Raw genomic sequence first — 72,089 nt, forward strand, 5'->3', positions numbered from 1 at the left:
TTCCTTGATCGGCCATCGCGAAACGTGCGATGCGAGCGCGATCCTTTTTCGGAAAACCTATGATGGTTCCGTTCGCCATTTTGTACTGCCAGTACACTGTGCTCTGCCCCACCAGTTATCATTGCATTTTCGCTTTTAAGGTTTGCAATGCGGTTGCATTCCGCCGATATTTGCTCGAGTGTGATATCGGGGCGCTCTTCAATGAGAGTGAGCAGCTTCACTCGAAAATCCCTATCCGTTTCGTCCTGCAGACAAAAACCAGACACTTAAGTTGTTCCTCGCTCATCCGACCCAGCTCGAAATCTACACAGGCCCGATTGACTCGACAGGCGTATATTAAAAAGTCTTCACTTTTATTCTTATTGAGCTGCATACACTTGTATCGCTTGGTCAGCAAGGACTCTGTTTTACCAAAAATGGATTTTAGCTTGACAACCGTTGTCTCGAGCGTATATTTACGGGGGTTTCGGGGTAATATGTAGTTCACGTACCTTTCGTGTTCTAACGGGCCCAGCTTCCGCAGAAGCAGACGCACTTTGGCTGCGTCGTCGATCCTGGCTGCATCTCTCATGAAAAGATCCTCGTAACGTGAGTACCACTTCTCGAACGTTACGCCCGCGTCAGCCTCGAAGCGAAATTCGGTGATGCTTCTGGCCAACGAATCCAGGATTTGCTCAGGGTTAAGGGGAGCCTCTCGATGCTGCTGATGTGGCTGTGATGCCATCTGCGGTTGTGATACCGGCTGCTGCTGCTGCTGCTGTGATGCCACATGCGGTTGTGATACCGGCTGCTGCTGCTCCAACTTGGCCATAACCTGCTGCATAAGTTGAATTATTTGTAGCATTGTGGGCTCACCGTTATGTGTCGCATTTGGTTGCGAAGGCGGATGCTGGCTTGAAGAAGCCGTCGAGAGCGATGGCGGATGCTGGCTTGACGACGCCGTCGAGAGCGATGGCGGATGTTGGCTTGGTGATGAAGGGACTCCTGCATGCTGATCCCGCGTTGCACCGTTCGGCTGGAACGGCTGACCATACCCGGGCTGTAGATGCGCGGCACCCGTAACATCAAACTGCTGCGAGAGACGACGCTGATCCTCTTCCATGTCTGCGTCCTGCAGGCTCGTGTCCGTGCGACGTCGCTTACGTGGGAACGGAATCTTGCACCGCGTGTTTCACTATTTATGCACTGAGTTTTACTTTTCACTTTTAGTCCTCGTCGCCACTTTTGTGGCTGTCACAATATGATAAAATAACTGCACGTTTTACATACATTTAAAAACACAATTTAAAACTTTATTACACATTAAAAAGACGCAGGGACACTACAGGACACACGTCCGTTCTCTCGGGTGGCCGCGTTGGAAGAGAGCCTCGCAATATGGAAGCGTGCGCAGCCGAAGGTAGCCGAACGACACCGCACATCGGTAGCTGTCACGTGACACATCAGTGACAGCACCGAGTAACGGTGCGTAACGCTGCGCGCTCACGGTGCATACAGCACCTCACACAAAACTATACAAACGAAATATCTGATATATTTAGATGTCGTACAACTCGTCCACTCCTAGTTACGAATTGCCTGTTTACACATGGCTCATCTGCTTCGAGACTGTTATTTTCATGCTCGTGTTCTTGTACTGATGCTTCTGAATCACTCGCCGTGTAATACAGTTCATGTTCATTTTCCGTATCTGTCAACGGTTCAGAAGGCTGAGATTCTATAAGTCCATCCGTAAGATGGTAATTTTTACTAGTACATGAATTAGCAGTACCAGTCTCTGAATCAGCTAAGTAATTAATGGGTCTGGCGTGTATTTGTTTAGTTTTTACTATGAACCATCTATTCCTTCGGAAGTGATTTCCATAAACATCTTTAATGACATACGATCTACTATTCACTCGGCGTATTACTTTCCCTTCATTACTTCCATTCTTTTACTGTTTTTTTGAAATTAACTATATCTCCTATATTCAGGACTGGCAAAGGTTTCGACGAACGATTGTAAAATTTCTTTTGATACTGACTTTTAGATTTTATCTTTCTTCTAATATCCTTTTCATCGATAGAATTGCGCAATAATAAGGCGTAAGATATTGGTATACGCGACTTGAGTTGGCGACCAAAGAATAACTGTGCCGGGGAAAGCTTCATACTAGCAACTGGTGTGGTGTTATATTCTAGTATATGATATTGGAATGCTTTGATATCTCCAGTTTCGTAGCAACGTTTAAGTATATTTTTAGCTATAGCTACACCTTTTTCAACTAGCCCATTACTTTGAGGGTATCTGGGACTTGAAAACTTTACGTCTATATTGGTTTCATTACTATACGCTATAAATGCTGTTGAGTTGAATGGCACATTATCACATCTGATTTGAGTTGGATATCCATTTGATCTCACATCTCACTTTGACAAAATATGCTATCTAAAACATCTATTACACATATGATTGACTTTTCATTTAATTGTCTCGATATAACATACCCTGAATAAGAATCCATTAATACGATGTGATCCTTTCCAGCATAGTTATATAAATCTATACCTACTCGTTCAAACGGAAAACCAGGAGGTACATCCTGTAAGAAAGGTTCTTTTTGCTGGTTCCTTGTGAACTTTTCACATACGCTACATTCTTTGACAAGTTCATTTATATCATTGGACATTTGAGGCTGAAAGAATTGAGAACTTGCTCGTGCAAGAGTTTTTTTATACCCAAATGAGGAGCATGTAACCATTTGCATATGGTTTTTTGCATTAGTGTAGGAATTATTAAACGAAGGTCCTTTAACAACAACCCATTTTCAAAATGTAATAAGTGACGATGCTTATAAAACGACTGTCCAAATGAGTCCAGTTAGTGATAAAATGGCCAGCCTCTCTTTACGTAATCTATTATACGACAGTATCTCTCATCAGCTCTTAATTTATCTACATAATAGTTATAATTATCTTGTGATAAGCACTCTTTAGTAGGTACAACGTGAATCATGCCCGATAGTTCATTGCTAAATTCCTGATTAACAGAAAGTGCTGCACGCGAGAGACAGTCTGCTTTAAGTAGTTATTTTCCAGGTTCCACGTAATATACATTTTAGGATATTTTAATAGCTGTAAGAATATTCTTTGCAGACGTGACGTAACGTCATCAATATCACGCTTTATTAATGTTTAACGGCTTATGATCCGACTGAACCATAAATTCGCGGCCGTATAGAAAATGATGGAATAGCTCACACGCGAAGACAATGGCCAAAAGTTCCTCTTCAATTTGTGCCCATTTTTGCTCACTTTCGGATAGAGTACGAGATGCATATGCTACTGGCTTCCCGTCTTGCATTAATACGCTTCCCATACCATCTTTTGAGCTGTCCGTTTGAACCACAACAGGCTTATTAACATCAAATATTGCTAGCACAGGTGTTTTGGTAATGGAACCTAGGAGATCATTCATTTCACAGCTATGTTCATGAGTCCAAGACCATTCGACATAATTTCGTGAGAGTTGTCTTAATAACGCTGTTCTCTTGGACAAATTTGGGATAAACTTACCAATGTACTTTAGCAGACCAAGGAGACGGAGTATATCTGACTTATTTTTTGGTCTTATTTGGCCATCAGATAATATATGTCCCATAAATTTAATTTCATGTGATCGATACTGCGTTTTTAATGGATTGAATTTAATATTGTTTTGTCTGGCTCTTTCCAGGACAACAGAAAGTGTTTTGTCATGTTCCTGAAAATCTTTTCCACTCACAGCTTTATCATCAAAATACACTTCAACCCCAGGAATATCTCCGAAAACTTTAATCATGCGTTGTTGGAACATTTCGGGAGCACTGCATATCCCAAAAGGCACACGATTCCAACGGAAACGACCAAATGGTGTCATGAATGCAGTTAAGTCAGAACTTTTTTTATCTAATTCCAACTGCCGAAACCCATTTTTAAGGTCCAGTACTGTAAACACACGTTTCCCTACCATGCGGCTTAAAAGATCTTTTGATTTTGGTATAAGGAAATGTTCTCTTTTGATGCAAGCATTTAGAGGTTTCGGATCCAAACAAATCCGTAATGAGCCATTCGGTTTCTCAACAATTTGCATGTTATTGACCCAATCCGTTGGATAATTCACTGGACTTATGATGCCTTGAGCTTCCATCGTTTTAAGTTCTTGTTTTAAACGATCATGTAAACTGATTGGTATTCGCTTTTTGTTATGTAAAGAAGCAGTAGCGTTTTGTTTAAGCACGATGGTACAAGTTCCTGGAAGATTTCCTAATCCCTGAAATAAATCTGCATTGGACTGGATAAATGTTTCTCTGTCTAATGGAAATGATTGCAATGATGCCATACTATTCAAACGTTTCAGTAGTCCGAATGCAACACATGTTTTTAATCCCAGTATTGGCTGAAGAGTATCATCAACTACAACAAAATTGGCTGAGTATGAAGTATTAGTATCTGTTAAATTAATACGAAAGGACACGTTGTTGCTGTTGTATTCACACGTTTATTCTCTGATAGTTCAAAAGCTACTACAGTAGTTAGATTCGCGCAGCGCAATAAACACATAAATCCGTCTTGCCATTTGACATACAGGAGTGTGCAACCTCATGAGGTGTCAAACCATGAGTCGTAAACGTTGCATACATTTAACACTCCTCCTCAACGTTTACACAGTCTACAGAAGATTCAAATCATTACAAAACGCTCCTAAAGGTTTGGTAAATATATCAGCCGTCATCTCTTCAGTGGGACAATACCGCAGGGTCACTACTTTCTTTTCTTTTAAATCTATCCTGCAAAACTTATACATGATTGATTGTCTTCATATATTATTATTTGCCCACTTGTATTTTCTCGCATATCTTCCAAGAGGCGCTTTTGCCATATTATTTCTTGACATGTTTCAGACAAAGCACAATATTCAGCCTCCATGGATACATGGCTTATACAATTTTGGCGTCTGCTGACCCATGATACGACTCCTCCTGCATAGCGAATCATAAAGCATGTAGTGGATTTTCTGCTAGTCACTTCTCCTGCCCATTCTGCATCGGAAAATGCTTCGATACTTTGAAGCATTTTTCCTCCAAGATGTAACATGCAATTCTTTGTACCATTTAAATACTTTACCATTCGCTTTGCCGCTACACAGTCCTTCTCGATTGGTTCATTAAATTTTCTTCCTAATATTCCAACACATGCAGCAATATCTAGTCTGGCACTATTCGCGATGTATAATAAACTGCCTCCAACGCTTCTATGCTGCGTACCATCTTTTAACAGGTTGGCTGATAAGTCCCCGGTCTGACACATATAATGCGCCGCTAGTATTAAATGCATATTATTTTTATATAGCACCAACCTTCAAATGATTCTTGTCAAAATTTGACGTCTGTATGTCAATTAGTTTGTGAGACAGAGCGTCTTTTGTCAAGCAACTTTTGGTTGCTTGACGAACGATAAAAGAACGAAGAAGAAAAAAGTATTGTTCCACCAAGACAACGCACATGGCATGGCAAAAATTCATGAATTGGGCTTCGAATTGCTTCCCCACCCACCGTATTCTCCAGATCTGGCCCCCAGCGACTTTTTCTTGTTCTCAGACCTCAAAAGGATGCTCGCAGGGAAAAAAAATTGCTGCAATGAAGAGGTGGTCGCCGAAACTGAGGCCTATGAGGCAAAACCGAAGGAGTACTACCAAAATGGTATAAAAAAAACTGGAAGGTAGTTATAATCGTTGTATCGCTCTTGAAGGGAACTATGTTGAATAATAAAAACGAATTTTGACAAAAAAAATGTGTTTTTCTTTGTTAGACCGGGGACTTATCAGCCAACCTGTTAAGATCGCGCTAGGTTTCTCATCGCGTAAGAAACCTTCCCAAGCATAACAAAATAGGTAAAGTCGTTGCAAGAATGGGGCTAAAATGGGGCCCTACTTTTGTCGCGATGATTGCCCCGTAGTCAGAAACGTATGGGGCAATTTTGTTTACCACAAATTATGACGTCACAAAATTTTTGACGTCATGAAAAATGTGCAAAAAAAATGATTTGTGTATGCTGTTTTTTTCTCTTTCGCACTGCTTGTTCGTTCTTCCATGCTTTTTGCTCTGTTTCTCTTATGGATCAAGGTAGCTGCTTTTGAGCCTGTGTGTAGAGGAGAGATTGAAATATGCAGTACTGTTTTTTCTGGATATCTAGAGGTGAGCAGGAGAAGTGAGAATTGAACTGTGATTATTAGTGTATAATGCATATTTACCATATGATTTGCTGCGGCGGTGATGCGATGGTCCTTTTTAGTCGTGATAATCTAGTGTGGATCGGAGTAGGTTTTGTTTTACATGCGCTATATAGGATCGCAAGTTAAAGAAAATGTGTTTTTTGTGTACATTCTTGTATTTGTATTTGGTAAATGCAAAACTAGCAAACTATAATGAATATCATTGTTGAGTTTCAATGATCCATGGTTTTGATAAGAATCGTCGTGGTGGACCGTGATGTAATGCATTGCCTTTATTCATTATCATCTTTTACTATTTAAGCAAAATGCCGCTGGACAAAGAAACAGATGATATGACGTTTTCATCTGAGTACAACCAATTTGTCAAAGTAGCATTCAAATTGAATTTTGTATGGTTTAAACAGCTTTTTATAAATATATTGAAATATTGTGCGTTAGCTACTGACACTGGAAAGGAAAATACTGTTCCAATTGCGAAAGGTATGTTAACGTGGGAAAAATTGTACTAACTACTTTGTTAGTACTGAAGTCCGTCGAAGGATTCCGATTTGTCCGCAGCAAAGTTTTAGCGATTAAAGGGACTTTGATGTTGGCTTTTTTAAAAAGCTTTAAAATTATGTTTATGGAGCTATGCGGCGCGTTGGTGGAAAGTGCCCAGTAACGAATTCCATCAACTATAGACATTTTATCGATAATTTGATTGAACGTATCGTCAGTGTTGATTTCATTCTCATCTTCGGAAGAACAGCAATCGATGTAGTCAGCCAATTCGACATATTCTTCTTCGGTCTGGTTCATATTTGGTACTGGACTTTGTTCTGGGGTTGGCGATGTGCGCTGCATTTCATGGTTTAAATTGCTCGTGGCTATATTTTGGGTATGTTGTAAATAATAATATAACATTAACACTACGATGTAATCGAATTTTATATTCGTTAAACTTGTGTAATAAAGTCAACTAACATGGTTGGCTTGGTCCTGCATCCTGATTATCCTTTTCCGTAGGTTCCAGCGCCATATACTTTGCAGCTTGGAGATAAAACATGCCAGATTTGCGCAGACGTTTTAAGTCAGCCTCTTTGCCTCTTTTGCATCCAGCAAACCGAGTTTCGTAATCAGATCATCAATATGGTTTTGAGTCGAGTCGAACGTCGAGAATGAACGTCGAGAAACAATGAATCTTCCGAACTAGACCGCGTTGATAGATCTCCATTGTTCGATATGGCACACTCGTCTTCATTTTTCTTCTCAGAAACTTGCTCGAAAAACACGACGGAACTTGACTTTGTATTTTCATTGGCAATGACCGGTTGCTTATTTTGTACTTCTGTTGCCAAAAACTTAACATCATGGCTTATTGTGATTCGATCGTTTGTCAAGTCCACAAAACGGTACCCTTTTGTTGTTCTGAATATCCAACAAATGTCAATTTCCGGGCTTTGCTTGCAAACTTATCTCTCTTTGTTTTTGGAACGTGCACCCATGCAACACAACCGAACACACGAAGATGATCTACCTTTGGTTTTCCGCCGAACCACTTTTCATAGGGCGTGCTTTTCATCGCACTCGAAGACATTCTATTCTGCAAATAGCTAGCACACAAAACCGCTTCGCCCCAGTATTTCTTGTCCAATTTCGCACCCAACAACATGGCTGTTACCATTTCTTCCAGTGGAGTGGAGTGTATGGAGTGGATGTTTGCATTGATTTTTCATTACAAAACTCACCACCTCCGTCCGACCGTATGGTTTTCGATATTTTGCCAAACTGGTTACGCATAAGATTTACAAAATCGATGATTTTATCTGGAACTTCGGCCTTTGTTTTCACCAGGTAAACTGTTGTTTATCGGCTAAAATCGTCTATAAGTTTTGTGTTTAAAACTTATTTATTTTAGACACGTTAAAACTTCACACTTAACACAACACAATAAAAAAGGGACAACGTTAACAACGGGTAAGCCGCGCGCGCATGCATCGTCCGTGCTGGGTGCCGGGTGCCGAGAGAAAAGAAAGGAATCCCTTGATCCCCGCTTCGCTGAAGGATGCGACCGTCCGTGCGTGCGTGCGACCGAGACGACTATATCCGCTACACATCGGATGCTGTCAGTTCCCAGATAGCATCGAGTGTGCGGATAAGCTCTGGCCACAGCGTCTACAACATCTCCCCCTGCTAATTGAGCTGATAGGCTCCGAGCCGACGCGGAAGTCTTCTTACTCGAGAAGACCTGCGTGGCAAATCCATCACGTGCTGGCTGGTCCTACCGTCGTGACGGTTGGAAAAGTCGGACGAATGTAGCGATATGGATGTCGTCACAGGAACATCCTTCGGGGCGCTCGCTGCTGGCGATGGCATAGTGAGCAATGACGGTGGATGCGCGGCTGACTCACTTATGCTTGGTTCATCTACCGACTGGGTTGGTTCAGGCTGAAAAAACGAAGCCCGCTCCGCTAACAGTACATCAAGCGGCAGCTGATGTCCCTCAGGTGTACTACGAACCACACGTCGCCTTATTTGGTTTATATGGCGCCGGAGTAGACGTCCATCGCTCGCAATGACGTCATACATAACTCGTCCGCAGGTACGAACGATGTTTCCCGGTATCCACTTCAATGAGTTTCCGCGGAAAGACTTTGTAGAAACGAGTTCGCCAGGCTTAAAACTTCGAACTGAACTGGAGGATAAGGAAGGAGAAAGTGAGTGTGATGACGGGGGCCGCAACAGCTCCAGTGCTGTCCTGATGGGGCGGCCGAACATTTCCTCTGCTGGACTTTTCTGCTGGCTCAACTGCGCGTTTGGTGTTGATCGGTAGGTCATGAGGAAAAGCTCCAGAGCATCATCAAGGGATGTCTCGTCGCTTTGGATTTTCCGCAGTGTTCGTTTCAGCGTATCGACGAAACGCTCCGCCTGACCATTCGAGTGGAGTGGTGATGTGCTCGATTCCGTTGTTGTTGCAATACTCCTCAAACAGGCCGCTTGTAAATTGTGGACCGTTGTCGCTAACCAATGTTTCCGGCATACCGAAGCGAGCGAAGATGTTCCGTAGCATTGAAATAGTGGCAGATGTTGTTGTACTCGTTGTTTTGTAGATTTCAGGCCACTTGGAGAAGGCGTCAACCACGACTAAAAAGTAACAGCCTTCCAACGGCCCCGCGTAGTCTACGTGCACCCTACGCCAGACGCCCGTTGGTGTTGGCCATGCTGCTGGTGTAGCTCGAGGGGGGTGCTTTTGCGGCTGCCGAACAGGATTCACAACAGGCCACGTAGCTCACAATATCTTCATCGATCATTGGCCAATACAGGAAACTTCGCGCAATTGCCTTCATTCTCTGCATCCCCGGATGTCCCTTGTGCAGCTGTAGCAAGCATCGGGAACGCAGCTTCTCCGGGATGACCACTCTCTCCCCGAAAAGTATGCAACCCTCAACGGTTGAGAGGGATTCCTTCCTGTTGTGGTACCGTGCCAAATCTGCTCCGAAGGAAACGTCATGGGGCCATCCGTCTTGCACGTACTTATGGACCTTCCGGAGCAAAGGGTCAGCCTGCGTAGCTATTTCAACGTCTCTGAAACGTACTGGAAAGGAGCTAAGCGCATTAATGGCAACTGACCTAAAATCCTTCTCTAACTCCAGGCTGGCGATCACGTATTCGGCTTCAGGTTTCGCGTGATGCTGTAAGAGCCGAGATAACACATCGGCGTTTCCGAATGATCCTGTTGGCACGTACTCGATGTCCATGTCATAAAGCTGAAGAGTTAATGCAAACCTTTGCAGTCGGTTTGCTGTGTACGTCGGAATTCCTTTTTTACTGCCAAATATGCGGACTAGTGGTCGGTGATCGGTCTGCAGCGTGAAATGACGACCGTATATCATTCGGTGAAACTTGGTTACAGCAAAGATAATAGCGAGTACCTCTCTGTCGATTTCACTGTAGCCAATCTCCGCTTTGCTGAGTGCTCTTGATGCGTGTTGTACCACTTTTAGGGATCCGTCTGGGTATTTGTGGCATAGCGTTGCTCCTAAACCAATCGAAGATGCATCGGCGGACACAATAATGTCGAGCTCTGGATCGTAGTGTGTAAGCAGAAGTTCCGTGGATAAGAGTGTTTTAAACTGGTCGAACACTTTTTTGGCATTCTGGAGTCCACTGGAACACACTTCCGGCTAGCAGCAACTTATCCAGTGAGCTGTCATCCAGTGTAAACAGACGTGTGAAGTGCGCTCCGTGTAAACACGTGTTGCGAAAATTCGCCCCGATCCGACCACGCGTTCACTCAGGGTAGAGTAAAAACCAGCAATAAAGTGGTATAAACTGGTATAAACAGTTCGGAAAATTCGAATTCGCGTGTGAAAATTCGGAAACAATGACACATTCATGGGACAAACCGAGTTTTAATTTCTGAAGTGTCAACCAGCCAGATCCCCCCCCCCTCTCCCCCACCCGTTAGAAGTCTGCTGGAATAAAGCCGTGTGAACCGGACAGAAACGGCAGTAGTCGTTCCAGCCATGTCGTCGGGGCTGGGAGATGACGCCCACCTCCCGGCGACACGCGTTTTGCGCCCTCGGACGAGAGCGTCGTCGGTCGTATCATCCCAGGAGGAACGGATAACGCGTAAACCGACAGAAACGTCCGGTGAATGTTCGCAGGGGGGGGAGAACATGTGCATCTCCAGCGACGATGAGGAGTGTTTTGACGATTTGAACACGACGGTCGTCCCCAGGGTGCTCGTGGAGAGGCTTCAGCTGCCCAGGGTACGAGCAGGAGCCTGCATCGTCGGACACAGTAGCGGCATTGTTGCGGCAACTGAAGAGCTGCGACGAGCAGGTGGCAGGTATGCAGGCGAACCTCGATCGTCTGACTTCGCAAATTGCGCAGCTCATAGGGGAGCTATCCAGCACGCGCAAGGAGCTGGAGCTGTACCGACAGGGTACGCAGACGGTCGTGTCGATGCAGTCGGTGGAAGGCAGTAGTGCTCGTGGCTACTACGCTGCCATCACCGACGAGCAGCGCCCGTATGCCGAAGTGGTGGGCAGCAGCTCGGGGGTGCGCCAGCAGCGCAAGCGTGGCAAGCGCGGAGGAAACGCGCGGCCATCACAGCAGCAGCAGCAACAGCAACCACGACAGCAGCAGCAGCTCCGGCAGCAATGGCCTGCATTGCAGCAGCAGCAGCAGCCGCGACAGCAGCAGCAGCCACGACAGCAACAGTGGCAGCAGCAGCAGCAACAGCAGCAGCAGCAGCAGCAACAGCAGCAGCAGCGGCAACAGCAGCAACACCGCGAGAAGCAGCAGCAACAGCAGCAGCGGCAGACACAGCAGCAGCCGCAGCAGCAGCAGCACCGGCAGCCGCAGAAGCAGCAGCAGCGACAGCAACAACAGCAGCAACGTAGTTCGGTGCGACGCAGAGTGCGCCCGGATACAATTGAAGTCGCACCAGCTGAAGGTGTAACCTGGACGCAGGTATACCTGAAGCTGCGAACGGCTCCAGAGCTGGAGGAGGTCCGCACGGACATCGGGATGGGTCGTCGCACGGCACAGGGCCGTCTACGCGTCCCCATTAAGCGGACCGCCGACAGCGAAGCGCTTGCTGCTAAAATACAACGAGTCCTTGGCGAGACGGGAGTAGCACGAGTGCTCACCGAGATGGGAGAAGTCCTAATCACCCATGTCGACTCGCTGACCACAGTCGACGATGTGAAGGAAGCGATCCGGGCTAAACTCGGAGTGGCACCGGGCATCACTTTCGCCGACGTGTGGGAGCTGAGCAATGGCACGAAACGCGCTCGTGTCCGCCTCCCGTTGGCAAAAGCGCAACACCTACACGAGGCGAAACTGCCACTCTGCCAGTTCATCAGCGTGGCACATGAAGTTCCCCGTCGTCCCGTCAGCCAGCGCCGCTGCCTACGCTGTTTCGAAGTAGGACACATCGTGCGGGACTGCCACAACGAGCAGGACTTTCGAGGAAAGTGCTTCCGCTGTGGCAACGATGGCCATCTGGCGAAGGCTTGCTCTTTGGAGGCTAAGTGCCTCAAGTGTGGTGGCCCACACAGCATCGGCCACGCAAGTTGTGGCCAGCGGCTGACACCGTGTGTGTGAAGCAGCAGCTGCACTTGTTGCAGGCGAACCTGGGCGGTGGACGCACTGCCCAGGATTTCGTCCTTCAGTCCGCTCGGACGGAGCGGATCGACGTGTTGCTGCTTTCCGAGGTGTACCGGCCTCCGGAGAACAACGGAACGTAGTCAGTCGACTCGTCGGGGGTTGTAGCCGTGGTGGCTACTGGAGCACATCCCATCCAGCGTGTGTGGCGCAGCCCAACGCCTGGATTGGCGGCTGCTCAGATCGGCGGCATAGTGTTCGTGAGCTGCTGTGCTCCCCCCCGCCTCACCATCGACGAGTTTGAGCATTTTCTGGGGGCTCTGGAGCTGGAGACGCTTCCCCACACTCACGTCGTCGTAGCGGGCGACTTTAACGCCTGGCACGAGGAGTGGGGAAGTGAGCGCAACACCGTGCGAGGTGAGGAGCTGCTGTCCACCATCCAGCAGCTCGGGCTGAGGATACTCAACCGAGGTACAACCCCAACGTTCGTCGGGAACGGCGTTGCCACTCCCAGTGTCGTCGATGTATCATTCGCAAGCGAATCTATCGCTCGACATGACACCTGGACAGTGGCCCCTGATTCGTTGGCGCGGTTCTACACGGCATCCGACCACCGGTACCTTCTCTACACCGTCGGGCCGTCCTCCTCGCCTCAGCACCTGACTGAGCAGCAAAACCAACACCAACACCAGCGACAGCAGCAGCAGCAGCAGCAGCATCATCGGCAGCAGCAGCAGCAGCAGCAGCATCGACACCAGCGACGGAGTCCTCATCCCATCTCCCATCACCAGGGCAGGAGGTGGAAGGCCTCACAGCTCTCGGCCGAGGCGTTCCGGGTGGCACTGCGTGCAGCGAGCTTCGGGGAGCGTGCGGTCAGCCAGGAGGGAGGGTAGAGGTCATGCTCGAGGCTTGCGACGAAACGATGGCGCGGGTCACCACGTCGCACCGTGACCCCCATCGAGCCCTTTTCTGGTGGACACCGGAGCTCACGCGCCTTCGCGAGGAGTGTGCAGCCGCACGTGACCGGATGGTTGCCACGGTCGACCTGCAAGAGCGCAGCCTTGCAGCAGCGCACCACCGAACTGCGAGGCGGACGATGGAGAAGGCGATTCGGGCCAGCAAACGGGCAGAGTTTGACGAGCTTATTCGACTTGCGGAGAGAAATGAGTTCGGGGCAGGTTACCGTGCTGTCATGTCTCGGCTTCGTGGCAGCTACGTGCCACCGGAGACTGACAAAGAGGAACTGCTGCGCATTTCCGGGGACCTGTTTCCGACTCATCCACCTGTCGTCTGGCCGGAAGCGGAGGACATCGAGGACGGACAGTCGCTGACGCCTGTCACCGCGAACGAACTGCTGGACATCGTGGGATGCATGGCCAACCGGAAGGCACCGGGTCTGGACGGGATCCCCAACGCAGCCGTAAGGACAGCGATCAGGGAGTACCCGGAGGTTTTTCGCCGCCTATACCAGGACTGCCTGGAACGTGGCACGTTTCCTGCGCCGTGGAAGCGGCAGCGCCTGGTGCTGCTGCCCAAGCCAGGCAAACCTCCCGGGGAAAGCTCCTCGTACCGGCCGTTGTGCATGCTCGACGCACTCGGCAAGGTGCTGGAGCGCCTGATCCTGTCCCGGCTCAACGTCCATCTTGAGGATCCCGACGCTCCACGGCTATCGGAGCACCAGTACGGCTTCCGCAAGGGGCGATTCACCATCAGTGCGATCCAGCGTGTTGTCGAGGCTGGAAGGACGGCCATGTCCTTTCGCCGGACGAACCAGCGAGACAACCGCTGCCTGATGGTGATCGCATTGGACGTCCGCAACGCGTTCAACACCGCGTCCTGGCAGTCCAATGCGTTGCGTGAAAAAGGCGTCCCATCCGCACTAAGAAGAATGCTGAGGAGCTACTTCGAGGACCGGCGGTTGATCATCGAGACCAGCGAGGGCCCTGTCGAGCAGCCCATCAGCGCGGGGGTTCCACAGGGGTCCATCCTGGGCCCCACCCTGTGGAACGTGCTGTACGACGGGGTCCTGGAAGTGCCACTGCCACAAGGGACTGAATTAATCGGCTATGCCGATGACTTGGTTCTGCTCGTCCCGGCGGTGACTCCCGAAGCAGCGGCCACGACGGCGGAGGCAGCGATCGCGACCATCAGCAGCTGGATGTCCCGTCACCGTCTCGCCTTGGCGCTGGAAAAGACGGAGATGACGGTGATTTCAAGCCTGAAGCGGTTTCCGGCAGTCAGCGTCGTCATTGAGGGAGTAGCGGTTCCTGCATCCAGATCCATCCAGTATCTGGGCGTGTGGCTACTGGACCATTTGTCATGGCTCCCACACGTCGAGAAGGCAGCGGCGAAGGCGGAGAAGGTCGCCCAGGCGGTGACACGGCTTCTGCCGAATCACAGCGGCCCGAAAACGTCACGAGCCCGCCTACTGGCGGCTGTAGCGGACTCCATTCTTCGCTACGGAGCCTCAGTATGGTCGGAAGGCTTGGAAAGACGACAATGCCGCCGGCTTGTCAGTCGAGTACAACGCAAGATGGCGATTCGGGTCTGCAGAGCGTTCCGGACGGTGCGTGGTGAGACGGCAGTGCTGCTGGCCGGGCTGATCCCGATTTGCCGCCTTATGGACGAGGATAGTCGGGTGTACCGTCAACTACACCAGCAAGGCCGGGAAGGGACCAGCGAGCAGGTCCGAGCCAGCGAACGTGAACGGACCTACGCGATCTGGCAGGCGGAGTGGGACGCAGACGCCGACAGCAGTGAGGCTAGCCGGTACACGCGCTGGTCACACCGTGTGGTGCCGGACGTCAAAGCCTGGCAGTCACGGAAGCATGGAGACGTGACATTCCAGCTGACACAGGTGTTGTCCGGTCACGGATTTTTCCGAGACTACCTGTGCAGCAAGGGCTTCACGTCATCCCCGGACTGTCAGCGCTGCCCCGGTGTGGCCGAGACGGCCGAGCATGCAGTGTTCCACTGTCCACGGTTTGCTGCGATGCGCGAGGAGCTGTTGAGCGGGCCGGATCCGGTGTCTCCCGACAACATCCTCGACTGTCTCCTGGAGGGTCCCGATCATTGGAGCCGTGTGTGCGAGGCCGCACAACGCATCACGGACGAACTCCAGGACGATTGGAACGCCGAGCGGGAGATGCTGGCCGCGCAGGATGGTGCGGCGTCCCAGCGGGATAATTCGGTGGCAATAGCCCGCAATCAACGGCGAAATGCAGCTCGCCGAGCAGCAACTGCAGCACGACGAGAAGCGACACGAGGTGGGCGGCCGCCATCACCACCTCCATCACCAACGACCGAGGCACGCCGAGCAGCCGTACGCGAGCGAGTGGCTCGATGGCGGGCCCGACGGCGCGAGAGCCAAGTCGTCATACCTCGCAACCTGTTCGGTGTGCAGGACCGGGAAGATTCGAACAGCGACAGCGAGGAGGAGGCTCTCTCCAACTCCGGCCATACGGCGGCCGAAGCTGCGGCTGCCGCGGAGGCAGACACCTCCTCGCGCTAGTGGGTGGTGCGAGTGGTGATCTTGTGGCCCAGCGGGACAGCAGAGTGGGACCGTTATGAGACGGAAAAGGTTAGGATGGGCATTCGTTCTTCATAAAAAAGGGGAAAACGGAACAGTGATTAGTTAAGAAAATTATAGTAAAGAGAAAGTGCACGTGTGCACGGAACAGAAGGCCTGTACAAGGCAATAGAATATCCCCCTCGCAAACAACCCTCGCGGGTGATGAGGTGGATTGGGTGAGGGGATATTGGAAATGAAATAAAGTAACCCCGATTAAAAAAAAAAAAGGAACTTATCCAGTGGGTAACGCAAGTTACGCATGTTGAGGATGAACTTGGCGTAAAAGTTTATCGCTCCAATGAATGACCGAACGCCTGTGACATCTTTTGGAGGAGGTAGCTTCTTGATGGCGTCGATCTTGGCAGGGTCGGGTCGCAGGCCACGGCTGTCGATGATATGCCCCAGGTAGCGGATTTCCGGCTTGTTGAACGCACACTTTTCTCTCCGGATGGTAAACCCATAGTCCCTTATGCGCTTCAGGGTTTCTTCAAGGGCGGCATCGTGCTCCTCCTGCGTCTTTCCTCCGACGATTACGTCGTCCATGTAGGCGGAGACTCCATTAACACCAGCGAGCATTTTGTCCATTATTTGCTGAAAAGCACCAGGGGCCACTTTAATGCCTGGAGGGAGCCTGTTGTAGTAATAAAGGCCACGATGCGTGTTGATGGTAAGCAGGGGTAGGCTCTTTTCTTCTATTTACACCTGCAAGAATGCATCAGATAGGTCAATCTGAGTAAATGTTACGCAACGGGCTAACTTGGAAAAAATGTCTTGTGGTAATGGGAGTGGGTACTCTTGTGGGTGTAGTGCTGCATTCAGTCCGGTGCTGTAGTCTCCACATAGCCTTATTTTCCCGTTCGCTTCCCGAACGACAACGACTGGTGCTGCCCAATCCGAATAGTCACATGGGGTGATGATCCCCAGGCTCTCAAGTCGTTCTAGTTCCTTGTTGACAGCATCTTCCATCGCGTATGCGACCGGACGTTTCGGTCGAAAAACAGGTCTGCTATCCTGTCGCAGCTGTAAATGAATTTGTGCCTTGGTGCACAGGCCCGTTCCGCTAAAAACCGTTGGAAATTTGTCCTCCCATGACTGTGGTTCCGCTGTTCCTATGTGGTTGCAGTAGTTGTCCATCGGTACAGTTCCCAAGCCGAAAAGATGAATTAAATCCGCCCCGAATAACGACAGATCCGCCTTGGATACGCGGATTGTGGCTCGCTTGATTACGTTATTGAGAGTCACGTTGGCGTTGAACTCACCTTCAAGACCGAAAACTTCACCACTAGCTGCTTTCACTCTTACCTTGGGTGGACTGAGGTGAGGCTTACCCAACTGCTTCCATAAATGTTGGCTGATGACAGTGATGTCTGACCCTGTGTCCAGTTGTAGTCGAGCCGGCTTTCCTCCGATGAAGATGCTGACGAATTTCCGCTTCTGTTTTACGCTGCACACGTTTACTCGCACTACCCGGGATGCTACTGCACGACGATGACCGAACCGCGATCGTCCTCTGCGTCGGTGAGGCGAATTGCAGAAACCCTCTCGGTGACCCATACGTCCACAATCTCGACACTTGTTGGTTCGATAAGTGCAGTCACCGTTCCAATGAAGCGCTCCACAAAGCCAGCATGGGTTGCTAGGCTTAGAGGCTTCACTTCGGGGGGCTGGTTTGGGGTGACGCTCGTTGTTGCTGTTCCGGTGCCACTGGTGGTTTTTTCTTGCCTGCACTGCATGCACACGCTCACTGCCGTCCGTGGCGATCAATGCGCTATCCGCCTTCACACGAGTTAATCGTTGGCAATCCGCTGCAAGCTGCTCCAGCGTGGCGTTCTTTCTGTCCTCGATGGCGGCTAGCAATTTCATTCGTATGTCCTGCACGCTTTCATCCTTTAATCCACATACGAGAATGAGACACTTGAAATCTTCCTCCGTCATCGAAGAAAATTCCGCATCGACGCACGCTTTATTTACTCGGCAAGCAAATGCCAACAGATCCTCGGTGCGCGTTTTTGTAATATTGAAGCACTTGAACCGCTTGCTGAGCACTGACTCCATTTTGCCGAACAGGACGGTAAGCTTTTCCACCATTTCGTTGAAGCACAGGTCACGCGGTGCACGCGGCAAAATGAAATTGCTAAAACGGGCGTGTTCGGCGGTTCCGAGCTTTCGTCCCAGGAGCCGAACCTTGGCCGTGTCATCCAAACGGGAAGCATCCTCCTTGAACAGGTCTTCGTACCGTGTGTACCACGATTCGAACGTTACTCCTGCTTCTGGATCATACCGGAACTCGCTTATGTTGCCTGCAAGGGCTTCCAGTATTAATTCTGGATTGCTCGGTTTTGCCACTTGTTGTTGATCATGGGTCGGTGGCTGCTGCTGTTGCTGTTGCACGAGCTGAGATAGTAACTGCTGCTGTTGAGCCAATTGCTGTTGTAGAAGCTGCAGTGTTTGTTGCAGCGGTGACGGTTCCGACGGCACGTGTTGCGCTGTCTGGAGGTGAATGAACCTAGCGTTCAGGACCCCATTTTGTGAGAGACGGCGTTGCTCCTCGATGATTGGCGTCTCGTCTGGGCTGGACATTCTGTGGCGTTTTACTGCTCGTCGTCGAACGTTTCCACTATAACTCGTCGCCACTTTTGTGTTTTGGGTTTAAAACTTATTTACTTTAGACACGTTAAAACTTCACACTTAGCACAACACAATAAAAAAAAGGGACAACGTTAACAACAGGTAAGCCGCGCGCGCATGCATCGTCCGTGCTGGGTGCCGGGTGCCGAGAGAAAAGAAAGGAATCCCTTGACCCCCGCTTCGCTGAAGGATGCGACCGTCCGTGCGTGCGTGCGACCGAGACGACTATATCCGCTACACATCGGATGCTGTCAGTTCCCAGATAGCATCGAGTGTGCGGATAAGCTCTGGCCACAGCGTCTACAACAATCAGGGTAACGAAATATCTATTTCAGCTCGGAGTTTCTACTGGCATCGGTCCGCAAACGTCACTGTGCACTAGATCTAGCATTTCTTTTGTTTGGCGAACTGAAGCCTTTGGAAACTTTATACGTGAAAGCTTTCCTTCCAAACACGTTTCGCACGTAAAGTTTTCCGGACACAATCGCACTTTTGCACCCGTCACAAGCTTATTTTCAAATAACAACTTTATCGTGGAAACGTCCCTATGCCCAAAACGCTCATGCCACAAATGACGGCAATTTTCACTATGTTGTCCCGTTCGTACTACATACGCCGACTCTTTGTTTTGCACATATATGCTGCCGTTAAAAAAAACCTTGTATCACAACTCGGTCATTCTTAATAATGTTACAAAGTTCCTTCATTACGTCATTACGTCCTTCATTACGTCATTAGTTCCTTCAGTTCCGACATTACGTCGTAACCATCAGCACGTAAACGAGACACTGACAATAGATTGCTGCTTAAACTGGGAACATATAAAATGTCTTTTACCACAATTTCACATGCTTTTCCATTGTCATCGATACATCATTAAGATCATTGCCATAAGTACTCGAACTTTCAGCCCTTCATCCACCATTTGAAGACGCGTGTGCAGTTTTACCATCTCACTTAAATGAGCAGGAAGATTGCCACCTTCACTCAACCTCAACGTGCACAATTTTCGCAATACACAAAGAACTGACGGGAGACCACTGCTTTCATGCACTGAACAAAGAGTGTCCCAAATCTCTTTTGCAGTAGTTTTGTTCAAGATATAAACTACTTGACTGTCCTCGACCGTCAAACTTATCACAGCACGTGTTTTCGCATCACCAGCTATCCACTTTGCATTCGGCGTTTCCGGCTTGGTTTCCGAAATATACGACGCCAAATCCTGCCGAATCAATTCCATTTCTACGCGGAATTTCCATATTTCAAAGTTATCGTCATTTAGACGCGGAAGCACAATTTGATACGTCGTCATTTTTCAACAAGAGCCACTTAAACTAGGCCTATTACCTGTTAAATTAATACGAAAGGACACGTTGTTGCTGTTGTATTCACACGTTTATTCTCTTATAGTTCAAAAGCTACTACAGTAGTTAGATTCGCGCAGCGCAATAAATACATATATCCCCCAAATGACAATTTGAGAGCATCTCACTATAGCGAGCGTGATGACAGCTGATGGTTTCCATACTGAGCAGCACTGACTGCCTGCCTGTTCCATAGTGAGTAAGCATTCTGCTTCTCTCCTCCATGGTGAGCAGCAGAGGTTTGTATGGAGAGCTGACTGCCAAGCAAAAAATGCCCTCATGAGCCTTTCTCTCATTCGCAGACCAGCCTTATCACACGGTAGCGAGCTCGGATTTTGCATCGGCACCCGATCTTGCCCACATGAGCTGCATGGTATGATCGCCGTGTGTGGTTATGTGTAGCGTGTGTGTGAACTCCACCCACATTTTGCTCATGCGAGTTGAACTTTTTACCGTACGGTATGACCACCGTGTGTGGATATGTGTAACGTGTGTGAACTACACCCACATTTTGTCACGGTGTTGCTGTTTGGTATGATCACCGTGTGTGGTTATGTACATCGTGTGTGTGGACAACTAACGGTAGCTAGACGATCAGCTGAACTTTATAACCGCCAAAACATTAGCTGCTACTGGATTGTGCAAAAATCGCTGCGATATTTACACAAAATTGAACGAAAATTATCGAGGGATTTGGTGGAAAACGCTTCCCGCTCGGATAATATTTATTTTGAACATTAACAGTTTCGAGAAAGTGTTTTTTCTTAATTTTCATTTTCAGACGGAAAAACGCGAGTGTTAATCTTCGAATATGTTCCCGAAAAAGTTTAAGCGGAGTGGCATGTTCTACAAGAGGTGTGCGCAACTAGAAGCGCAGTTTGAAAGAGAGTGGGCTGAACAGCATAATTCAGCGGGACCCAGTGGCCAATCGGCGATTGTGCAATCTGCGGAAGGTATTGTTTTAAAACGTTTTAAATTTGTTTTAAACCAACTACTAATAAGCTCATTTTACCCTATATTTGTAGATGCTTTTTTAAATCGCGATCTGGAAGTCGAATACATCAAAGAAGAGTATGTGGAAGACATTCTTGATGACGAATATATCAGCGATGAAGCATCTATCGTCAACGACGACAGTGATGAAAGGAAGTGGTGTGAAGAAGAATATTTGGAGGAAGAAATTTCAGAAATCAGTTCTGAAAGCTTGAAGTTGCGAGACTCTTTGCGAACTTGGTTCATTCTCAACAAAGTTTCTCGCAACGCAAGCAATAATTTACTTGCGATACTGCGTAATGTGTCTTCTCTTTCTGCCTTTTCATCTCTTCCGCAGGATGTAAGGACATTGCTAAAAGCTCCGGTAAACGTTAGCGACCAAATAGCTACAGTTCCAGGAGGAGGTCAAATGTGGTACCAAGGAGTTGAATGTTGTTTGCAGCATTATTTCCGGTAATTTAATTATTCCTTTATTATTATGTGCAAATTCTAATCCCATCAACACCTTTTTTGTAAATTCCTCAGCAATGTGGTTGTAGCAGAGAACATATTTGAGCTGAATCTTTCAACAGACGGAGTTCCTGTGTACAATCGTAGCCCTACACAGATGTGGCCTATATTGATGCAGCTACATAACATTCCGGATGTTCCCGTTATGGTTGTGAGAATATTTTGTGGTGCTAACAAACCATCCGATGCCGAGACTTTCTTAAGACCATTGGTGACAGAGCTCAATAACCTGCAGGACAACAAAATTAAAATTAATGGCAAAGAAATATCTCTTTCTGTACGAGTGTTCATCGCTGACTCTCCAGCACGCGCCTTCATTAAACGTAAGTATTTAAATTTTTACAAATAACCACGTGGAGTACAATTTTTTGTTCTTGGACTTTTAGAGGTTTGCTATTACAACGGCGTTCACGGATGCATGAAATGTAAAGGACTTGGTACTAGCCTCAAAAACCCAAAGAAAGTTATATTCGAGGACACGACCGCTGATTTAAGAACCGACGTAGAGTTCCGGAATGAGCCATGTAACGCAAAAGGGCATCGCAGAGGTGAAACACCATTAACCGACCTGAAGAATTTTGACATGATAAAGGATGTAACTACGAGCGATATTTTGCACCTGGTTCATGTTGGTGTCGTACATAAGCTTCTGCTAGGGTGGACCGAAGGTGATCTTAAACCCTTCAAAAAATGGTCTAAAGATGAGATAGCCGAAATTTCAGAGGAGCTTGTAAGCATACAATTGCCTTCAGAAATCCACAGAAGATTTAGGTCTCTGGAATCGTTGCACTACTGGAAAGCCTCTGAATTAGGTAGTTTTTTAAATTACGGAGGAATAGTAGTACTACAGGAAAGAATAGGCAGAGTAGCGTACGAGCATTTTAAATTATTGTATTGCGCTTTAACCATGTTATCGTCTACAGCCTTTAAAGAGCACTGGCACTATGCAGGCATATTATTGCGGAAATTTGTTGAAGATTACAAAATAGTGTACAACCGTATGTATTTAGTCAGTAACGTTCATCTGCTAATTCATGTATACGATGACGTTTGTAAATTTGGCCCTTTGAACACTATTTCCACATACCCTTTTGAAGATAAGCTACAACATATTAAGCATAGTTATGTACGATCTGGCTACCGAAGTTTACAACAAGCGATAGGAAAAATAACATTGTTACGAGATATTGAAACTGCCGATAGGCGCGACAATATTGTTTATCCTATATTAAAAATTAAAAAGGATGAGGTTATCTTGCAGGTTAGGAAAGGGTTTATGCTAAGGAATCGATTCAAGGATTGTTGGTTTTTAACAAGGCGAAATATTATAGTTAAGTACGAGAAAGCTACAGAAGAATCAGGGACCATAGTTGTATACGGGTATCCTTTGATAAGACGATTTCAAGCATTTGCAACTCCTTGTACTTCTGAAATGATTTATAACTATAAAGCTTATGAAAACGACTTATCAGGAACCCTACGAATTATGTCTATTAATGATATAAAATGTAAAATGGTAGCAATTAAGAAAACTCGAAACGAACCTAAAGTGCACTTCAATCCATTGATTCACACTTTAACAGAATAAAAAGTAGGTTAAGTAGGTTAAGTATAGATTGTAAGCAACCGAGTAGACCCGGTATAAGGTCGGACTTAATCCAGAGGCAGAACTAAATACTCTGCCTCAATTTTTTCTTAGTTTAAGTATAGATTGTAAGCAACCGAGTAGACCCGGTATAAGGTTGGACTTAATCCAGAGGCAGAACTAAATACTCTGCCTCAATTTTTTCTTAGTTTAAGTGTGAATTGTAAGCAACCGAGAGGACCCGGTATAAGGTCGGTAGTATGTAAGATTAATGTGTAATAAAATAAACGTAACATTGATTTTTTTCCTTGTTCCATTGATATTATAAATGATAAGAAATACGGACAAGCCTTTTGTCTTTATTTGAATTAATTTAGGGTATAATAGGATCTGGAACTTATAATCAAGGATATTCAACTAATTGATACAATTCCTGCAGTTTAATCTACAACAGCAATAATAATAAAATAAAGAAAGAAATCATTATAAATTATACCATTACAATTTTAACCATAATTAATTTCTATTATTATGAACAGAATATTTTGTAAATTTTTAACAATAATCATAATACTGAAAGTAATAGCAATAAACAAACGATAACAAAATGAGATTAAATGCGTTTCTTTAATGAATTCTCAAAAATTTGAACAAAACACATAATCAAGTTCATGGTGTCGCAAATTGTAGTAAGAATATTGATTCATCTTGATAACAAGATTTCCAGATACCAGATATCAACTATTTTAGATGTTTATACAAACTTACGTGGAGTCTATTTTCGATTTTTTTAAAGTTAAACGATTCTTTCCATATGGTAGTTTTAGTTTGTAAAAGTCTTCTACGTCTTTTTCAGTGGCCTCACTAAACGAGTTACTTCCAATTAATCGGAAAAGCTCTAATAGGTTTATATAAGAAGCTATAGGAATTTTTGGATTGGAATACGGACCACCTTTCCAGCTGCAACCTGCAAACAACTCTGAACAGAAGATTAGATCACGTGCCTCATTCATCCTATTTTTCATATCACCTTTGGTAATATTTTCATCCAACCACTTAACTACACTGTCTTTAAACACTTCTTCTGATCCTAATTTTGTATCAAAATCATCTAAATGCTGTTTAGATTTTAGTTTGCTAAATCCCTCTGGGGGATTTTTTTTCATCGCTTTTCCTACACACTCAACACTACTAATTTTCTCCACAAACACCTGTACTTGGAGTAGTTTTTTTGATTGTTTGCTAACAGTTTCGGTGAGGGACTTCTGGTTTTCTTTTATTTCCATTATGTCCATCTTTTGCCGCCGCAATGCATCATTAATGGTGTTTTGATTAACCAATATTTTCTTTAACATTGCCATAATGTCATTAGCATCCTCATGCTCGCCTTGAATCGTCCCTGCATCGTCGTTGCAAAGGATCAACTCATCCACGAAATCATCAATGGATGAAACTTCCACGGTTTTGCATTGACGTTTTGGCAAAGGTGTATCCATTTTAGCTAAAATTGAATGAAAATTAAAAAAAACCTATACACACACACTCACACACGCATACACACCTCACTGTTGCGCGTCTTAAATTCTTATTATCCGCTTGACGATGATCGCTGCTGATGATATTTTTGTAAGGCTCTGTGCGACTAGCCAATTACACCTCAAATTGGCCAAACGCAGATGTTACTGGATCGCTAAACACAGGCACCACGGTTCGATTGACAGACAGACTCCAAGAAATAAAAGTAAGTTCACTATTGCATAAATATATAATTCTTCACTTCTTCTCTACTTACAGTTCTTCTCCTAGCTGCACCACAATATATATATATATATATATATATATATATATATATATATATATATATATATATATATATATATATATATATATATATATATATATATATATATATATATATTGTAAAAAGTTCAATTAAATTCAATTTCCGAAGTCATAAGGCCGAAACACGTTCTTCACTTTTCGTTTTTCCAACAGAAGTGACGTCTCTCCTTTATTTCACCAGGTTGTTTTACATTTTGACATTTGATATATCCACGTTTGACAATTGTGTTTGACCAAGATATTTAGCCGGTTTCGCTTGAAGCAGGATGTTTACAGCTCGGCTATCCTGACTTGGGAATTGCCCTCAATTCCCCCCTGACTATGTGCAAACTGATGCAGAGTCTGCATCTTGCGACATCCACTTCCTTAGTTTATCTGATTCGAGTACGCCATCGTAGGGAATGTGAGTTTGTTGTGCTCCATCAATATCTCGTATTACATATCTGTCATTGGGCAAACATTTGTGTATTACATAAGGTTCCTTGAACCTGGCTTCCAGGCGATCCTTTTCGGCAAGTGATCTATGCAGACGTGTCGTTAGCTTTTCTACCTCGCTATCCAAAGAGTGAAGCTTCATCTTGAATTTGGCGAGTTCACGTTCGTGTAGCTCTCGTTCCTCTTTTTTCTCCGCTTCAGCTCGATCGCGCTGGTCGCGCAGTTGCTGCATTTGTTTTTCCTTATCTCCGATTGCTTCTTCCAAGCTTGTCAACGCTCCTTCTGAGCTGCAATGGTGTGCCTGCATTGCGCTGAGCCTTGCTCGTGCCATATCAACTTGATTATCTTTCTCCTTTAGCAAATTTTCCAAATTGTCAATCATTCGATTTTTTTCTTGTAACCGATTACGCAGCTCTTCAACATCTGATTGCAGCATGTTGTAATGTTCTTCTTTAGCGCATAATGATTCCTTGAGGACAGCAATGTGATGCTGATAATCCTGATGCTGCTCTTCGAGCGTTTTCATTTTGGCAGCCATTGCCATTATCTCTTGATCGCGGCATGTGATTTCCAAGCGAAAATCATCCAGCTCCTGAATTGACTGAATCGGTTTAGCGTACTCTAATTCCCCATCTTGCTGAACAGCTGCTGAAGTTGATGAGACACGACGTGGACAGTCCCGATTGACATGTCCCATCTCATGGCACGTGAAACATGATCCGTTCGGTCGACGTGGTGAAGGACAGGAACTTTGATAATGCCCATATTTTGAGCAATTGTAGCATCTTGTTTGCTGGATATCACCTGCTTCTTTACCGCCCTTATTTGGTTGGTTAATAGGTCTGGCTGATGACGGAGTTGCAATATTACGTGGGCGAATTTGTTCATATCGTTTAAGTAACTGCTGCAATTCATTCATAGATCTAGCGGCGAAACGAATTGATGCGGTGTTGATGGGATCACCGATTCCATCAATGATGATGTTGATCAATTCTTCTTCTGGGATCGGTGTATCACAAGCCAAGGTCTGCATGTCCAGGATATAGCTGATGATGGATTCATTCCGTGCAAGTCGTCGTGCTCTAAGCTGCTTGTACGTACTTTCAACCGATTTGATTTTGCTGAAAGTTTGTATCAAACGATCTTTCAGCTCATGATAGGTTGCAACATCGAGTGATTTCGCGAATTTAGCTGCCGTTCCAGTAAGCAATCGACGTGTACAGTGGAACTTATTCGTGTCATCCATATTATATGGAAGGAAGACTCGCTCCAATTCCTTAAACCACCGCTCAATGTGATCACTGTTGTCACCACCAAATGTATCAACAAATTCTTCGAATTTGATGACTGCTGGTTGTAGCCCCGAAGAAACAGTAGCTGGGGCTTTTAGAGCTGCGATTTTCTGTTGCAGCTCAAGAATCTCGATTTTCTTTTTCAGCAACTCTATTTCGTGATTTGCATCGGTGATGGCGTTTGTTGAGTTCCGGACTAAGCTCAAACCACGTGGAACCGTACTGTTCTTTTCACTGTACAAAATGGCGGCGGCGGCGTCTCTCTCATCGGGCAACATGGCGGTGGCGGCGTCGTTTTCATCTGACAACATGGCTGCAGCATTATCGCTGTTCGGATCACTATGTACAGCGACTGCATTCTCAAATTTAGCACTTCCAATAACAGCTGGCACTTCAATTTCTGCGGTTCCCATCGTTGTTTTATAAAGCTCACGTATTTGTGTGATGGTAGCAGTAAGCGGCACAGAAATGGCTGCATGTTCCAATGCGCACAGCATTTCATCTTTTGTCAACATTTTGGCTAACACTCTCTTCACGAAGAAGGCTACAAACTACACCTTTGTACGCTCAAAATGTTCACTTAATAGGCTATGGTAATCCCACTTCTGAGTTGTAAAAAGTTCAATTAAATTCAATTTCCGAAGTCATAAGGCCGAAACACGTTCTTCACTTTTCGTTTTTCCAACAGAAGTGACGTCTCTCCTTTATTTCACCAGGTTGTTTTACATTTTGACATTTGATATATCCACGTTTGACAATTGTGTTTGACCAAGATATTTAGCCGGTTTCGCTTGAAGCAGGATGTTTACAATATATATATATATATATATATATATATATATATATATATATATATATATATATATATATATATATATATATATCACCAGTGAAAGCACACGCTGATATGGTCAATACTCAACTGATAACATATCCACACACACAATTCTCCCAAAGAGTAACGATCTCGCTAGTTCGGTTTTTTTCGTTACCGATTTTTTTATTTCGAATTTATATTATCAGTTCACCTTATTTTTTCTCACTCGCCCTGATTCTCACATTTTTGAGCTTCTCACTCCTCTCACCTCATCATCATCGTTCTCTCGTCTCACTGATAGAAGTCCGGATTTGTGATTCAATCCGAACCAAAATGCGAAGCTGTCAGTTTTGCCCTGTTTTTCATGCTGTCAAATTGTCATATGGGCCGTCTTGACATTTGACATACAGGAGTGTGCAACCTCATGAGGTGTCAAATCATTACCCAAGCATAACAAAATAGGTAAAGTCGTTGCAAGAATGGGGCTTAAATGGGGCCCTACTTTTGTCGCGATGATTGCCCCGTAGTCAGAAACGTATGGGGCAATTTTGTTTACCACAAGTTATGACGTCACAAAATTGTCGTTGCCGTGGTTTTGCAGTGGTGTGTGTGAAGCTTTTGACGTCATGAAAAATGTGCAAAAAATTGATTTGTGTGTATGCTGTTTTTTTTCTCTTTCGCACTGCTTGTTCGTTCTTACATGCTTTTTGCTCTGTTTCTCTTATGGATCAAGGTAGCTGCTTTTGAGCCTGTGTGTAGAGGAGAGATTGAAATATGCAGTACTGTTTTTTTCTGGATATCTAGAGGTGAGCAGGAGAAGTGAGAATTGAACTGTGATTCTTAGTGTATAATGCATATTTACCATATGATTTGCTCCGGTGGTGATGCGATGGTCCTTTTTAGTCGTGATAATCTAGTGTGGATCGGAGTAGGTTTTGTTTTACATGCGCTATATAGGATCGCAAGTTAAAGAAAATGTGTTTTTGTGTACATTCTTGTATTTGTATTTGGTAAATGCAAAACTAGCAAACTATAATGAATATCATTGTTGAGTTTCAATGATCCATGGTTTTGTTAAGAATCGTCGTGGTGGACCGTGATGTAATGCATCGACTTTATTCATTATCATCATTTACTATTTAAGCAAAATGCCGCTGGACAAAGAAACAGATAGGATGCCGTTTTCATCTGAGTACAACCAATTTGTCAAAGTATTAGGATCGAAAGGTAGCATTCAAATTGTATTTTGTAAACCATACAAAACAAAATACAATTTGAATGCTACCTTTCGATCCTAATACTTTTTATAAATATATATATTATATAAATATTTAATATATATATTATAATATAACAGCTTTTTATAAATATATTCCACTGACACTGGAAAGGAAAATACTGTTCCAATTGCAAAAGGTATGTTAACGTGGGAAAAATTGTATTAACTACTTTGTTAGTACTGAAACATGTTAATGAATTTACAGAAACTTATCAGCAAGCTTCGACATCATCGACAGCGTTTCAATTTCGGTCATGTAGACAACCTTTGGAAGAGTTACGCCAAGGCACGTATGAAATGATCATGCATAACAAGCATTTCAACTTCATTGTTATCTTTACTTGTTGAACTATTTTTTGCAGATTCAAATGCTATTTCAACATTCACAACAACAACAGCAACTACTACCGTCAACGAAACACAGCTTCTTTAATCAAATAGTAAGTATTTGTGTCTTGCATTTTTTTGGAAATTTGTTTATGCTTATTTTGATTTTCAGATGCCAAAAAGAGAAAATTAAGCAATTCTTTATTAGATGAAACAAACGATGAAGGATTGACTGTGGCCATGACAAATCTTTACGTTCAGCAAATCAAGTCATTGGAGCAAGAAGTCGAATTTTTGAAAACGCAGCTTAACGGTAAAATGGATGTACTATTGAAAAACTCGGCTCGACAAACCCAAGCATTGAATGAAGTATTGGCAGCTAGCTGTCCAAGAGAAGGACTTCTTCCAAGAACAGAATTTACCTTAAAGCCTTTGAAAACCGAGGAAGAGATTTGATGAACGTTTAGAATTAGACAGTACTTATAGGCAAAATGTAGTGCGTTGGTTGCATGCGCAAGTTACAGAATCGAATGTAAAAAGACGATTACACGTGTTAATAGATTTAATTTTTACCAAGACCCTTTTTGCTAAATGCAGCTGGACAGGGCTCAGTCGTACAAAGGACGAAAGGAAAGTAGAGTTACGTAGTTTTAATAATATTTTAGATTTATTTATAACCGTGGGAAGTAACGTGAGTTTAGTTGTAACCTCGGATTATTTGGCTAAGTTTTTAAAAACCAAATTAAATCATGCTTGTTCGCGTGTACATTTAGGTGAGGAAAGAACGACATTTTGTAAGGTTAAAGAAAAAACGGATTAAATCAGGATTAATGGATAAGTTCAGTATTTTTAAATGCTTGATATCTCAGAAAACTTTTTTCATCTTAAAAAATCTACTTTTAAGCACCTTCTTAGCTGGTAAATTATAATGACGTTTTAATAAACTTAAGTTAAAGTATCTTTACTACGCATATGGTAATAAAACTAATGCACGTTCCATTGCTTTGCCTAGTTGAATAATTTGCCATTTTCTTTATTTGATCATTTATTAAATGATGCGAATAAAACACAATCGAAGATATTATAATGAAAACATAACGCACATGGCAATACGGCGTTAATCCGTCATCCTTAAATATAAATAAAAACAAATAAAATAAACCAGGTTTTTGTCACATTTTATTAAACTAGTGTATGGATGAGAGGAATAAATATTGCTTCATGTTTGCGATTCGTGTGTACCGCTACTAATTTACATTTAATTTGTTCTATTGACATTTCCATAAGAGACTCTGATAAACTATTTGTACATCCCTTAAAGATGAATATTTCGCTGGATTCGATCGGATCATTGAATATCAAACCTTTCACACATAGTTCATAGCCTTGAATGGTTATTTTATCGATGTCATGTTCGGAGCACTGGTTCGTTTCGTGAAACTTAACAATTTTTTCATCTTTTGCTAGGAACCAACTGTCCCTCAGGTTGTTACGAAGCTGAAAGCCGGGCCTGACATGAACGGTTGTGGTATTTCCTTTAACTGCAACTGTAGGAAACTTTATCTGGCTATTTGATTTGGAGAGATGAAATTCATCACACTCAGATATTCGATTTATCGCTTGTTCTAAGTTTCTGAATCCGCTTCGAAGTGTTCGTTTCAGATGTTGCAATTGATTCTCAAAGGGGTATGTGGATATAGACGACAATGATCCAAACCGTTGCACTTCGTCATACATGTGTTGTAAGTTGTGCACGTTGCTGCTCATGTATCTCTCGCCGTACACTTTGTCAAAATCTTGTACAAAGCGATCCAGAAACTGACCAGCAAATTGCCATTTATCTTTGTAAATGGTGGATGAGAGTAATGTTACTGCGCAAAAAAGTAACATGAAGTGATTATAAATATCAGTTGGAAGACGGTCTTTCAAAATAACTATTGATGCGTAGTGAAGAAAGGATGCGCACTCCGATGCTTTCCAATAATGTAAATATTTTATCGATCGAAGCTTACGGTGGATTTCTGTTGGTAATTGAATCTTTTCCAGTTGCTCTGAAATTTGTGTCAATTGTCAAATTTGTGTCAAATTACCGTACATTTTAAGCATCCTGCATATCCCGTATGGCCTGTTACACCTGATACAAAAATTAATACATATCATCAACAGTAGTCATGCGTCAAATGCAAAAAGTTACCTTTAATAAATGCTCTGGCTGGAGTATCTGCAACAAAGCATCTTATTTTTACGGTAAAAAACTCTCCGTTGATTGTAATTCCTTTTGTCGTAAGAAAATTCAATTCTTCGACCATTGGTCGCAGATATTCCTCCACGCTTTCTGGCTTATTTTGTCCGCAGAATATTGCTGCTGTCATTACTGGCGATTCAGATAATTCATACACAGTAAACAGAATAGGCCAAAACTGCATGTTGCTGCTGTTGTATAGCGGTAGCCCGTCGATTGACACCGTTAACGATAAGTTTTTAATTGTTATTTTATTGAAGCTTACAAGGATGTAAAAAATAACGTAAAGTATCAGCTTGCAACAATAATAAAAAGGTTTCGCTTCAAATAAAACACTTACCGAAAATAATTTAACAAGCACTTTTCAAACCCTCTGTACCAGAACTGGCCACTACCAATCTGCTTTATCTCCGTCGAAGGATTCCGATTTGTCCGCAGCAAAGTTTTAGCGGTTAAAGGGACTTTGACGTTGGCTTTTTTAAAAAGCTTTAAAATTATGTTTATGGAGCTATGCGGCGCGTTGGTGGAAAGTGCCCAGTAACGAATTCCATCAACTATAGACATTTTATCGATAATTTGATTGAACGTATCGTCAGTGTTGATTTCATTCTCATCTTCGGAAGAACAGCAATCGATGTAGTCAGCCAATTCGACATATTCTTCTTCGGTCTGGTTCATATTTGGTACTGGACTTTGTTCTGGGGTTGGCGATGTGCGCTGCATTTCATGGTTTAAATTGCTCGTGGCTATATTTTGGGTATGTTGTAAATAATAATATAACATTAACACTACGATGTAATCGAATTTTATATTCGTTAAACTTGTGTAATAAAGTCAACTAACATGGTTGGCTTGGTCCTGCATCCTGATTATCCTTTTCCGTAGGTTCCAGCGCCATATACTTTGCAGCTTGGCGATAAAACATGCCAGATTTGCGCAGACGTTTTAAGTCAGCCATTACAAAAACGGTAACAACACTTTCAAATAACACTATTTTACAAAGATCTCTCAGCTGGACCAACACCCAAGAAATAAACACCTATTATAACTGAACTGAACAACTAAACACTTTGTGAGATAATGATTTTTCCTCCACCTGAACAAGTGCCACAGCTGTATTTCAAAAATATATGTTTCTTTTTATATCAAAGAGTTACAAACTTCATGGCACCAGAATATTTTTTTCGCTTTCACTTACTCCGCCGTCTGGCGTGATTTCAGACGGTTACGCGTTTAAAGGTACGAGGCGTGTATGTATGCGTTTGTGTGTGAGGTATAGCAGTGCAAGCAAGGGAAAACACCCGGCGTATACACACATGTATCGATACCTTTCAGAACAAAAATTTACTCCGTCTATACTGTCCGTGAGTGCGAGAGGAATGACATACGAGTTTGAGCGAAATGTAAAACCAATGCATCGATACGATCTAGACACAACATCGATATCGTTGGCAAACAAACATTGCTCGGCCTATCTCGTCTGTAAGTGCGAATGAAACAGTTATACGAGTGTGAACGAAACACAGAATCGTACGGTTACGCCAAATCCAAAGTTCATACGTCACAGAATACTCGTACATAAGTGTAAACAAGCGAGCTAGACGATTTAGAGCAAGACACACGCTGTTTTGCCCCGTTCGGTTTGCTTGGGTAGTCGTAAATGTTGCATACATTTAACATTATCTTTATCTACACAGGTTAAATGAATCTGACCATGAATTTTTATGTTGTTGTTGTTATAGTCCACGATATTATACGGACGCTCGTTCGACAAAGGTAAGTTCAAAGCAGTTACCACACTCAACGGAATGCAATTTACATCAGCGCCAGGCCATCAAGCTTAAATTCCACATGCCGGTCCTGAATCATATATCTTTTAGTCCACGATTGATTAGATCCTTCTCTTGGAGCATTAGAGTTTACTCTATAATTAGAATTATTATAAAACCTATGTGAAACCCTAACATTCCTTATCACACCACTTTCTTCATCATGTACGTTACCTGATTCAGACCATGCAATCGAATGGACATTATCGTTTTTCTGCTTTAAACCATGTTGTTACCTTCGATGCTCCTGCATTATCGTTTTTTACCGCCTTGCAAAATCTCTTGAAGTGACCTCTTCGTCCGCAATTGTTGCAAGTTACATCCTTTGCCGGACAATATCGACGATGACTGCCGTTGTATGGTTGACCACAATTGAAGCAGCTAACTTTGTGAACATTACTCCGCTGGATGGAAGCGACGTCCTTACAATTGGTATCAATTTCTACACTGTTGATGGTATGTAGATCGTTCTTTTTAACAACAGCTTATGTTGAGAGGCAGTTTCATGTGTTTTGCACATTTCCACAACATTTTTAAGCGGTTCGTCTCTGGCATCCAACAGTTTCAGCTGCATACTCTTGTCCTGAATGCCAATTATCAATCGATCGCGAAGCATTCGATCCGCGTAAGATGCATGGCACTTGTCACATTCAAATTCACAGAATGCCATTTGTGTACGGAGGGCTGTTTCCAATTCAGCAAATGGTTGGTTTTCTTTTTGCGTGATCAGATTGAATTTAAACGCTTCTACAGCGAGATTTTTCCGTGGAAGACAGTACGCATCAAAGGCACTGATGACGTCATCTAACGTTCTACTTCTCCTTATGGTGGTTTTCTCAGCTGATGTGTCGGTCTCTTGTACGCCGGTAGATAGAGTTTTTTGCGTTTTCATTGATTTTTGCGCTCCAAACATTGTGTTTGCATCTCCGTTGTTAGGAAATAATGTGTTGTATATTTCCACTCCATGATCACCGATCCGCCCCAGAAAGGTTGCGATTTTGTTGCATTCATCTTCATTTACTTTGTTCGTGGCGATCATAAAGATGTGGAATTGCTGCTTCCATTTTGGCCATTCCTTTGCTAAATTCGAGCAGTCCAGCGCTCTTGGTAAACGATCGGCTGTTTTTCCCGCCATTTTGTTTCCTGCTGTACTGCCACACGCGATCCGCGACTTTTACACGTTTATTCCTTATAAACGACCGATTAATTCAGATGTTCCGCACCCGGTATCGAATATCTAAGAGTTCTTACACTTCTGACACCATGTAATAGTTTGGTGAACACCACTAAATACGTTGAAAAACGACGAATTATATTTGCTTAGGTCCTACTGCTTTTCAGCTCCTGATGGCGTCTGTCTTGACAGCATCATTCTCCACCCCAGTTGTCAATTGGCAGTGTTGCCAGAAACCTATCTTATTACAGGATGAATTTCCATGTTATGCTGTTCTTCGCGCTCCATGACAGTATCCTTTCTCTTTGTTTTGGAGATTGAAGAAGCTCATACAGTTGACGTAACTCATTTGCAGCTCCCTTGAAGTTGGTTCTATTATCTGACTGCAACTCCGTTACTAACCCTCGTCGCACAACAAACCTCCGAAGAGCAGCCAAGAACGCAGCTGTACTTAAATCCGACACTAATTCGAGATGAACGGCACGAGTTACAAAGCATACAAAGACTGCAACAAAAGCCTTAGCGGGAGTTCCTCTACGATGTTGGGCCTTGATCCAAACAGGGCTGCAATAGTCCACTCCTGATACAGCGAATGGTCTCGCTTCAGTAACTCGATTCCCCGTAAGGTCCGCCATTGGTTGATTTACTTGTCTCGGATTGCATTTGAAGCATTTCACACATTTGTGACAAATGTGCTTCAAAAATGATTTTGCACCAAACAGCCAATACCGTTGTCATATCACTGTTAAGGTTGCTTGTGTTCCAGAGTGTAGAAGCTTAGGATGATAGTGTTCCGCAAGCAGTTTTCCAAGCATATGGTCCTCAGGGACAGCTAAATCGAGTTGACAGCTGACGATAAAGTGTGTCCCTTGCTTGGCTCTTCTAAAGTTTTTCGAAATTTCATCGTTATTTCACGCCGTCCTGAACGTCTTCCTGTCTGATCGTGTTTATTAACTGTTTTCCTGTGTTCTTGTTATCGATTGTCCAGGATAAAGATCCATTTGTACGCGGCATTGAGTTCCAAAGATCCAGAATTTTCAGCGTCTAAAATGGAGAATTTCTGTTTTGCGTGTGCTGAATCACTGGGCGCTTTGGAAGATTCAATCGCCTGCTCCTTCTGTGAGGGAGCACCTTTTTTTTTTTTTTTTGGTAACGGGGAGGGAACCTTCAAAAGGTCCCCATCTCGGAAGGTGGTCTGCGGCTACAGACCAACCCTCAAGATGGGGTATGTGGGATTCATCGTGACGCTGGGCCTGTGAAGCGGACCCGGCAGCCGATGCGACCCAACTAAACCACTCCTCGACCTGATCCGAAACCTGCCGATGCGCTGATGTGCGTAGTACTCCATGCAGGTTCGTTTGTGCAATGCACTCATACCGTTGACGCGTGGTTGCTGCGTCATTCGTCCTTGTTGTCTCAGCTGCTGCTGCTGCTTCGTGCCTTCCTTTCCGCTGCTGCTGCTCAGACCCGTCCGTCCGTAGCCGTTACTACCGGTTGGATCTAAGCTCCTGTTGCTGCTCTGGTTACTCGTCGCTGCTGTTGCTGCTTCCGTTGTAGTTGTAGTCCTTTGTGTGCGGTTACGACGGCAGCTATTGCTACCTTGGTTGTTCCGTGTTCCGCGCGGCTTTTCACTTGACTTGATAAAAAAGTCGTTTTATTTAACGTTCTGCTGGCAAACGCAATGGGTCTTTCAATTTTATTTTGTACATGCGAAAGTACTGCCCCCAAAGCAAAATTACTCGCGTCAGCTGTAAGTATGAACGGTAAATTGAAATCAGGGTATGCCAGTATTTGATCTGACGCTATCGTTTCTTTAAATTTAAGAAAGGAATTAATGTAATTTGTATCGTTGATATTGATATTCTGGTCTTTTTCCAGTCTGGTCTGGTCTGGTCATTGGTTCCAGTACCTTGCTGATAAATTTTATAAAAATAGAAGGAGAATTCGCATACCCAAATGTAGTCTATTAAATTCGTACTGACCATCCGCAGTTACAAATGATGTGTATCTCTTTGAACTTTCCGTCAGCTCTACGTGATAAAATCCATTCTTCAGATCCAATGATGAAAAGTAATTCTTGCCCTGCAGCTTCATGATCCGATCTTCTATTACTGGCATGGGAAAATGTACTCATTCAACCAGCTTGTTTAAAGGTTTATAGTTCACACACGTGCGGTAACTACCGTCCTTCTTTCGCGTCAGAACTACTCTACTTGTAAAAGGCAGAATCACTTTCACGAATTATACTATCCTTTTTGAGAACGCTTACCAATTTGTTCAATTCATCCCTCTCAGTGTAACTTAATCTGGCTGGATTTGCGGTAAAATATTTATCCTCTTTAAGTTTTATCTCACACGAGTATTTTACTCTAGGCTCGATCGGTTTAACTCGATCTTGGAACTCATTTTTGTACATCGTTTTAACGGTTTTCTTTTCATTTCTCGTTATCTCTGTGTTTCTGACATCTAAATCAATTTCCTCATCCGTTACTAATACCTCTTCAACATTGTCAACTAGTTCACCGAAGTCCTTGTCTTAATAAATCCGTACATTTTTGCTCTAGGTGTTTTGGATTTTCTTCTATCATACGAATGTTTACAATATTATTCATTCTCTAAAAATCACGGCCAAGGATTTCATTCGACCATATCGTTTTTTCAGGAACTACGATGAAGCACACCGAATATCCCCGTCCTTGTACGGACAGTGTTGTAGCCAATGATCCCAACTTTTCGATGACGGATTGGTTAACGTCACCACCTCGGTTCGCGCTTCCAGTTTTCTTCATAGTATTTTTATCGGATTTTCAAATCATTTTTATGGATTTTTCGAGAGTTGTCAGTAATAACGGTACTTCTATAAATCTGCTTGATTTTGATTTTCTTGTATCTTGGTTTGTATTTTAATCTAGCTCTCGTTTTTTTCAAAATTTTTTCTGTTTGTTGGAATTGTTTTCTCCTTTATTCCCTTGCTGTAGGCCAAAAGATCATTTGCTTGTTTTGATTTGAAACTTTAATAGACTTGTTCGCATATTATGGAGGAACGAGTGGATGGTAGGATCACTTCGTACGGAGTATATTTGATAGAGGAATGAATGGGTGAATTATATTTATGTACTAAAGCTTGGATTAGGTCAGGAACGGGTAGGTGCATTTGTTCGAACTTCATGATACGATACATTTCGATTATGGTTGAATGAAACCTTTGTATCACTCCGTTCATTTCACTACGGCCAGTAGCTGTAAAATAAACTTGAATTTGAAGTTTTAACAAAAGTTGGTTAAATTCTGAGTGCCAAATGATTTTTCGCCATCCGTAACAAGTATCTTTGGTGGGAGGTATTTTAATAGCAATCAACTTAACTTGAGCGAATTATGAAAATTTGTCTATACAAGTTAAGAAATAATGATTCTTCAAAAACATTTTATCTATATGTGCAATTTTGAATGTTGGAATGTTGGAATCGGTGTCTCTTGTTCGAGACACTTATTTGTTTTCATTACATATGCTGCAATTGGACAATACGGCGTAGAGCCGTCATACAAAAAAAAAAATAACTAAATATGCTGCAATTTGAAACAATATGTTTGATTTTGCAGCTTCGGAAAATAATATGTACGCAAAATTCTCCAAACTTATTTTCCTTCTACTCCTATTTTCCTTTAGTGAACAGGTCTATCTTTGCCTAATTCACCTTGGGAGAACACAGCTCCAACAGCAAAATCTGAAGCATCGGTAGTCAGAATGAATGGTTTATTGAAATCGGAATAAATAAGAATATCATTTGACGATAATATTTGCTTCATTTTATTGAAACATTCTGCTTCTTGCTGATTTAATGATTTGTTTTGTTTTGATGTGTCAGAAACTTCCCTCTTAAAATGTTTTCAAAGGTTTTGCGATTTTAACAAAATCTTTGACAAATCGCCGATAATAGCCCATCAATCCCAGAAAAGCACGAAGTTTTTTCATGTTTTTGGGAATGGAGTATTTATAAATTACTCCGATTTTATTCTGATAAGGTTTTATTACGTCAGAGCAAACAAAACCGAGAAATTCTACTTCGTTCTTGAAGAATTCTGACTTATCTAATTGAATTTTCAATCCTGCTTGGTTAAGCGTGTTCAAGATGGTGTTCAAATTTTTAAAATGTTTCTCTAAATTCCTACCAAAAACTTTTACATCGTCTATATTGACATAGCAAATTTTCCCTATAAAATTTCGCAAAACATCATCAATTGCTCTCTAGAAGATTGCTTGAGCGTTTTTAATTCATATTTACCATTATTAATGGCAAATGCAGTTTTTTCTATGTCCGATTCTTTCATTCTGATTTGGTGGAACCCTGAAGCTATAGATCCAGAGTAGAAAAGGATTGCTGTTCTTTTCTGTCCTGCTGTCGGCTTATTATTGTGTACACACGCAGTAAAACCGCATGTACTATGTGACTTCATTCTGCAGTATTCGTTTCTGTCGCTTTTAACCGCCTTTATCTTAACCGTAGATTTCAACTGTTTCTGCTGGTAACCGTCGGTGGTCCCTGATAGTTCACCTCAACTCTTTCCGATCTCAATCAACATCATGTGGACATGGTTAACCCACCCGCTGTTACCATATCAATCTGGCAGTCGTTTCAACCATCGCTTCGAAATGTGACATGACTGAAGCCACAACCAACTACGATTCCTCCTGTCTCCATATCATCCTTCAAATTCGATTCTTCAATTCAACCCTGCTGTCGTGTGCCGCAATAATTCTAGTGACAGTGCATAGCGTTATGTAGTACCGTTGAGATAGTGATAGTTCATCTTAGTGCTAGCTTATTCGATTATTACTTTTTTTCGTCTCTCCCTAAATCTATCATTCGTAATAATTACTTACGAACTAACTTAATCTAGATACTTTCTTAAAACTTTACTTTTCAAACTTTTTCAACCGATTGTTGTGTAATTTGTCCAGCTTTCTTTCTATTTTTAACCACGCAAGTTTGATCGCTGGGTATTTCTACCACATCATAAGGTTGTTATGTTTGTATAACGTATCTTTATTTCGTGTTTCGCCGGTAACGGACCCGACGTGGCCAGAGCCCTGGTGGTTGTGGTATTCTGGAGATCTTTCTTTATTGTCGTCACGATTCGGAATGATCTCCGTGGAGGCTGAGGCTCCTTTTATTCAAGATTTTCGATAGGGTTGTTAGTGAAATCGCTTATCTTATCAACTATGGTTAGTATGCGTAACTAATCACTATTTTCAATACATAGCACTTCTCCCAGCTTTAAATGAGACTTTAGATACTCTAACAAACAATGTCAATTACGTTCACAAGCTACTAAACTTAGTTTTTCCTTATTCTGTCTCGTATTCTTTTGGATCTTCTTATTTTAGGAGATTTGGATTCACTTCGTTTTCGTTTCGAACTAACCTTTTGTTTGTCTGTCACCTTTACTGTTGTTTTGTCTTTTCCTACCGGTGTACTGACTATGGGTACTATGGGATGAAATTCATCCGATAGATCGGATGTTCTAATTTGATTTGTGTGTACTATTCACACATTTCCGTGAACATTTATCAAGTATCTATTGCTACTTATTTTTTCCAATACTAAGGCTGGAATCCATCTTACCAAATCCTCATGATGATTCCTATACAAAACTTTATCTCCTTTCGCGTGTGATACTGTAATTTCCTTTCTTTCCTTTTCCTTTTTTTTCATGTTTTTCCTTTTTCTTGTGGACGTGGTGTCCCATTCTATAGTTTGTTCTTTCATTTCATTTTGGAATATTTTTAACAGATCTGTATACCTGTATTTGTTGTTTATCTTATTTTGTGATATGGTTACTTTTTTTGCTAGGTCATCTGCAATGTCGTTGCTTTTTATTCCAATGTGAGATGGTATACAGATTATACTTGCTTTTAGCTTTGATCCGTTTATTTTTTGGATATTGTAAATGATTTCTTCTATTATTTTTTATTTATTTACAATTGAATATGACGGTCCAGTGCCGTATTGTCAACACCACTTGTGTTGAAAAAAAAAAGTACAATTATATTGATAAGGCATTTCCTCCTTATTCTTTGCCTTATCCCGGGCATACTATTATTACATTATTTAAATTATTTCTTCTATTTGTGTGTTTTTTTGTTCGTTTTTTAGTATATTGCATGTGGTACACAGACACCCGGTGTATATTATTGGGTGATCTAGTTTCATTTTTTCTTCCCGTTTCAGCGTTCATCTATAGCTATTATTTCTGTGGTTGTTATAGATGAATAGTTTTTTATGTTGTAGTCGTAGTAGTAGTGATTGTTTTTTGTAGTAATGCATATGCCTATACCAGCTTTATCATTTTTTATGTGTTTGTTTCTGTTGTTGTTTTTGATTTTATCTAGAGTTATCTGTTTCATTGTTTCTTTGATAATATTTGACTTTTTTTCTGTTTGTTTGGCTAGTGATGTGTCTATTTGGATAGTGTTATTTATGTTATTGTTAATGGTTATATATGGATTGGAGTATTTTTCATAGTGTTTTTCAAAGATTTTTTCTTGAGATGTTTTTTTTCTTTTTTTGTAGTTGATTCTGTGGTATTTTTCTAGTTGGCTTCTAATTGGTTTGGAGAATATTATACTTTTGGCCAGTTCTTTCTTTGTTATGAAATTATTTCTAATTGCGAAGGGTATTTCTGCAACCAGTGCATGTAGAGTGTTAATCGGGGATGTTTTTGTGCATCCTGTAGCTTTTCTAAGAGCTTGGTTTATGTTTGGGTTTAGTGTGTTGCGATTTTTTTTATTGCTGTTGTTTATAAACGAGCTTCCAGCTTCTAAGATACTTCTCTAATGTTTGCTCTGTAGATGGTAAGGGCTTATGGAGGATATGTGTTATTTTTTCTGGCGCATCGTATTTTGAGTACGTTTAGTCTTTTGCTTGCATTGATTTTAATGTGTTCTATATGCTTTTTATTGTCTATTATTGTACCTAAATATTTATATGTGTTCACATCTTCGATTCGAGCCCTCTAGCTGTTTGTAGGCTGCTTCAGGAAAAATCGAACTACGGTTGAACTTTGAAGCTTGTTAAAAAAAAGCGTGGAACCCGATGGAACTATGAAGCTTTTCTACTTGCACCTAGAATTCGATGGAACTATGAGGCTTGTTTATAAACGAAGCATGGTACTTAATGGAACTGTAAGTTTTCTTAAGCAGCACATGGTACTTTACGGAACTTTGTGGTTGCTCAATGGAGAAAAACGGCTTAGGAAATGTTTGTCGAACATTTTTACCGATAAAAACTAAATTATAGATTATGTTGGAAAATAATAACATAACATAGAATGTATATTTAGCAACGCGATCAGGCCGTTCCTTACGAATAAAATATGTTTATTTTTTATTCAACAGTTACATATGACCAATATGTATGATGTATGACCAATATGTTCTGAATTTTTCGTGTCTTCAAATAGTGCTAACCACAAATATTCAGATGCAACAGCCAGCACACATAAAAATTCACAATCAGAGACGGGTTTACCCATGAGCGAAATGAGCGTCCTTCAAGTGTTCCGTCGTAAAAAAGAGCAAGCCGAAGGTGCCTCGTCGAATGGTTGCAACATTTTACTAACCTAAGTTGTGTTGTGATTGTGTTGTGTATGTCTTTGGTATATATATATATATTGAAAAGGGCTGGGGACATGACGTCACCTTGTGGTAGTCCGTCTGTGATAAGTTTTTTGAGGATTGTGTTGTTGCATTCTAATGTTGTGGTTCTGTTTTTTAGGAAAGCGTTTGTCCAATTTGTAATTTCTGATGGGACATTTGATTCTATCATTTTTCCAATCAGGGTTTTTGTTTTGACATCATTGTATGATTTTGCTAGATCGATGAACACGATCCCTGTTTTCATTTCATACATTTCCCTTGCAACTAGTGGCATGCCACCGAGCAATGACACCAGCCGCTTTTGACGAATTGCTCTTCGTCATGTTTCTGTCTGACCGTTGTGCCCGAACGTGTTCGTTATTCATTCTGTTTTTAATGTTATGGTAGAACTGACGATCCATTTGAATTCATTGAATTTGATTCGAAAACAAGCATAATGCGTGAAGTAGAAGAAGAGAAAAGTCATTCCATAAACGAAATGTGTGGAATAACCGGGCATGCTAGTAGATAACTTACGTGGTAAATTTTAAAATAAATCCAAATAAAATACTAACTGCTGTTGACAATTACAATCTTTGCTCCAAAAACTTGGAAATAAAAAAGTTGGGTGACTTTTGAAAATTCCATATCAATACAAGCAATGAATCAAAACTTATTGTAATTTTATGTTCAAAAAATACACGAGTGTTTTGTTGCCTACTTAAGGGTTAACCTTGAATAATCGAGTTTGATGTATTTTAAAACGTCTTATTTCATTTGACGTTTACGATTGTCTGCCGCTTGGTTGGTTTCTCTTCGGTTGAATTATCGGCCATGTGCATCCTATTGACCAAATCTGCCAACTCAGGTGTTATTGAGGCTAATTTGTATCGAAAACTCCTTTAGTAGTGGTTTTTAAGGCGATTTTGTCAATAGGGTATTTATCTAAACGCTCATAGAAGAGAGAACAAAAGGCAGCCATTTTGCTAGAGCCAGGTTTTGGACGACAGTGTTGCACCGGTATATTATATCGGATAAGCAATTTGAGCAAATTGGTGCATTGTAGTGAAGTGAATGTGAAAAATAAATTACCAATCGTTGTGCTTGTAATATGTGTATGGAAATTCGTTCGGTATTGGGGTGTGTTTTTGGGTGGTTTTGAGTTTGTGTTGTGCCAAATGAGAATCAAGTCGTTTTGTGTCGAAGCTTTTATTACGCAGATTGTCACTATTTTCATTTGTTCTTTTGAGGATGCAAAATAGAACATTGCAACTGGCTTGAAAGCTCAGTAGTGATATGGCAAATACCGGGGCGTAAGTTGCTTGGTATGTTCGAAGTATCATCATTTGCTTGCATTAATTTACCATCATTATATTTTGCAGGTTATGGTAAGATCGATAATTGGAGTTTGTGCTAGGAAGCTAAGGCACAGTATCGCACAGTGAGTATGTAATGTTTAAGAATTTAATCGAGAAGAATATCCATTAGATCGTGTGATTGGTTCCTAATGCTGTTCGTGTTACGCGAGTTAACCTTTTCTTTCTTGTAGGAAAGAAGGTGTTAGACGATCGATTGCCAAATTGCTTTATTTCTGTTACTTTGAACCGCAGACATTGAACCGACTTGAATAATTGGGGCAATTTCATGCATTGACCCGAACTGCTGACGACGCTGGTGAGCGGCGATACGGCAACAAATGCTTACTTGGGTAGACACTCAGACTCGTCCAACTCTATGGAGCTAATCGGGAAAATGTATGGGATCAGATTGCCATCCCTGTAACTATTGTTCTTGTGGACTATATATGTGTTGTGGACCAAATGAACTTTCCCTTGGTGATACAACACAGGATGGAGTCACATATTTCTGAATATTCTGAGTTCAAGCTTCGGGGTCTTAATCAGCAAAACTATCACTCTGTGGATTTTTTCCAGGCGTATGTAAATGTTAATAGAAAAAATTTCAACTGATTCTGATCGGAATTGTTTCATTACTTTGGATGTACTGGAAGCTAAATCTGTTATTTTAATATTGATCCGTGATCCGTTTTTTAGGAAACTGCTGCCCAATAAACGTTTCAAACGTTGGGACTCAGAAGGAATTGCTTGGATATATTTAGCAGGAATTTCCTAAGCTAACGACCTACGACTAATCAATAGCTTGCTAATGGACTTAGTTGATAATAATAATACACAAATAACCATCAATATTATTTGTTTATTATTATTATCAACTAAGTCCATTAGCAAGCTATTGATTAGTCGTAGGTCGTTAGCTTAGGAAATTCCTGCTAAATATATCCAAGCAATTCCTTCTGAGTCCCAACGTTTGAAACGTTTATTGGGCAGAAGTTTCCTAAGCAATGAATTTAAATGTTCACACTGATTTTGTCTAATGATGATCAGCTGATTGGTTTCTATTTTTTTTTAAATCGATTCTTATCGATTCCGTTTAAATTTTGTATGCTGTAATATTATAATGATAGATGTAATTGTAACTGTCGATCTTAGCTGGGCCTAAATCGATACCTACTATTGGTTGGTTGTCTACCCTGTCTATGGTTGTCTGTCAACAATGACTTGTTTGCAGATTATGGAGGAACGAGTGGATGGTAGGATCACTTCGTACGGAGTATATTTGATAGAGGAATGAATGGGTGAATTATATTTATATACTAAAGCTTGGATTAGGTCAGGAACGGGTAGGTGCATTTGTTCGAACTTCGTGATACGATACATTTCGATTATGGTTGAATGAAACCTTTGTATCACTCCGTTCATTTCACTACGGCCAGTAGCTGTAAAATAAACTTGAATTTGAAGTTTTAACAAAAGTTGGTTAAATTCTGAGTGCCAAATGATTTTTCGCCATCCGTAACTAGTATCTTTGGTGGGAGGTATTTTAATAGCAATCAACTTAACTTGAGCGAATTATGAAAATTTGTCTATACAAGTTAAGAAATAATGATTCTCCAAAAACATTTTATCTATATGTGCAATTTTGAATGTTGGAATGTTGGAATCGGTGTCTCTTGTTGGAGACACTTATTTGTTTTCATTACATATGCTGCAATTGGACAATACGGCGTAGAGCCCTCATACTAAAAAATAACTAAATATGCTGCAATTTGAAACAATATGTTTGATTTTGGAGAGCAGCTTCGGAAAATAATATGTACGCAAAATTCTCCAAACTTATTTTCCTTCTACTCCTGTTTTCTTTTAGTGAACAGGTCTATCTTTGCCTAATTCACCTTGGGAGAACACAGCTCCAACAGCAAAATCTGAAGCATCGGTAGTCAGAATGAATGGTTTATTGAAATCGGAATAGATAAGAATATCATTTGACGATAATATTTGCTTCAGTTTATTGAAACATTCTGCTTCTTGCTGAGTTAATGATTTGTTTTGTTTTGATGTGTCAGAACCCTTCCCTCTTAAAATGTTTTCAAAGGTTTTGCGATTTTAACAAAATCTTTGACAAATCGCCGATAATAGCCCATCAATCCCAGAAAAGCACGAAGTTTTTTCATGTTTTTGGGAATGGAGTATTTATAAATTACTCCGATTTTATTCTGATAAGGTTTTATTACGTCAGAGCAAACAAAACCGAGAAATTCTACTTCTTTCTTGAAGAATTCTGACTTATCTAATTGAATTTTCAATCCTGCTTGGTTAAGCGTGTTCAAGATGGTGTTCAAATTTTTAAAATGTTTCTCTAAATTCCTACCAAAAACTTTTACATCGTCTATATTGACATAGCAAGTTTTCCCTATAAAATTTCGCAACACATCATCAATTGCTCTCAAGAAGATTTCTTGAGCGTTTTTAATTCATATTTACCATTATTAATGGCAAATGCAGTTTTTTCTATGTCCGATTCTTTCATTCTGATTTGGTGGAACCCTGAAGCTATAGATCCAGAGTAGAAAAGGATTGCTGTTCTTTTCTGTCCTGCTGTCGGCTTATTATTGTGTACGCACGCAGTAAAACCGCATGTACTCTGTGACTTCATTCTGCAGTATTCGTTTCTGACGCTTTTAACCGCCTTTATCTTAACCGTAGATTTCAACTGTTTCTGCTGGTAACCCTCGGTGGTCCCTGATACTTCACCTCAACTCTTTCCGATCTTAATCAACATCATGTGGACCTGGTTAACCCACCCGCTGTTACCATATCAATCTGGTAGTCGTTTCAACCAACGCTTCGAAATGTGACATGACTGAAGCCACTGAACCAACTACGATTCCTCCTGTCTTCCCATATCATCCTTCAAATTCGATTCTTCAATTCAACCCTGCTGTCGTGTGCCGCAATAATTCTAGTTCTAGTGCATAGCGTTGTGTAGTACCGTTAAGTGCTAGCTTAATCGATTATTGCTTTTTTTTCGTCTCTCCTTAAATCTATCATTCGTAATAATTACTTACGAACTAACTTAATCTAGATACTTTCTTAATACTTTACTTTTCAAACTTTTCCAACCGATTGTTGTGTAATTTGTCCAGCTTTCTTTCCATATTTAACCACGCACGTTTGATCGCTGGGTATTTCTACCACATCATAAGGTTGTTATGTTTGTATAACGTATCTTTATTTCGTGTTTCTCCGGTAACGGACCCGACGTGGCCAGAACCCTGGTGGTTGTGGTATTCTGGAGATCTTTCTTTATTGTCGTCACGATTCGGAATGATCTCCGTGGAGGCTGAGGCTCCTTTTATTCAAGATTTTCTATAGGGGTGTTAGTGAAATCGCTTACCTTATCAACTATGGTTAGTATGCGTAACTAATCACTATTTTCAATACATAACACTTCTCCCAGCTTTAAATGAGACTTTAGATACTCTAACAAACAATGTCAATTACGTTCACAAGCTACTAAATTTAGTTTTTCCTTATTCTGTCTCGTATTCTTTTGGATCTTCTTATTTTAGGAGATTTGGATTCACTTCGTTTTCGTTTCGAACTAACCTTTTGTTTGTCTGTCACCTTTACTGTTGTTTTGTCTTTTCCTACCGGTGTACTGACTATGGGTACTATGGGATGAAATTCATCCGATAGATCGGATGTTCTAATTTGATTTGTGTGTACTATTCGCACATTTCCGTGAACATTTATCAAGTATCTATTGCTACTTATTTTTTCCAATACTAAGGCTTGAATCCATCTTACCAAATCCTCATGATGATTCCTATACAAAACTTTATCTCCTTTCGCGTGTGATACTGTATCTACTGGCTTGGACACTGGAGGAGGGAGGGGTTTGAGGTTTAGGGACGTATCTTTCATCATTTAGAATTTCTAATTTAACTGGATTGCTCGTGTTTAGTAATGTTCTTGGTACATAGCAAAAAACTAATGATGAAGGTGTTTTACCTGTAGGAGTAGATGGATTGTTACGATAATTAAATAATATTCGATTTAATTTGCGCTGTAATGGTATTGGTCTCAATTGTTCATCAATCAAATACTTCTTCAACACTTTCTTAATCGTCTGAACTCCGCTCTCCGCTAATCCATTTGACTGCGGATGATAAGGCGGTGATTTCAACACCTTGATGTCATTAGCCTAACATCCTTCCATAAACCCAGAAGAATTGAACGGTGGACCGTGGTTCGAACAAACTTCCGTAGGTAAACCAAAATAAGTATAGATTTCTTCTAGTTTTTCCAAGACATTGTGGTTTTTTTATTTGGGTTGTGTGAAGATTTTTTTTTTGAATATCAGTTTGGAGGGAGTCTATTTGATTGTTTTTCTCAATTAATTTGATGCGTGCTAACAAATAAATAAATAAATTAATAATTTAAGATGAATGAATAAATACTTAAATATGTATCAAATAATTTAAAGGATATCTATTCTTGTTGGAAGTAAAGATTTTGTATTTATGGCGTGTTGTATGTTTTTCTCTTTGTTTTATTTTGGACATACAAAGATTTTATGCAATCCGGTGTTTGGTTCGTTGCATATTTCACAGGTACCATTTTGTATTATGCTCATTTTTTCTAGCCAGTATTATGATAGATCATGTCCCGCTAGGATTTTATTTGCTATTTTATTTGACTTCATGTGCTTTGAGTAGTGTGTGTTTATACCATAGTTTGAATTTGAAATCACTATGTAGTTCTGCAAAAAAATTCCTTTCTCTCTTGTGGATGTGGTGTACCATTCTATAGTTTGTTCCTTCATTTCGTTTTGGAATATTTTTATCAGATCTGTATACGTGTATTTGTTGTTTATCTTATTTTGTGATATGGTTAGGGCTTATGGAGGATATGTGTTATTTTTTCTGGCGCATCGTATTTTGAGTACGTTTAGTCTTTTGCTTGCATTGATTTTAATGTGTTCTATATGCTTTTTATTGTCTATTATTGTACCTAAATATTTATATGTGTTCACATCTTCGATTCGAGCCCTCTAGCTGTTTGTAGGCTGCTTCAGGAAAAATCGAACTACGGTTGAACTTTGAAGCTTGTTAAAAAAAAGCGTGGAACCCGATGGAACTATGAAGCTTTTCTACTTGCACCTAGAATTCGATGGAACTATGAGGCTTGTTTATAAACGAAGCATGGTACTTAATGGAACTGTAAGGTTTCTTAAGCAGCACATGGTACTTTACGGAACTTTGTGGTTGCTCAATGGAGAAAAACGGCTTAGGAAATGTTTGTCGAACATTTTTACCGATAAAAACTAAATTATAGATTATGTTGGAAAATAATAACATAACATAGAATGTATATTTAGCAACGCGATCAGGCCGTTCCTTACGAATAAAATATGTTTATTTTTTATTCAACAGTTACATATGACCAATATGTATGATGTATGACCAATATGTTCTGAATTTTTCGTGTCTTCAACTAGTGCTAACCACAAATATTCAGATGCAACAGCCAGCACACATTAAAATTCACAATCAGAGACGGGTTTACCCATGAGCGAAATGAGCGTCCTTCAAGTGTTCCGTCGTACAAAAGAGCAAGCCGAAGGTGCCTCGTCGAATGGTTGCAACATTTTACTAACCTAAGTTGTGTTGTGGTTGTTAATTTGGTAGTGTATGACTTTGGTATATATATTGAAAAGGGCTGGGGACATGACGTCACCTTGTGGTAGTCCGTCTGTGATAAGTTTTTTGAGGATTGTGTTGTTGCATTCTAATGTTGTGGTTCTGTTTTTTAGGAAAGCGTTTGTCCAATTTGTAATTTCTGATGGGACATTTGATTCTATCATTTTTCCAATCAGGGTTTTTGTTTTGACATCATTGTATGATTTTTCTAGATCGATGAACACGATCCCTGTTTTCATTTCATACATTTCCCTTGCAACTAGTGGCATGCCACCGAGCAATGACACCAGCCGCTTTTGACGAATTGCTCTTCGTCATGTTTCTGTCTGACCGTTGTGCCCGAACGCGTTCGTTATTCATTCTGTTTTTAATGTTATGATAGAACTGACGATCCATTTGAAATTTTGAATTCATTGAATTTGATTCGAAAACAAGCATAATGCGTGAAGTAGAAGAAGAGAAAAGTCATTCCATAAACGAAATGTGTGGAATAATCGGGCATGCTAGTAGATAACTTACGTGGTAAATTTTAAAATAAATCCAAATAAAATACTAACTGCTGTTGACAATTACAATCTTTGCTCCAAAAACTTGGAAATAAAACAGTTGGGTGACTTTTGAAAATTCCATATCAATACAAGCAATGAATCAAAACTTATTGTAATTTTATGTTGAAAAAATATCCAGTTTTTTGTTGCCTACTTAAGGGTTAACCTTGAATAATCGAGTTTGATGTATTTTAAAACGTCTTATTTCATTTGACGTTTACGATTGTCTGCCGCTTGGTTGGTTTCTCTTCGGTTGAATTATCGGCCATGTGCATCCTATTGACCAAATCTGCCAACTCAGGTGTTATTGAGGCTAATTTGTATCGAAAACTCCTTTAGTAGTGGTTGTTAAGGCGATTTTGTCAACAGGGTATTTATCTAAACGCTCATAGAAGAGAGAACAAAAGGCAGCCATTTTGCTAGAGCCAGGTTTTGGACGACAGTGTTGCACCGGTATATTATATCGGATAAGCAATTTGAGCAAATTGGTTGTATTGTAGTGAAGTGAATGTGAAAAATAAATTACCAATCGTTGTGCTTGTGATATGTGTATGGAAATTCGTTCGGTATTGGGGTGTGTTTTTGGGTGGTTTTGAGTTTGTGTTGTGCCAAATGAGAATCAAGTCGTTTTGTGTCGAAGCTTTTATTACGCAGATTGTCACTATTTTCATTTGTTCTTTTGAGGATGCAAAATAGAACATTGCAACTGGCTTGAAAGCTCAGTAGTGATATGGCAAATACCGGGGCGTAAGTTGCTTGGTATGTTCGAAGTATCATCATTTGCTTGCATTAATTGACCATCATTATATTTTGCAGGTTATGGTAAGATCGATAATTGGAGTTTGTGCTAGGAAGCTAAGGCACAGTATCGCACAGTGAGTATGTAATGTTTAAGAATTTAATCGAGAAGAATATCCATTAGATCGTGTGATTGGTTCCTAATGCTGTTCGTGTTACGCGAGTTAACCTTTTCTTTCTTGTAGGAAAGAAGGTGTTAGACGATCGATTGCCAAATTGCTTTATTTCTGTTACTTTGAACCGCAGACATTGAACCGACTTGAATAATTGGGGCAATTTCATGCATTGACCCGAACTGCTGACGACGCTGGTGAGCGGCGATACGGCAACAAATGCTTACTTGGGTAGACACTCAGACTCGTCCAACTCTATGGAGCTAATCGGGAAAATGTATGGGATCAGATTGCCATCCCTGTAACTATTGTTCTTGTGGACTATATATGTGTTGTGGACCAAATGAACTTTCCCTTGGTGATACAACACAGGATGGAGTCACATATTTCTGAATATTCTGAGTTCAAGCTTCGGGGTCTTAATCAGCAAAACTATCACTCTGTGGATTTTTTCCAGGCGTATGTAAATGTTAATAGAAAAAATTTCAACTGATTCTGATCGGAATTGTTTCATTACTTTGGATGTACTGGAAGCTAAATCTGTTATTTTAATATTGATCCGTGATCCGTTTTTTAGGAAACTGCTGCCCAATAAACGTTTCAAACGTTGGGACTCAGAAGGAATTGCTTGGATATATTTAGCAGGAATTTCCTAAGCTAACGACCTACGACTAATCAATAGCTTGCTAATGGACTTAGTTGATAATAATAATACACAAATAACCATCAATATTATTTGTTTATTATTATTATCAACTAAGTCCATTAGCAAGCTATTGATTAGTCGTAGGTCGTTAGCTTAGGAAATTCCTGCTAAATATATCCAAGCAATTCCTTCTGAGTCCCAACGTTTGAAACGTTTATTGGGCAGAAGTTTCCTAAGCAATGAATTTAAATGTTCACACTGATTTTGTATAATGATGATCAGCTGATTGGTTTCTATTTTTTTTAAATCGATTCTTATCGATTCCGTTTAAATTTTGTATGCTGTAATATTATAATGATAGATGTAATTGTAACTGTCGATCTTAGCTGGGCCTAAATCGATACCTACTATTGGTTGGTTGTCTACCCTGTCTATGGTTGTCTGTCAACAATGACTTGTTTGCAGATTATGGAGGAACGAGTGGATGGTAGGATCACTTCGTACGGAGTATATTTGATAGAGGAATGAATGGGTGAATTATATTTATATACTAAAGCTTGGATTAGGTCAGGAACGGGTAGGTGCATTTGTTCGAACTTCGTGATACGATACATTTCGATTATGGTTGAATGAAACCTTTGTATCACTCCGTTCATTTCACTACGGCCAGTAGCTGTAAAATAAACTTGAATTTGAAGTTTTAACAAAAGTTGGTTAAATTCTGAGTGCCAAATGACTTTTCGCCATCCGTAACTAGTATCTTTGGTGGGAGGTATTTTAATAGCAATCAACTTAACTTGAGCGAATTATGAAAATTTGTCTATACAAGTTAAGAAATAATGATTCTCCAAAAACATTTTATCTATATGTGCAATTTTGAATGCTGGAATGTTGGAATCGGTGTCTCTTGTTGGAGACACTTATTTGTTTTCATTACATATGCTGCAATTGGACAATACGGCGTAGAGCCCTCATACTAAAAAATAACTAAATATGCTGCAATTTGAAACAATATGTTTGATTTTGGAGAGCAGCTTCGGAAAATAATATGTACGCAAAATTCTCCAAACTTATTTTCCTTCTACTCCTGTTTTCTTTTAGTGAACAGGTCTATCTTTGCCTAATTCACCTTGGGAGAACACAGCTCCAACAGCAAAATCTGAAGCATCGGTAGTCAGAATGAATGGTTTATTGAAATCGGAATAGATAAGAATATCATTTGACGATAATATTTGCTTCAGTTTATTGAAACATTCTGCTTCTTGCTGAGTTAATGATTTGTTTTGTTTTGATGTGTCAGAACCCTTCCCTCTTAAAATGTTTTCAAAGGTTTTGCGATTTTAACAAAATCTTTGACAAATCGCCGATAATAGCCCATCAATCCCAGAAAAGCACGAAGTTTTTTCATGTTTTTGGGAATGGAGTATTTATAAATTACTCCGATTTTATTCTGATAAGGTTTTATTACGTCAGAGCAAACAAAACCGAGAAATTCTACTTCTTTCTTGAAGAATTCTGACTTATCTAATTGAATTTTCAATCCTGCTTGGTTAAGCGTGTTCAAGATGGTGTTCAAATTTTTAAAATGTTTCTCTAAATTCCTACCAAAAACTTTTACATCGTCTATATTGACATAGCAAGTTTTCCCCAAAAAATTTCGCAACACATCATCAATTGCTCTCAAGAAGATTTCTTGAGCGTTTTTAATTCATATTTACCATTATTAATGGCAAATGCAGTTTTTTCTATGTCCGATTCTTTCATTCTGATTTGGTGGAACCCTGAAGCTATAGATCCAGAGTAGAAAAGGATTGCTGTTCTTTTCTGTCCTGCTGTCGGCTTATTATTGTGTACGCACGCAGTAAAACCGCATGTACTCTGTGACTTCATTCTGCAGTATTCGTTTCTGACGCTTTTAACCGCCTTTATCTTAACCGTAGATTTCAACTGTTTCTGCTGGTAACCCTCGGTGGTCCCTGATACTTCACCTCAACTCTTTCCGATCTCAATCAACATCATGTGGACCTGGTTAACCCACCCGCTGTTACCATATCAATCTGGTAGTCGTTTCAACCAACGCTTCGAAATGTGACATGACTGAAGCCACAACCAACTACGATTCCTCCTGTCTTCCCATATCATCCTTCAAATTCGATTCTTCAATTCAACCCTGCTGTCGTGTGCCGCAATAATTCTAGTTCTAGTGCATAGCGTTGTGTAGAACCGTTAAGTGCTAGCTTAATCGATTATTGCTTTTTTTTCGTCTCTCCTTAAATCTATCATTCGTAATAATTACTTACGAACTAACTTAATCTAGATACTTTCTTAATACTTTACTTTTCAAACTTTTCCAACCGATTGTTGTGTAATTTGTCCAGCTTTCTTTCCATATTTAACCACGCACGTTTGATCGCTGGGTATTTCTACCACATCATAAGGTTGTTATGTTTGTATAACGTATCTTTATTTCGTGTTTCGCCGGTAACGGACCCGACGTGGCCAGAGCCCTGGTGGTTGTGGTATTCTGGAGATCTTTCTTTATTGTCGTCACGATTCGGAATGATCTCCGTGGAGGCTGAGGCTCCTTTTATTCAAGATTTTCTATATGGGTGTTAGTGAAATCGCTTACCTTATCAACTATGGTTAGTATGCGTAACTAATCACTATTTTCAATACATAACACTTCTCCCAGCTTTAAATGAGACTTTAGATACTCTAACAAACAATGTCAATTACGTTCACAAGCTACTAAATTTAGTTTTTCCTTATTCTGTCTCGTATTCTTTTGGATCTTCTTAATTTAGGAGATTTGGATTCACTTCGTTTTCGTTTCGAACTAACCTTTTGTTTGTCTGTCACCTTTACTGTTGTTTTGTCTTTTCCTACCGGTGTACTGACTATGGGTACTATGGGATGAAATTCATCCGATAGATCGGATGTTCTAATTTGATTTGTGTGTACTATTCGCACATTTCCGTGAACATTTATCAAGTATCTATTGCTACTTATTTTTTCCAATACTAAGGCTGGAATCCATCTTACCAAATCCTCATGATGATTCCTATACAAAACTTTATCTCCTTTCGCGTGTGATACTGTATCTACTGGCTTGGACACTGGAGGAGGGAGGGGTTTGAGGTTTAGGGACGTATCTTTCATCATTTAGAATTTCTAATTTAACTGGATTGCTCGTGTTTAGTAATGTTCTTGGTACATAGCAAAAAACTAATGATGAAGGTGTTTTACCTGTAGGAGTAGATGGATTGTTACGATAATTAAATAATATTCGATTTAATTTGCGCTGTAATGATATTGGTCTCAATTGTTCATCAATCAAATACTTCTTCAACACTTTCTTAATCGTCTGAACTCCACTCTCCGCTAATCCATTTGACTGCGGATGATAAGGCGGTGATTTCAACACCTTGATGTCATTAGCCTAACATCCTTCCATAAACCCAGAAGAATTGAACGGTGGACCGTGGTTCGAACAAACTTCCGTAGGTAAACCAAAATAAGTATAGATTTCTTCTAGTTTTTCCAAGACATTGTGGTTTTTTTATTTGGGTTGTGTGAAGATTTTTTTTTTGAATATCAGTTTGGAGGGAGTCTATTTGATTGTTTTTCTAAATTAATTTGATGCGTGCTAACAAATAAATAAATAAATTAATAATTTAAGATGAATGAATAAATACTTAAATATGTATCAAATAATTTAAAGGATATCTATTCATGTTGGAAGTAAAGATTTTGTATTTATGGCGTGTTGTATGTTTTTCTCTTTGTTTTATTTTGGACATACAAAGATTTTATGCAATCCGGTGTTTGGTTCGTTGCATATTTCACAGGTACCATTTTGTATTATGCTCATTTTTTCTAGCCAGTATTATGATAGATCATGTCCCGCTAGGATTTTATTTGCTATTTTATTTGACTTCATGTGCTTTGAGTAGTGTGTGTTTATACCATAGTTTGAATTTGAAATCACTATGTAGTTCTGCAAAAAAATTCCTTTCTCTCTTGTGGATGTGGTGTACCATTCTATAGTTTGTTCCTTCATTTCGTTTTGGAATATTTTTATCAGCTCTGTATACGTGTATTTGTTGTTTATCTTATTTTGTGATATGGTTAGGGCTTATGGAGGATATGTGTTATTTTTTCTGGCGCATCGTATTTTGAGTACGTTTAGTCTTTTGCTTGCATTGATTTTAATGTGTTCTATATGCTTTTTATTGTCTATTATTGTACCTAAATATTTATATGTGTTCACATCTTCGATTCGAGCCCTCTAGCTGTTTGTAGGCTGCTTCAGGAAAAATCGAACTACGGTTGAACTTTGAAGCTTGTTAAAAAAAAGCGTGGAACCCGATGGAACTATGAAGCTTTTCTACTTGCACCTAGAATTCGATGGAACTATGAGGCTTGTTTATAAACGAAGCATGGTACTTAATGGAACTGTAAGGTTTCTTAAGCAGCACATGGTACTTTATGGAACTTTGTGGTTGCTCAATGGAGAAAAACGGCTTAGGAAATGTTTGTCGAACATTTTTACCGATAAAAACTAAATTATAGATTATGTTGGAAAATAATAACATAACATAGAATGTATATTTAGCAACGCGATCAGGCCGTTCCTTACGAATAAAATATGTTTATTTTTTATTCAACAGTTACATATGACCAATATGTATGATGTATGACCAATATGTTCTGAATTTTTCGTGTCTTCAACTAGTGCTAACCACAAATATTCAGATGCAACAGCCAGCACACATAAAAATTCACAATCAGAGACGGGTTTACCCATGAGCGAAATGAGCGTCCTTCAAGTGTTCCGTCGTAAAAAAGAGCAAGCCGAAGGTGCCTCGTCGAATGGTTGCAACATTTTACTAACCTAAGTTGTGTTGTGGTTGTTAATTTGGTAGTGTATGACTTTGGTATATATATTGAAAAGGGCTGGGGACATGACGTCACCTTGTGGTAGTCCGTCTGTGATAAGTTTTTTGAGGATTGTGTTGTTGCATTCTAATGTTGTGGTTCTGTTTTTTAGGAAAGCGTTTGTCCAATTTGTAATTTCTGATGGGACATTTGATTCTATCATTTTTCCAATCAGGGTTTTTGTTTTGACATCATTGTATGATTTTTCTAGATCGATGAACACGATCCCTGTTTTCATTTCATACATTTCCCTTGCAACTAGTGGCATGCCACCGAGCAATGACACCAGCCGCTTTTGACGAATTGCTCTTCGTCATGTTTCTGTCTGACCGTTGTGCCCGAACGCGTTCGTTATTCATTCTGTTTTTAATGTTATGGTAGAACTGACGATCCATTTGAATTCATTGAATTTGATTCGAAAACAAGCATAATGCGTGAAGTAGAAGAAGAGAAAAGTCATTCCATAAACGAAATGTGTGGAATAACCGGGCATGCTAGTAGATAACTTACGTGGTAAATTTTAAAATAAATCCAAATAAAATACTAACTGCTGTTGACAATTACAATCTTTGCTCCAAAAACTTGGAAATAAAACAGTTGGGTGACTTTTGAAAATTCCATATCAATACAAGCAATGAATCAAAACTTATTGTAATTTTATGTTGAAAAAATATCCAGTTTTTTGTTGCCTACGTAAGGGTTAACCTTGAATAATCGAGTTTGATGTATTTTAAAACGTCTTATTTCATTTGACGTTTACGATTGTCTGCCGCTTGGTTGGTTTCTCTTCGGTTGAATTATCGGCCATGTGCATCCTATTGACCAAATCTGCCAACTCAGGTGTTATTGAGGCTAATTTGTATCGAAAATTCCTTTAGTAGTGGTTGTTAAGGCGATTTTGTCAACAGGGTATTTATCTAAACGCTCATAGAAGAGAGAACAAAAGGCAGCCATTTTGCTAGAGCCAGGTTTTGGACGACAGTGTTGCACCGGTATATTATATCGGATAAGCAATTTGAGCAAATTGGTTGTATTGTACTGAAGTGAATGTGAAAAATAAATTACCAATCGTTGTGCTTGTGATATGTGTATGGAAATTCGTTCGGTATTGGGGTGTGTTTTTGGGTGGTTTTGAGTTTGTGTTGTGCCAAATGAGAATCAAGTCGTTTTGTGTCGAAGCTTTTATTACGCAGATTGTCACTATTTTCATTTGTTCTTTTGAGGATGCAAAATAGAACATTCCAACTGGCTTGGAAGCTCAGTAGTGATATCATGGAGTAAGCAAATACCGGGGCGTAAGTTGCTTGGTACGTTCGAAGTATCATCATTTGCTTGCATTAACTTACCATCATTATATTTTGCAGGTTATGGTAAGATCGATAAATGGAGTATGTGCTAGGAAGCTATGGCACAGTATCGCACAGTGAGTATGTAATGTTTAAGAATTTAATCGAGAAGAATATCCATTAGATCGTGTGATTGGTTCCTAATGCTGTTCGTGTTACGCGAGTTAACCTTTTCTTTCTTGTAGGAAAGAAGGTGTTAGACGATCGATTGCCAAATTGCTTTATTTCTGTTACTTTGAACCGCAGACATTGAACCGACTTGAATAATTGGGGCAATTTCATGCATTGACCCGAACTGCTGACGACGTTGGTGAGCGGCGATACGGCAACAAATGCTTACTTGGGTAGACACTCAGACTCGTCCAATTCTATGGAGCTAATCGGGAAAATGTATGGGATCAGATTGCCATCCCTGTAACTATTGTTCTTGTGGACTATATATGTGTTGTGGACCAAATGAACTTTCCCTTGGTGATACAACACAGGATGGAGTCACATATTTCTGAATATTCTGAGTTCAAGCTTCGGGGTCTTAATCAGCAAAACTATCACTCTGTGGATTTTTTCCAGGCGTATGTAAATGTTAATAGAAAAAATTTCAACTGATTCTGATCGGAATTGTTTCATTACTTTGGATGTACTGGAAGCTAAATCTGTTATTTTAATATTGATCCGTGATCCGTTTTTTAGGAAACTGCTGCCCAATAAACGTTTCAAACGTTGGGACTCAGAAGGAATTGCTTGGATATATTTAGCAGGAATTTCCTAAGCTAACGACCTACGACTAATCAATAGCTTGCTAATGGACTTAGTTGATAATAATAATACACAAATAACCATCAATATTATTTGTTTATTATTATTATCAACTAAGTCCATTAGCAAGCTATTGATTAGTCGTAGGTCGTTAGCTTAGGAAATTCCTGCTAAATATATCCAAGCAATTCCTTCTGAGTCCCAACGTTTGAAACGTTTATTGGGCAGAAGTTTCCTAAGCAATGAATTTAAATGTTCACACTGATTTTGTATAATGATGATCAGCTGATTGGTTTATATTTTTTTTTAAATCGATTCTTATCGATTCCGTTTAAATTTTGTATGCTGTAATATTATAATGATAGATGTAATTGTAACTGTCGATCTTAGCTGGGCCTAAATCGATACCTACTATTGGTTGGTTGTCTACCCTGTCTATGGTTGTCTGTCAACAATGACTTGTTTGCAGATTATGGAGGAACGAGTGGATGGTAGGATCACTTCGTACGGAGTATATTTGATAGAGAAATGAATGGGTGAATTATATTTATATACTAAAGCTTGGATTAGGTCAGGAACGGGTAGGTGCATTTGTTCGAACTTCGTGATACGATACATTTCGATTATGGTTGAATGAAACCTTTGTATCACTCCGTTCATTGCACTACGGCCAGTAGCTGTAAAATAAACTTGAATTTGAAGTTTTAACAAAAGTTGGTTAAATTCTGAGTGCCAAATGATTTTTCGCCATCCGTAACTAGTATCTTTGGTGGGAGGTATTTTAATAGCAATCAACTTAACTTGAGCGAATTATGAAAATTTGTCTATACAAGTTAAGAAATAATGATTCTCCAAAAACATTTTATCTATATGTGCAATTTTGAATGCTGGAATGTTGGAATCGGTGTCTCTTGTTGGAGACACTTATTTGTTTTCATTACATATGCTGCAATTGGACAATACGGCGTAGAGCCCTCATACTAAAAAATAACTAAATATGCTGCAATTTGAAACAATATGTTTGATTTTGGAGAGCAGCTTCGGAAAATAATATGTACGCAAAATTCTCCAAACTTATTTTCCTTCTACTCCTGTTTTCTTTTAGTGAACAGGTCTATCTTTGCCTAATTCACCTTGGGAGAACACAGCTCCAACAGCAAAATCTGAAGCATCGGTAGTCAGAATGAATGGTTTATTGAAATCGGAATAGATAAGAATATCATTTGACGATAATATTTGCTTCAGTTTATTGAAACATTCTGCTTCTTGCTGAGTTAATGATTTGTTTTGTTTTGATGTGTCAGAACCCTTCCCTCTTAAAATGTTTTCAAAGGTTTTGCGATTTTAACAAAATCTTTGACAAATCGCCGATAATAGCCCATCAATCCCAGAAAAGCACGAAGTTTTTTCATGTTTTTGGGAATGGAGTATTTATAAATTACTCCGATTTTATTCTGATAAGGTTTTATTACGTCAGAGCAAACAAAACCGAGAAATTCTACTTCTTTCTTGAAGAATTCTGACTTATCTAATTGAATTTTCAATCCTGCTTGGTTAAGCGTGTTCAAGATGGTGTTCAAATTTTTAAAATGTTTCTCTAAATTCCTACCAAAAACTTTTACATCGTCTATATTGACATAGCAAGTTTTCCCTATAAAATTTCGCAACATATCATCAATTGCTCTCAAGAAGATTTCTTGAGCGTTTTTAATTCATATTTACCATTATTAATGGCAAATGCAGTTTTTTCTATGTCCGATTCTTTCATTCTGATTTGGTGGAACCCTGAAGCTATAGATCCAGAGTAGAAAAGGATTGCTGTTCTTTTCTGTCCTGCTGTCGGCTTATTATTGTGTACGCACGCAGTAAAACCGCATGTACTCTGTGACTTCATTCTGCAGTATTCGTTTCTGACGCTTTTAACCGCCTTTATCTTAACCGTAGATTTCAACTGTTTCTGCTGGTAACCCTCGGTGGTCCCTGATACTTCACCTCAACTCTTTCCGATCTCAATCAACATCATGTGGACCTGGTTAACCCACCCGCTGTTACCATATCAATCTGGTAGTCGTTTCAACCAACGCTTCGAAATGTGACATGACTGAAGCCACAACCAACTACGATTCCTCCTGTCTTCCCATATCATCCTTCAAATTCGATTCTTCAATTCAACCCTGCTGTCGTGTGCCGCAATAATTCTAGTTCTAGTGCATAGCGTTGTGTAGTACCGTTAAGTGCTAGCTTAATCGATTATTGCTTTTTTTTCGTCTCTCCTTAAATCTATCATTCGTAATAATTACTTACGAACTAACTTAATCTAGATACTTTCTTAATACTTTACTTTTCAAACTTTTCCAACCGATTGTTGTGTACTTTTTCCAGCTTTCTTTCCATATTTAACCACGCACGTTTGATCGCTGGGTATTTCTACCACATCATAAGGTTGTTATGTTTGTATAACGTATCTTTATTTCGTGTTTCGCCGGTAACGGACCCGACGTGGCCAGAGCCCTGGTGGTTGTGGTATTCTGGAGATCTTTCTTTATTGTCGTCACGATTCGGAATGATCTCCGTGGAGGCTGAGGCTCCTTTTATTCAAGATTTTCTATATGGGTGTTAGTGAAATCGCTTACCTTATCAACTATGGTTAGTATGCGTAACTAATCACTATTTTCAATACATAACACTTCTCCCAGCTTTAAATGAGACTTTAGATACTCTAACAAACAATGTCAATTACGTTCACAAGCTACTAAATTTAGTTTTTCCTTATCCTGTCCCGTATTCTTTTGGATCTTCTTAATTTAGGAGATTTGGATTCACTTCGTTTTCGTTTCGAACTAACCTTTTGTTTGTCTGTCACCTTTACTGTTGTTTTGTCTTTTCCTACCGGTGTACTGACTATGGGTACTATGGGATGAAATTCATCCGATAGATCGGATGTTCTAATTTGATTTGTGTGTACTATTCGCACATTTCCGTGAACATTTATCAAGTATCTATTGCTACTTATTTTTTCCAATACTAAGGCTGGAATCCATCTTACCAAATCCTCATGATGATTCCTATACAAAACTTTATCTCCTTTCGCGTGTGATACTGTATCTACTGGCTTGGACACTGGAGGAGGGAGGGGTTTGAGGTTTAGGGACGTATCTTTCATCATTTAGAATTTCTAATTTAACTGGATTGCTCGTGTTTAGTAATGTTCTTGGTACATAGCAAAAAACTAATGATGAAGGTGTTTTACCTGTAGGAGTAGATGGATTGTTACGATAATTAAATAATATTCGATTTAATTTGCGCTGTAATGATATTGGTCTCAATTGTTCATCAATCAAATACTTCTTCAACACTTTCTTAATCGTCTGAACTCCACTCTCCGCTAATCCATTTGACTGCGGATGATAAGGCGGTGATTTCAACACCTTGATGTCATTAGCCTAACATCCTTCCATAAACCCAGAAGAATTGAACGGTGGACCGTGGTTCGAACAAACTTCCGTAGGTAAACCAAAATAAGTATAGATTTCTTCTAGTTTTTCCAAGACATTGTGGTTTTTTTATTTGGGTTGTGTGAAGATTTTTTTTTTGAATATCAGTTTGGAGGGAGTCTATTTGATTGTTTTTCTAAATTAATTTGATGCGTGCTAACAAATAAATAAATAAATTAATAATTTAAGATGAATGAATAAATACTTAAATATGTATCAAATAATTTAAAGGATATCTATTCATGTTGGAAGTAAAGATTTTGTATTTATGGCGTGTTGTATGTTTTTCTCTTTGTTTTATTTTGGACATACAAAGATTTTATGCAATCCGGTGTTTGGTTCGTTGCATATTTCACAGGTACCATTTTGTATTATGCTCATTTTTTCTAGCCAGTATTATGATAGATCATGTCCCGCTAGGATTTTATTTGCTATTTTATTTGACTTCATGTGCTTTGAGTAGTGTGTGTTTATACCATAGTTTGAATTTGAAATCACTATGTAGTTCTGCAAAAAAATTCCTTTCTCTCTTGTGGATGTGGTGTACCATTCTATAGTTTGTTCCTTCATTTCGTTTTGGAATATTTTTATCAGATCTGTATACGTGTATTTGTTGTTTATCTTATTTTGTGATATGGTTAGGGCTTATGGAGGATATGTGTTATTTTTTCTGGCGCATCGTATTTTGAGTACGTTTAGTCTTTTGCTTGCATTGATTTTAATGTGTTCTATATGCTTTTTATTGTCTATTATTGTACCTAAATATTTATATGTGTTCACATCTTCGATTCGAGCCCTCTAGCTGTTTGTAGGCTGCTTCAGGAAAAATCGAACTACGGTTGAACTTTGAAGCTTGTTAAAAAAAAGCGTGGAACCCGATGGAACTATGAAGCTTTTCTACTTGCACCTAGAATTCGATGGAACTATGAGGCTTGTTTATAAACGAAGCATGGTACTTAATGGAACTGTAAGGTTTCTTAAGCAGCACATGGTACTTTATGGAACTTTGTGGTTGCTCAATGGAGAAAAACGGCTTAGGAAATGTTTGTCGAACATTTTTACCGATAAAAACTAAATTATAGATTATGTTGGAAAATAATAACATAACATAGAATGTATATTTAGCAACGCGATCAGGCCGTTCCTTACGAATAAAATATGTTTATTTTTTATTCAACAGTTACATATGACCAATATGTATGATGTATGACCAATATGTTCTGAATTTTTCGTGTCTTCAACTAGTGCTAACCACAAATATTCAGATGCAACAGCCAGCACACATAAAAATTCACAATCAGAGACGGGTTTACCCATGAGCGAAATGAGCGTCCTTCAAGTGTTCCGTCGTAAAAAAGAGCAAGCCGAAGGTGCCTCGTCGAATGGTTGCAACATTTTACTAACCTAAGTTGTGTTGTGGTTGTTAATTTGGTAGTGTATGACTTTGGTATATATATTGAAAAGGGCTGGGGACATGACGTCACCTTGTGGTAGTCCGTCTGTGATAAGTTTTTTGAGGATTGTGTTGTTGCATTCTAATGTTGTGGTTCTGTTTTTTAGGAAAGCGTTTGTCCAATTTGTAATTTCTGATGGGACATTTGATTCTATCATTTTTCCAATCAGGGTTTTTGTTTTGACATCATTGTATGATTTTTCTAGATCGATGAACACGATCCCTGTTTTCATTTCATACATTTCCCTTGCAACTAGTGGCATGCCACCGAGCAATGACACCAGCCGCTTTTGACGAATTGCTCTTCGTCATGTTTCTGTCTGACCGTTGTGCCCGAACGCGTTCGTTATTCATTCTGTTTTTAATGTTATGATAGAACTGACGATCCATTTGAAATTTTGAATTCATTGAATTTGATTCGAAAACAAGCATAATGCGTGAAGTAGAAGAGAAAAGTCATTCCATAAACGAAATGTGTGGAATAACCGGGCATGCTAGTAGATAACTTACGTGGTAAATTTTAAAATAAATCCAAATAAAATACTAACTGCTGTTGACAATTACAATCTTTGCTCCAAAAACTTGGAAATAAAAAAGTTGGGTGACTTTTGAAAATTCCATATCAATACAAGCAATGAATCAAAACTTATTGTAATTTTATGTTCAAAAAATACACGAGTGTTTTGTTGCCTACTTAAGGGTTAACCTTGAATAATCGAGTTTGATGTATTTTAAAACGTCTTATTTCATTTGACGTTTACGATTGTCTGCCGCTTGGTTGGTTTCTCTTCGGTTGAATTATCGGCCATGTGCATCCTATTGACCAAATCTGCCAACTCAGGTGTTATTGAGGCTAATTTGTATCGAAAACTCCTTTAGTAGTGGTTGTTAAGGCGATTTTGTCAACAGGGTATTTATCTAAACGCTCATAGAAGAGAGAACAAAAGGCAGCCATTTTGCTAGAGCCAGGTTTTGGACGACAGTGTTGCACCGGTATATTATATCGGATAAGCAATTTGAGCAAATTGGTGCATTGTAGTGAAGTGAATGTGAAAAATAAATTACCAATCGTTGTGCTTGTAATATGTGTATGGAAATTCGTTCGGTATTGGGGTGTGTTTTTGGGTGGTTTTGAGTTTGTGTTGTGCCAAATGAGAATCAAGTCGTTTTGTGTCGAAGCTTTTATTACGCAGATTGTCACTATTTTCATTTGTTCTTTTGAGGATGCAAAATAGAACATTGCAACTGGCTTGAAAGCTCAGTAGTGATATGGCAAATACCGGGGCGTAAGTTGCTTGGTATGTTCGAAGTATCATCATTTGCTTGCATTAACTTACCATCATTATATTTTGCAGATTATGGTAAGATCGATAAATGGAGTATGTGCTAGGAAGCTATGGCACAGTATCGCACAGTGAGTATAATGGTTAAGAATGTAATCGAGAAGAATACCCATTAGATCGTGTGATTGGTTCCTAATGCTGTTCGTGTTACGCGAGTTAACCTTTTCTTTCTTGTAGGAAAGAAGGTGTTAGACGATCGATTGCCAAATTGCTTTATTTCTGTTACTTTGAACCGCAGACATTGAACCAACTTGAATTAATTGGGTCAATTCCTGCTGACTGCTGACGACGCTGGTGAGTGGCGATACGGCAACAAATGCTTACTTGGGTAGACGCTCAGACTCGTCCAACTCTATGCAGCTAATCGGGAAAATGTATGGGATCAGATTGCCATCCCTGTAACTATTGTTCTTGTGGACTATATATGTGTTGTGGACCAAATGAACTTTCCCTTGGTGATACAACACAGGATGGAGTCACATATTTCTGAATATTCTGAGTTCAAGCTTCGGGGTCTTAATCAGCAAAACTATCACTCTGTGGATTTTTTCCAGGCGTATGTAAATGTTGTTGAACGAAATATGACACAAAAGACACTTGCTAGTTTTCACACTGTTCTTTATTTGTTGTCCAGTTGCTACTGCAATCAAATTGCTTGTATACTCGATATATATACATCTGACCGTCACCAAGATGTACTAAACCTAGATGTGAAACGTCACATCAATGTAACTATACTATAGGTGTGCCAAACGTTGCTTATAATTAACAATGACACTATACTAGAGGTGTGCCAAACGTTGCTTACAATTAACACTCCTCCTCAACTTTTGCACACTCTATAAAAGATTCAAACCCTTACAAAACTTTGAATGCTTAACCGATCCTAAGGGTTTAGTAAATATATCTGCCAACATATTTTCAGTAGGACAATACCGCAGGGTCACTACTTTTTGTTCAATCAAATCCTTCACATAGCTTTGTTTTGTTTCTATATGCTTTGATCTTCTAGTAGTTTTTCCCGATCCTGCAAAACTCATACATGATTGATTATCTTGGTGTATTGTTATCGGCCCACTATTGTTTTCTCGCATATCTTGTAACAGACGCCTTTGCCAAACTATTTCTTGACATACTTCAGTCAATGCGCAATATTCAGCCTCCATTGATGATAAGCTTACACAGTTCTGGCGTCTACTAGCCCATGATACAACTCCACCTGCGTAAAGGATCATAAAGCCTGTGGTGGATTTCCTGCTAGTTACGTCTCCTGCCCAATCTGCATCGGAAAACGCTTCGAGACTTTGATGCATTTTTCCTCCAAGATGTAACATGCAATTCTTTGTACCCTTTAAATACCTCACCACTCGTTTTGCCGCTACATAGTCCTTCTCGGTTGGTTCATTAAATTTTCTTCCTAATATTCCAACACATGCAGCAATATCTGGTCTGGCACTATTCGCGATATATAATAAACTGCCTACAACGCTTCTATACTGCGTACCATCTTTTAAGATCGCGCTAGGTTTCTCATCGCGTAAGAAACCTTGATCCATCGGGGTCTTTGCCTCTTTTGCATCCTGCAAACCGAGTTTCGTAATCAGATCATCAATATGGTTTTGAGCGCCAAGGCAAAAAAACGCCTTCTTTATTTCTTAATACCTGCAGTCCCAAAAAATTTTTAATTTCTCCTAACATATTGATATCAAAATGATTCTTCAATTGTTTATAGACAGTTGTTATTTCATTCTCATCTTTACCAACAACCAACAAATCATCCACATATACTACCAAATATGTTAATATATTATTGTATAAACGCGTAAATAAACATGGATCCGCTTTACTCGCCACAAAACCTAACTTTTCGATTACATTGCATAGTGTTTTGTTCCAGCATCTTGCTGATTGTTTTAAGCCATATATGCTCCTCCTTAAGCGGCAAACTTTCCCTTCTTGTCCAACTTTTTCGTAACCAGGAGGTTGACGCATATATATTTCTTCATCTATATTCCCGTGAAGATATGCTGTAGCTACATCGAGATGTTTTGCAAACAATTTATCTCTTCCTGCAATCGCAAGCAACGTGCGTACCGTATTGTATCTAGTAACCGGAGCACACGTTTCGTCGTAATCGGTGCCGTAAACTTGGCTAAAGCCCTGCGCCACAATCCGCGCTTTAAAACGAATCACTTCTCCTTTTTCGTTCTTTTTCTTTTTGAAAACCCAACGGCTTCCGATAACTTTCTTACCTGATGGCGGCTCCACCAAATCCCACGTACCGTTCTTTGCATGCGACTTGATTTCGTCATCCATCGCTGTCTTCCAGGAACGCGCATTTGATGAATTTATTGCTGCACGCCACGTTTTCGGTTCGTCTTCGACTTCCTTCGCCATACCAACCACGTAGTCGTCCAAATAAGCAGGCCGCTTTCCTCGATTTTGCCGAACTGATGACACTGCTTCCTCTTCGTTGTTGTCGTCTTCCACTTGTTCCGCAAAGCCAGTAGTTGTATCAAGGAACAATGAGTCTTCAGAACCAAAGGATCGTATGGAATGATCGCGATCGTTCGACTCAATACACTCGTCGGCCTTTTGCTCTGCGCCAATTTCCTCGTAAACTATAACACTTGGCTTTGTACACTCACTTGTGCTGACCGACTGTTTGTTCTCTTTTTCCAAAAACTTCACATCACGGCTTATTGTGATTCGATCGTTTGCCAGATCAACAAAACGGTAACCTTTTTGTTGCTCACAATATCCTACGAATTTTAACTTTCGAGCTTTGCTAGCAAACTTTTCACGTTTTATTTTTGGAATATGCACCCATGCACCACAACCGAACACACGAAGATGATCTACCCGTGGTTTTGTACCGAACCACCTTTCATACGGGGTACCGTTCACCGAACTTGAAGGCAATCTGTTCTGCAAATAATTAGCACACAATACTGCTTCTCCCCAGAATTTTGTGTCTAATTTTGCACCCAGCAACATTGCCGTCACCATCTCTTCCAGATATCGATTTTTTCTTTCTGCTACACCATTCTGTTGCGGCGTGTATGGAGTGGATGTTTGCATTAAAATGCCTTGCTTCCGATAAAAGGATCTTAATTTCTCGTTACAAAACTCACCACCTCCATCTGACCGTATTATTTTCGGTATCTTGCCAAACTGGTTACGCATTAGAATCACAAAATCGATTATCTTGTCTGGTACCTCGGTCTTTGATTTAACTAGGTAAACTGTCGTATACCGGCTAAAATCGTCAATCATCGTAACGAAATAACGATTTCCACTTGGTGTTTCCTTCGGCATTGGACCGCATACATCACTGTGCACTAGATCTAAAATTTCTTTAGATTGACGCTCTGAAGCTTTCGGAAACTTTGCACGTGAAAGCTTGCCTTCCGCACACGTTTCGCATGTAAACTTTTCCGGACACGAACGCACTTTCGCACCTGTCACTAGATTGTTTTCAAACAGCAACTTAATCGCGGAATGTTCTCTATGCCCGAAACGCTCATGCCACAAATGCCAACAATGATCGTTATGCTGTCCCGTTCGCACTATATACGCCGACTCTTGGTTTTGCACGTAAATGTTTCCGTTCAAAAAACCTTGCATCACTATTTTGTCGTTCTTAATAATGTTGCACATATCTTTCGTGAACATAACATTATAGCCCTCGGCACACAAACGAGATACCGACAATAGGTTACTGTTCAAATTGGGAACGTACAAAATGTCTTTGACCACAATTTGGAAAGCAATTCCTTTGTCACTAATACCACGAATCACACCATTTCCGATTCCCGCGGATTTTATTATTTTCCCATCCACCAACGTGATGGAAACTACATCACTAGCCTGATGCTTCACTACACCTTTTATTAGATTCGGGTCACCACACATATGCCTACTCGCACCGCTATCTATGACCCAACCATTTTCGCACTTCACTGACGAAAAATTTGCAACGGCTTTTTGTCCTGTTTTACGCTTCTTTAGCAAGAAGCAATCCTTCCGAAAATGCCCTGGTTTCCGGCAATGATAGCATACTGGACCGTGTCGTTTTGGTGAATTCGCGTGAAGGGCTTTAACTTCCGGTGACGCACTGCCGACTTCATTTTCCGTTCGACGTTTGAATTCTTCCCGCAACTTACTCATCGCAAATTCCGACGTCAGTTCGGCCTCCGGCCGATTTTCCAAAGCAACTATTAAGTTACCATATGACGGTGGGAGGCTGGACAAAATCATTGCCATGAATACACGATCTTTCAGCCCTTCGCCCACCATCTCAAGTCGCGTGTGCAATTTCACCATCTCACTTAGATGAGCAGGAAGATTGCCACCTTCACTCAGCCTTAACGTACACAATTTTCTCAACACACATAGAACCGACGGCAGACCGCTACTCTCATGCACCGAGCAAAGAGTGTCCCAAATTTCTTTGGCTGTAGTTTTATTTCATATGTAAACTACCTGGCTGTCCTCAACCGTGGAACTAATCACTGCACGCGCTTTTGCATCACCGGCTATCCATTTCGCATTCGGCATTTCCGGCTTGACCTCTGTGATGTAGCTGGCCAAATCCTGCCGAATCAATTCCATCTCCACCCGGAATTTCCAAATTTCAAAATTGTCTTCTCCCAAACGTGGGAGCACTATTTGGAAAGCCATTGTTTTCTTAAGCCACTTGGACTGGGCCCATAACCTGTTGAACGAAATATGACACAAAAGACACTTGCTAGTTTTCACACTGTTCTTTATTTGTTGTCCAGTTGCTACTGCAATCAAATTGCTTGTATACTCGATATATATACATCTGACCGTCACCAAGATGTACTAAACCTAGATGTGAAACGTCACATCAATGTAACTATACTATAGGTGTGCCAAACGTTGCTTATAATTAACAATGTCACTATACTAGAGGTGTGCCAAACGTTGCTTACAATTAACAAATGTTAATAGAAAAAATTTCAACTGATTCTGATCGGAATTGTTTCATTACTTTGGATGTACTGGAAGCTAAATCTGTTATTTTAATATTGATCCGTGATCCGTTTTTTAGGAAACTGCTGCCCAATAAACGTTTCAAACGTTGGGACTCAGAAGGAATTGCTTGGATATATTTAGCAGGAATTTCCTAAGCTAACGACCTACGACTAATCAATAGCTTGCTAATGGACTTAGTTGATAATAATAATACACAAATAACCATCAATATTATTTGTTTATTATTATTATCAACTAAGTCCATTAGCAAGCTATTGATTAGTCGTAGGTCGTTAGCTTAGGAAATTCCTGCTAAATATATCCAAGCAATTCCTTCTGAGTCCCAACGTTTGAAACGTTTATTGGGCAGAAGTTTCCTAAGCAATGAATTTAAATGTTCACACTGATTTTGTCTAATGATGATCAGCTGATTGGTTTCTATTTTTTTTTAAATCGATTCTTATCGATTCCGTTTAAATTTTGTATGCTGTAATATTATAATGATAGATGTAATTGTAACTGTCGATCTTAGCTGGGCCTAAATCGATACCTACTATTGGTTGGTTGTCTACCCTGTCTATGGTTGTCTGTCAACAATGACTTGTTTGCAGATTATGGAGGAACGAGTGGATGGTAGGATCACTTCGTACGGAGTATATTTGATAGAGGAATGAATGGGTGAATTATATTTATATACTAAAGCTTGGATTAGGTCAGGAACGGGTAGGTGCATTTGTTCGAACTTCGTGATACGATACATTTCGATTATGGTTGAATGAAACCTTTGTATCACTCCGTTCATTGCACTACGGCCAGTAGCTGTAAAATAAACTTGAATTTGAAGTTTTAACAAAAGTTGGTTAAATTCTGAGTGCCAAATGATTTTTCGCCATCCGTAACTAGTATCTGAGGTGGGAGGTATTTTAATAGCAATCAACTTAACTTGAGCGAATTATGAAAATTTGTCTATACAAGTTAAGAAATAATGATTCTCCAAAAACATTTTATCTATATGTGCAATTTTGAATGCTGGAATGTTGGAATCGGTGTCTCTTGTTGGAGACACTTATTTGTTTTCATTACATATGCTGCAATTGGACAATACGGCGTAGAGCCCTCATACTAAAAAATAACTAAATATGCTGCAATTTGAAACAATATGTTTGATTTTGGAGAGCAGCTTCGGAAAATAATATGTACGCAAAATTCTCCAAACTTATTTTCCTTCTACTCCTGTTTTCTTTTAGTGAACAGGTCTATCTTTGCCTAATTCACCTTGGGAGAACACAGCTCCAACAGCAAAATCTGAAGCATCGGTAGTCAGAATGAATGGTTTATTGAAATCGGAATAGATAAGAATATCATTTGACGATAATATTTGCTTCAGTTTATTGAAACATTCTGCTTCTTGCTGAGTTAATGATTTGTTTTGTTTTGATGTGTCAGAACCCTTCCCTCTTAAAATGTTTTCAAAGGTTTTGCGATTTTAACAAAATCTTTGACAAATCGCCGATAATAGCCCATCAATCCCAGAAAAGCACGAAGTTTTTTCATGTTTTTGGGAATGGAGTATTTATAAATTACTCCGATTTTATTCTGATAAGGTTTTATTACGTCAGAGCAAACAAAACCGAGAAATTCTACTTCTTTCTTGAAGAATTCTGACTTATCTAATTGAATTTTCAATCCTGCTTGGTTAAGCGTGTTCAAGATGGTGTTCAAATTTTTAAAATGTTTCTCTAAATTCCTACCAAAAACTTTTACATCGTCTATATTGACATAGCAAGTTTTCCCTATAAAATTTCGCAACACATCATCAATTGCTCTCAAGAAGATTTCTTGAGCGTTTTTAATTCATATTTACCATTATTAATGGCAAATGCAGTTTTTTCTATGTCCGATTCTTTCATTCTGATTTGGTGGAACCCTGAAGCTATAGATCCAGAGTAGAAAAGGATTGCTGTTCTTTTCTGTCCTGCTGTCGGCTTATTATTGTGTACGCACGCAGTAAAACCGCATGTACTCTGTGACTTCATTCTGCAGTATTCGTTTCTGACGCTTTTAACCGCCTTTATCTTAACCGTAGATTTCAACTGTTTCTGCTGGTAACCCTCGGTGGTCCCTGATACTTCACCTTAACTCTTTCCGATCTCAATCAACATCATGTGAACCTGGTTAACCCACCCGCTGTTACCATATCAATCTGGTAGTCGTTTCAACCAACGCTTCGAAATGTGACATGACTGAAGCCACAACCAACTACGATTCATCCTGTCTTCCCATATCATCCTTCAAATTCGATTCTTCAATTCAACCCTGCTGTCGTGTGCCGCAATAATTCTAGTTCTAGTGCATAGCGTTGTGTAGAACCGTTAAGTGCTAGCTTAATCGATTATTGCTTTTTTTTCGTCTCTCCTTAAATCTATCATTCGTAATAATTACTTACGAACTAACTTAATCTAGATACTTTCTTAATACTTTACTTTTCAAACTTTTCCAACCGATTGTTGTGTAATTTGTCCAGCTTTCTTTCCATATTTAACCACGCACGTTTGATCGCTGGGTATTTCTACCACATCATAAGGTTGTTATGTTTGTATAACGTATCTTTATTTCGTGTTTCGCCGGTAACGGACCCGACGTGGCCAGAGCCCTGGTGGTTGTGGTATTCTGGAGATCTTTCTTTATTGTCGTCACGATTCGGAATGATCTCCGTGGAG

At 40.5% G+C, this 72,089-nt stretch overlaps 5 protein-coding genes across 5 annotated transcripts; 1 reads left to right on the forward strand and 4 right to left on the reverse strand.

Annotated features, from left to right (window-relative positions):
• Positions 1 to 16,130: 16,130 nt before the first annotated feature.
• LOC126564332 (uncharacterized) lies at positions 16,131 to 16,674 on the reverse strand. Its single transcript, XM_050221342.1, has one exon. It carries the CDS (start codon positions 16,500 to 16,502, stop codon positions 16,131 to 16,133), a length of 372 nt encoding a protein of 123 aa, XP_050077299.1. The 5' UTR covers positions 16,503 to 16,674.
• LOC126564337 (uncharacterized protein K02A2.6-like) lies at positions 16,614 to 18,497 on the reverse strand. The gene has a single exon (XM_050221356.1). It carries the CDS (start codon positions 18,495 to 18,497, stop codon positions 16,614 to 16,616), a length of 1,884 nt encoding a protein of 627 aa, XP_050077313.1.
• Positions 18,498 to 20,720: 2,223 nt separating this feature from the next.
• Positions 20,721 to 24,803, forward strand: LOC126564345 (uncharacterized). The gene is made up of 5 exons (XM_050221368.1): positions 20,721 to 20,862; positions 20,935 to 21,355; positions 21,428 to 21,735; positions 21,799 to 22,673; positions 24,792 to 24,803. The coding sequence occupies exons 1-5, from the start codon at positions 20,721 to 20,723 to the stop codon at positions 24,801 to 24,803; spliced, it is 1,758 nt and encodes a 585-aa protein (XP_050077325.1).
• A 5,368-nt stretch (positions 24,804 to 30,171) lies between these two features.
• LOC126561587 (uncharacterized) lies at positions 30,172 to 31,044 on the reverse strand (the record flags this gene model as incomplete). Its single annotated transcript, XM_050217831.1, has 1 exon — positions 30,172 to 31,044. A coding segment is annotated over one exon (873 nt), but the record flags the coding sequence as incomplete, so codon positions are not given.
• Positions 31,045 to 31,070: 26 nt separating this feature from the next.
• On the reverse strand, positions 31,071 to 32,189 carry LOC126564356 (uncharacterized). The gene is made up of 4 exons (XM_050221380.1): positions 32,136 to 32,189; positions 31,572 to 31,843; positions 31,184 to 31,491; positions 31,071 to 31,123 (listed from the first exon to the last, which is right to left on the reverse strand). The coding sequence occupies exons 1-4, from the start codon at positions 32,187 to 32,189 to the stop codon at positions 31,071 to 31,073; spliced, it is 687 nt and encodes a 228-aa protein (XP_050077337.1).
• Between the last annotated feature and the right edge of the window lie 39,900 nt (positions 32,190 to 72,089).

The sequence above is a fragment of the Anopheles maculipalpis genome, chromosome X (assembly GCF_943734695.1).
Source record: "Anopheles maculipalpis chromosome X, idAnoMacuDA_375_x, whole genome shotgun sequence".
Taxonomy (NCBI): domain Eukaryota; kingdom Metazoa; phylum Arthropoda; class Insecta; order Diptera; family Culicidae; genus Anopheles; species Anopheles maculipalpis.

What these genes read in the sequence shown, in the direction of transcription:
- LOC126564332 (XM_050221342.1), bottom strand. Translation starts at nt 16,502, where the DNA reads ATGGACAAAATGCTCGCTGGTGTTAATGGAGTCTCCGCCTACATGGAC.
- LOC126564337 (XM_050221356.1), bottom strand. Translation starts at nt 18,497, where the DNA reads ATGTCCAGCCCAGACGAGACGCCAATCATCGAGGAGCAACGCCGTCTC.
- LOC126564345 (XM_050221368.1), top strand. Translation starts at nt 20,721, where the DNA reads ATGTTCCCGAAAAAGTTTAAGCGGAGTGGCATGTTCTACAAGAGGTGT. An exon ending in GATTGTGCAATCTGCGGAAG is followed by an intron (nt 20,863 to 20,934) that starts GTATTGTTTTAA and finishes CTATATTTGTAG; the next exon opens with ATGCTTTTTTAAATCGCGAT. An exon ending in TGTTTGCAGCATTATTTCCG is followed by an intron (nt 21,356 to 21,427) that starts GTAATTTAATTA and finishes TAAATTCCTCAG; the next exon opens with CAATGTGGTTGTAGCAGAGA.
- LOC126564356 (XM_050221380.1), bottom strand. Translation starts at nt 32,189, where the DNA reads ATGGCTGACTTAAAACGTCTGCGCAAATCTGGCATGTTTTATCGCCAA. An exon ending in TGTTTTATCGCCAAGCTGCA is followed by an intron (nt 31,844 to 32,135) that starts AAGTATATGGCG and finishes TCTTCCGAAGAT; the next exon opens with GAGAATGAAATCAACACTGA. An exon ending in TGCTTGTTAAATTATTTTCG is followed by an intron (nt 31,492 to 31,571) that starts GTAAGTGTTTTA and finishes CATCCTTGTAAG; the next exon opens with CTTCAATAAAATAACAATTA.